Source organism: Nicotiana tabacum, chromosome 11 (genome assembly GCF_000715075.1).
Source record: "Nicotiana tabacum cultivar K326 chromosome 11, ASM71507v2, whole genome shotgun sequence".
In the NCBI taxonomy this organism is placed as follows: domain Eukaryota; kingdom Viridiplantae; phylum Streptophyta; class Magnoliopsida; order Solanales; family Solanaceae; genus Nicotiana; species Nicotiana tabacum.
Window position 1 is genome coordinate 40,382,664 of NC_134090.1, and position 72,089 is coordinate 40,454,752.

The 72,089-nt window shown below is 37.0% G+C and overlaps 2 protein-coding genes and 1 long non-coding RNA gene across 24 annotated transcripts; all 3 read right to left on the bottom strand.

The window, feature by feature from the left end:
• Positions 1-24,990: 24,990 nt before the first annotated feature.
• LOC142166264 (uncharacterized) lies at positions 24,991-28,365 on the bottom strand. The gene is made up of 4 exons (XR_012696513.1): positions 28,152-28,365; positions 27,730-27,814; positions 25,869-25,921; positions 24,991-25,303 (listed from the first exon to the last, which is right to left on the bottom strand). It is a non-coding gene; the product is annotated as an uncharacterized LOC142166264 (long non-coding RNA).
• Positions 28,366-28,807: 442 nt separating this feature from the next.
• Positions 28,808-34,465, bottom strand: LOC107814438 (ABC transporter F family member 5). Its single transcript, XM_016639852.2, has 9 exons — positions 33,224-34,465; positions 31,987-32,328; positions 31,670-31,810; positions 31,343-31,522; positions 31,075-31,230; positions 30,114-30,215; positions 29,875-30,003; positions 29,428-29,532; positions 28,808-29,107 (listed from the first exon to the last, which is right to left on the bottom strand). The coding sequence occupies exons 1-9, from the start codon at positions 34,052-34,054 to the stop codon at positions 29,012-29,014; spliced, it is 2,082 nt and encodes a 693-aa protein (XP_016495338.1). The 5' UTR covers positions 34,055-34,465; the 3' UTR covers positions 28,808-29,011.
• Positions 34,466-49,148: 14,683 nt separating this feature from the next.
• Positions 49,149-60,139, bottom strand: LOC107814439 (uncharacterized). 22 transcript variants are annotated; one of them, XR_012696516.1, is made up of 8 exons: positions 60,025-60,039; positions 59,884-59,919; positions 58,915-59,013; positions 52,652-57,614; positions 52,471-52,519; positions 50,760-52,098; positions 50,460-50,651; positions 49,149-49,592 (listed from the first exon to the last, which is right to left on the bottom strand). XR_012696516.1 is itself a non-coding variant. In XM_075225022.1 (8 exons), exons 4-8 carry the CDS (start codon positions 52,704-52,706, stop codon positions 49,529-49,531), a joined length of 501 nt encoding a protein of 166 aa, XP_075081123.1. In that variant the 5' UTR covers positions 52,707-53,297; positions 57,307-57,614; positions 58,915-59,013; positions 59,884-60,024; the 3' UTR covers positions 49,149-49,528. The 22 variants fall into 22 exon arrangements, 6 of the variants coding, with proteins under 6 accessions (XP_075081123.1, XP_075081122.1, XP_075081121.1 ...); XM_075225022.1 differs by lacking the exons at positions 50,460-50,651; positions 60,025-60,039 and having other exon boundaries at positions 51,108-51,323; positions 51,982-52,098; positions 52,652-53,297; positions 57,307-57,614; positions 59,884-60,024; XR_001654547.2 differs by lacking the exon at positions 58,915-59,013 and having other exon boundaries at positions 60,025-60,128.
• Between the last annotated feature and the right edge of the window lie 11,950 nt (positions 60,140-72,089).

Consider the following 72,089-nt stretch of genomic DNA (forward strand, 5'->3'; position numbering starts at 1 on the left):
CGCCATGAAGCCTGACAATCTCACGGATATAAAATCAAGCCAGCTACTCGGAAGAATAAGTAGTTATAACTGGAATGAAATAAGCCGACTTGGTCAACCTATCCATAATCACCCAAACTGCATCAAACTTCATCTAAGTCCATGGAAGCCCAACAACAAAATCCATAGTGATCCGCTCCCATTTCCACTCTAGAATCTCTAGCTTCTGAAGCAATCCACCTGGCCGCTGATGCTCATACTTCACCTGCTGGCAATTTTGACACCGAGCTACATACTCTACTATGTCCTTCTTCATTCTCCTCCACTGATAATGCTGCCTCAAGTCCTGATACATCTTCATGGCACCTGGATGGATGGAGTACTGCGAACTGTGAGCCTCCTGGAGGATCAACTCACACAAACCATCTATATTGGGCACACATAGCCTGCCCTACATCCTCAATGCACTGTCATCCCCAATAGTGACCTCCTTGGCATCACTGTTCTGAACGTGTCCCTAAGGATGAGCGGATGAGGGTCATCATACTGATGTTCCCTGATACGATCATAAAGAGAAGACTAAGAAACCACACAAGCCAAAACTCGGCTCGGCTTAGAAACATCCAATCTAACAAACTGGTTGGCCAAGGCATGAACATCCAAATCCAATGGCCTCTCTATTGGTAGATATGCTAGACTACCCAAACTCTTCGCCCTACGACTCAAGGCATCGGCCACCACATTGGCCTTTCCGGGATGGTACAAAATGGTGATATCATAATCCTTAAGCAACTCTAACCATATCCACTGACGTAAGTTAAGATCCTTCTATTTGAACAAATGATGTAGACTCTGGTGATCGGTGTAGATCTCACAAAAGACATCGTACAAATAGTGCCGCCAAATATTCAAGGCATGAACAATAGTTGCTAACTCAAGGTCATGGACATGATAGTTTTTCTCATACACCTTCAGTTGTCTGGACGCGTAGGCAATCACCCTACCGTCCTACATCAACACCGCGCCGAGACCAATCCACGACGCATCACAATATACAACATAAGACCCTGAACCTATAGGCAGTACCAATACTGGGGCTGTAGACAAAGTTGTCTTGAGCTTTTGAAAGCTCTCCTCACACTCTTTTGTCCACCTAAATGGAGCACCTTTCTGGGTCAGCCTGGTCATAGGCGCTGCAATAGGTGAGAAACCCTCTACAAATCAACGCTAATACCCCGCCAAACCAAGAAAACTTCGGATCTCTGTAGCTGAGGACGTTCTAAGCCAACTCTATACTAATTCTGTCACGAACCAAACCGATGGGCCGCGACGGGCACCCGGTGCCTTACTCAATCGAGTACCAACGTGACATATCTTTCTTATCATACTATAATGGGTAAACGATCCAGAAAGCCTTTCATGAGATAACAAGAATAAAACATAAGGAAATACTCAAGATATGACGACCCAACATGTTATACAAACTTATACATGTGACATACTGGACTATAAGTCCGACATGATCATTTCTACACTTAAAATATTGGTCGCGAAGGCCATTCAATTATTCATATATATGACATCTATCTATAAGCCTCTAAGAGTACATAAAAGTCATAAAGGTCGGTACACATGCACTTGATGCACAGTGTATTACGACATTATCTTGACTTATTCATCATTGTGTTTATTGACAACATTCTGATGTACTCCCAAATTCGGGAGGACCATGAGCAGCACCTGAGGACTGTGCTTCAGACCTTGAGAGAAAAGAAGTTATATGAGAAATTTTCAAAGTGTGAATTCTAGCTAGATTTAGTGGCATTTTTGGATCATGTAGTGTCGAGTGAGGGGATCAAGGTGGATCCGAAGAAGGTTGTATCTGTTACAACCCCATGTTTTTGTACGTAAGAGTACGTCTTAAGTTAATTAATGCAAGCTCAGAAATGAGATCATCCTTGAAAGTACATAAAGTAAGTTAATTGTGTTACCATAGAGGTTATAAATATTTAGGGTCATGAATACCAAGTACCAAGAGGGTTGGAAGGCTTAGAAGCTAAATGAATTGAAGAAATTAAGTTTCGTCGAAAGTCAACAAGTTGGGAATGTTGTAACATGTACTTTTGGGGTAAGAATAGAGTGTTTAAAATTATAAAGAGACTATGTTATGTGTTATTTTAGTTGTATGATAGACGTGTGTTATGATTTGAAGTCAAGCGAGTTGTGGAACAAAAGTTAGAAAAGATCATCACAAGTTACATTCACAAATATGCTGAAATTTAGGTCAAATATAGCTGAGCTTTTCTCCCAATATTCTTTGAATTAGGGAATGATATACCTACCAAATGGAAGATCTACGAGTCTAGTTTCTAATGCATTAAACCGTTCATTGATACGACATATGATTAGAGAGATATTTGCATTTTTGTGAGACTGCGCAGACTGCATAGGGGACAAGTAGGTGTGTTACTAAAGCTTTTTTAGCAATACATTTAGTGTGTTATATGAGGTCTTTTTGGGACATATTATATACAAAATTGAAGGTCTTGGAATTTAGTTTCCAATGCTCTTAACTATTTGTTCATACGACATCCAGATAAAAAGATATAAGCATCAGACAATGGGCCAATGCTAGGGTGTCAAGCTAGCACCTCTTTGACTTTTCCAAAGTTGATATATATAAGTCTTAGGTCGGCTTTCTCTTCATTTTTCAGTATAACACGACCAGAGAACACCCACAAACATATCCTTAAAGCTATCTACAAGGTTTTCAAAGAAGATTATCATCTCGGGCACGAAATCAGAAGCGATAACATCAAAACGAGCCCTACAACGTAAGTATCATTAGACCGCCTCTCTTTTTTCTTTGTAGTGCGAGTTTTGGAAGGTAATTAATAGTTAAGAAACGTCTAGTATATGTATTTAAGTGTTTAAATATCAAGAAAGGTTGATAAATTCATGTCCTAATAGTTAGAACTCACGAGACGGTGATTGAAAGCCGTAAGTTCGAGTTATTTGACTTGTAGTGGACTGTTTGTGGGCTGTTTCGTGTTGGCCTCTTGTGCTGATGTTTTATGGAGTTTTGGAGGAGAAAATGTGTGGGAAAACAACACATAATGACGGAATGGTGGGCTGGTCATTCGCCGTTATATCTTTTAGGTTGTTTGGCACTACTTTGGTTGTCGTTTATGTATGAAGTGATTAGGGTGTATGAGCTGTTTTGTTGTATATTGTGATGGAGATAAGGTTGGAAAATGATGCATACATATTGTTATTATTTTATTCTTGGTGTTGTTGGTACATGGTATTGGAGGAGGTCCTTGTTACAGGGGAGATGCTGCCCAAATTTAAGTTACGGACTTGGCCTTTACTCAGCACTAATTTTGAATCTCCTTAAGTTGTGGTAGATTAAGTTGAATTTTTTGAAGAATGCTTGGAAGGTATTAAGGACTCAACGGAGTTAAAGTATGTTAAGGCTAAGCCTTTCTTTCATTTTGGCATGATCCCATGACGACATGTGTTTGATAATAAGACATAAAGAGAAGTTCGTATTTCTGAATTTATTCACATTATCCTAGTCTCATAAGTTACAGTATTCTCCCTTGTTGGGACTTTCGATTTAGTTAAGTATTGTCTTCTTTCAGCCAAGAGAGCAGAGAGTCTATATATATACAGTATTACAATATTTTTACCACCATCGAGCTATAATCGATGGGCAGGCCCCTATTGGGAAACCTCTAATCAGATGGTGAGTTATATACTGAGCCTACTATGATCGAGTGCCAATGAGCGAGCCCAGAATGGCTGAGATATAGAGCCTAGTATGGCCGAGCGCCTATGAGCGAGCCTACTACGGCAGATCAGTTACACATACCGAGCCTTATAAGGTCGGACAACTATTTTACTTACTATACTGAGAGAATTGAGTCAGTATCAGCAGGTAAGCATATATTCAGATTATCTTTGACTACCAGTTACTTTCAGTTATTATATTATCATTTCAGTTTCAGCTTTCACTTATTATGCTGCCTTACATACTCGGCACATTATTTTGTACTGACGTCCTTTTTGTCGGGAATGCTACATTTCATGCCTGCAGGTCTTGATTGACAGTTAGACAGACCCTCCCCATAGATAGAGTCAAATATCAGCTTGGTTGGTAAGCTCCACTTCCTCGGAGTTACTAGGTCTAGAACTTGGAGTCCATTTTATATATACTGGTTTAATGGGTAGGTCGAGGCCCTGTCCCGACCATGGTACAACTCAGTTATTTCTAAAGGCTTGTAGACGAGTCCTGTATGTTTTTTATATTAGTAGATGTTCATGGCGGCTTCATCGGCCTACACAGTTATATATATTAACTTTTGGGTATGTTTACCCCACAGATAAGAGAGACATTATTTTCAGACGATTCATAATATGGCCTCATCGGCCTAAGTTGAGGGTTACCCCTCTAGAGTTTATAGTTCAGAGTGGTACGCTTGGGCTGAGTACGGCACCGGGTGCCAGTCACATCTCTTCAGGTTTGGGACGTGACAGTATGAATGTTGCTGGGGCATTGGTCATCACAAGGAACTCGTAGTAACCATACCGAGTCTTGAAAGCAGTCTTCGGGATATCTGGCCCCCAAATATTCAAATGATGATAGCCTGAATGCAATTTAATCTTGAAAAGCACCTTGGCACCCTGTAGTTGATCAAACAGGTCATCAATATGAGGTAAACGGATACCTGTTCTTCACTGTAACTTTGTTCAATCGGCGATAATCAATGCACATGTGCATAGAACCATTCGTCTTCTTCACAAACAAGATTGGAGCACCCCAAGGCGACACACTAGGCCGAATGAAGCTCTTATCAAGCAACTCCTGTAACTTCTCCTTCAACTCCTTCAACTCAGGCGGAGCCATATGATATGGAAGAATAGAGATGGGTTGACTGTCCGGTAACAAATCAATACCAAAGTCAATATCTCTATCGGTGGCATGCCTAGAAGATCCACCGGGAATATATCTGCAAAATTCCTCACTACCAGAACTAACTTGACGGTAAGAGTATCAACACTAACATCCCTCACATATGCTAGATGCACATTACACCCTTTCTCAACCATCTGCTTAGCGTTTAGAAATGAAACAACCCTGCTAGAAACATAATCTAAAGTACCTCTCCATTCTACTCATGGTAATCCTGGCATAGCCAGCGTCACGATCTTGGCGTGACAATCAAGAATTGCATAATAGGGTGACAACCAGTCCATACCCAATATAATATCAAAGTCTACCATACTGAGCAATCATAAATTGGCTCTAGTCTCAAAACCACTAAGAACAACCAAACACGACTGATACACACAGTCAACAACAATAGAATCCCCAATAGGTGTAGATATACAAATAGGGAAACTCAAAGAATCACGGGATACACCCAAATATAGAGCAAAATGAGATGACACATAGGAATAAGTGGAGCCCGAATCAAATAAGACTGATGCATCTCTATGATAGACTCGTACAATACCAGTAATGATAGAGTCATATGCAACTGCCTCCGTACGAGTAGGAAGGGCGTAATATCTAGCATGACCTCCCCCACTAGGGCGAATCTACCTGTCCGACCTCCACTCGAGCTGGCTGAGCAGGTGGAATGGTAGCTAGTGTTGTAACCATAGCCTAAGGATCCGGTAGAGCATGCGGTGCTTGAGTAGTCTGTAGAGGTACACCCCTCCCGAGTTTGGGGCAATCCCTCACCACATGACGAGTGTCCCCACACTCAAAACAAGCTCTCGAAGGACGTGGCTGTTGTGGTTGACTCGATCTTGATTGGCTGGACTGACCGCTGAAAGCACCCCGTGCCGGAGGTGCACTAGACAATGGCGGTGCATAATAGGGAGCCTGGGGCCTAGGAGTGGTCGGAATACCGATGGTGGCTGGAAGTGCTGAATAAATGGGGCAACCCATATAGCCCTTACCATGATGAGCTGTAGCTGGGGCACGAGTACCACTATAAGTGCTAGACTCTTGAGATCTCTTGGCCTTCCTCTCCTTTCTCTCTCCCGAGTCAGCATACCCTCCAACCTCCTAGCAATCCCCACAACCTGCTGGTATGCGATGTCTATCTCTAACTCTCAGGCCATACTAAGCCTGATGCTGGTGTTGAGCCCCTCGATAAATCGACGGACTCGCTCTCGAACTATAGAAACCAAGGCCAGTACATGTCTAGCCAAATCACTGAACCGAACCGCATACTCTAACACGGTCATAGAACCCTCGCGAAACTGCTCAAACTATGCGCGCCATGCATCTCTGAGACTCTGGGGAACATACTCCCTTAAGAACATATCTGATAACTGAGTCCAAGAAAGTGAAGCTGCCTCGACTGGACTACACAACTTATATGCACGTCACCACTGATAGGTCGCTCCTCTAAGATGGAACGTAGTGAAAGAAACCCCACTCGACTCTGCAACACCCATAGTATGAAAGATAAGGTGGCACTCCTCAAGAAAACCCTGGGTATTCTCTGACGCCAAGCCACTAAAAGTAGGAGGGTGGTACTTCTTGCACCTCTCGAGCCTAAGCTGCTCCGCCTCAGAAACTGCTGACCTCGAGCTGAACTGGAGCTATTGACTGCATCGGTATGGCCTCTGGAACCTGGTCGACCTAAACCTGCTGCTTTGGCGTGTGGGCGGCGGGAGTCTATGCTCCTTCCCCGGCCTGAGATGAGGCAAAAGCAAGTGGAATCAATCCCGCCTGAGCAAAGTAGGGGTGGGCATCAGTCAGTTCGGTTCAGTTTTGTAGAAGTTCGATTCGGTTTATTCGATTTTTGATTTGTGATTTTTATAACCAAAATTGAATGATAATAACTTCGGTTCGGTTTTCAGTTTCAAGCCATGGCAAAAATAGTACAAATTAACGAAAATAGATTACTTGTTGAAAGAAAAATACAAAAGAAATAAGAAATCCCATCAAATACACTTAAAGATAAGAATTTTTATGCAATAATCAAAACCTTTTGGTTCAATACAGATAAAACTTACCCAACAAATTTCTTCTGGTTTATAGGTAGACCTTAACTTGAGAGTCTCTTCCAGCATTTTCTTTGCCTTGTCAAGTTTCCAATTTCGTGCTTCTAAATATCGCCTCAGGCACGCATCGGTGCAAAACTGTAAGCTGTCCACATAGAGGTCCAAGAGCAGCCCTTAACTCGCTAACCTATTTTGACTAAGAAAATTAGTTCATGTTCTATAATTCCAGAGTACTAACTACATCATTACTAATTCAGCTAGAAATTTTCGGTTAATCTTCCTAGTTTTGGGTTTTAAGGCTAAGAAAGAGTAACATGGTAAGGGATTAAGAGTCAAAAGCTGGTAAAAGAATTCAGTTTTTCGGTTTCACTGAAAACCGAACCATTAAAACCTAACATCAAACTTTTTAAAATAATAAACCGCAAACCGACTGAATAAACTAAAAAATCGAAACCGAATAAATCAAAATTTTTGGTCCGACCAATTTTTTCGGTTTGGCCGGTATTATGCCCACCCCTAAGCCAAAGTGCTGAACATGCTCAAAAACTGGGCGAGAATCTCCTGAAGGGCTGGTGTAGTAATAGGCGTCTCAGGTGCCTGCCCTCCAACTGGAGCTACTGGTGGCTCCTCTGTAGCAGCTCGTGTGGGTGCTCTGGATGCACCACGTGGACGTCCTTGGCCTCTACCCCGGCCCCGGTCTCTCACGACTCTAGAAGGGGCGCGGGTGTCTGGTCATCTGATCCGGCTGTACATGTCCTCAACATTTGTGAGAGAATAGAAAGACAGAAGTTTAAAATCCTGAAGTCAACAATTTCGCATGACAAGGAATCAAAGAAGTGAAACTTTTTTCTAACAGTTCCATAGCCACCCGAAGATAATTACAGACGTCTCATTACCGATCCGTGAGACTCTACTAGACCTGCTTGTGACTCATGACACCTATGAACCTAGAACTCTGATACCAACTTGTCACGATTCCAATTTCCCTCCGTAGAATATCGTGATAGCACCTAGTCTCTAAGACTAGGTAAGCCTAACAATTATACATAATTAAGTTGAAACTTAAATCTCATAATCTGAAATAAATAAAACTGCTATTCCAAATGATTACAACTCCCTAAACCCGGTGGATGTAATCCGCAAGCTCTAAGGAATGTACTAACTATCTCTATACATCAGCATTTAAGAGAATAAAGAAAAAAGACATAATAAGGATAGAAGGGGATTCCGAGGTCTGCGGACGCTGGCAGATATACCTTAAAGTCTCCAATTAACAACGCACACACTCTACTGATATTGGAGTTGGTAGGAGGTACCTGGGTCTGCACACAAAACATGTACAGAAGAGTAGTATGAGTACACTACAATGGTACCCAACAAGTACCAAGCCTAACCTCGGTAAAGTAGTGACAAGGTCAGGTCAGAACCCTACTAGATTAAAAAGGAAACATGGCAGAAGATATAATATTAAAATTAAAGGCTGGAATTTAAAAATGAGAAATTACAGAAAAATAACAACACCGCAAATAGAGGTAAATAATAGGGGCCTCATAGTCCCAAAAGTAAATATGCAATAGGGAAGCTCCCGAGGTACCGCCCCGTAGTCCCAAAGTAAATACACAACAAGTGACCTCCCGAGGTAATGCCTCGTAGTCCCAAAAGTAAATATGCAACACAGGAGCTCCCAAGGTACCACCTTGTAGTCCCAAAAATAAATGCACAACTCGTAATATGTGGACCATGAATTTATAGCAAGGATCCTACAATTAAAGACTAAATACAAAATCAAGGAAGCATGAATTCAACTAAGCATGTTTCACAGATTGCAAATAAGAATTAGGACACGTAGACATGCGATATTAGGCTAAACATGATGACTACTCATGTTAAGGCAACTCAGTTAAGGAATTAAAAGAAGACTACTCAGCAAGAACCGATTTTTCAACATTTTACCCGAGTATGCATTCATCACCTCACGTACACGGCCTTCACGTATTTCAAATACCATAACAGTACCAAAACCTAAGGGGAATTTTTCCCACACAAGGTTAGACAAGTCTCTTACCTCAAATCAAGCTCAATAAGTCAATAAGAATGGCTTTTCCTCGACTTTCCGACTCCGAATGGCCCAAATCTAGCCAAAAGCAATTACATACTATAAATATAACTATAAGAAACTAATCTAACTAAAGAAATCATGATTTTTAACAAGAATTCATAAACTCGCCCCAAAAAGTCAACCCGGGCCCACGTCTCGAAATCGGGTAAAAGTCACAAAATCTGAATACCCGTTCAACCACGAGTTCACCCTTATCAAAATTATTCAAATCCGATACCGAAATCTTGATCAAAACCTTAAAATTCGGCCTAAGAACTTTTTCTCAATTTCCCCCAATTTTCTACCCAAATCACTAATTTAATGATGAAAACAAAGGCATGATCATGGAAATTAACCAAAACTAGGTAAGAATCACTTATCCCAAACACCCATGAGAAAATCTCTTCAATAATTCCCTACTGCCGAGCTCCCAAATCAATTTTTGTGTTATAAACTCAAACCCTCATTTTTTGAACATTTTAAATCTGCCCAGCGACCTTCTTCATCGCGAACGCGACCTTCCTCTCACGTTCGTGTAGCAGAATTAAGTCTGCTGCCCAAAACCTTCTACACGGATGCGAGAACCCACTCGGGAATGTGATGCCAAACAGACCCACAGCTTCACGGACGTGACCCCTAATATGCGAACGCGTAGACCAAACGCTTGGGGTCCCAGCTGCCTCTTCTTCCTCTTCGCGAACGCGATCCCCTTCACGCATTCGTGATGCACCACTGCCCAGACCTTCACGAATGCAGCTCCCTCTTCATCGAATGTGAAGCACAAATCCTCACCTGCCACCAGCTACCCTTCGTGAACGTGGAACTCCTCTCCCGAACGCGAAGAAGGAAACTAGAACTGGATACCAGAATTTCTTCAGCAGTCTTCCAAGTCCAAAAATCGATCTGTTAACCATCCAAAATTAACTCGAGGCCCCCAGGACCTCAACCAAGCATACCAATAAGTCCTAAAACACAATGCAAACTTAGTCGAGCCCTCAAATCACATCAAACAATGCTAAGAACATGAAATGTGCATCGATTCAAGCCTAATGAACTTTAAAACTTCAAACTTCTACATCTTATGCCGAAACCTATCAAATCAAGTCTGATGACCTCAAATTTTTCACACAAGTCACATTTGATATTACGAACCTACTCCAACTTTTGTAATCGGAATTCGACCCCGATATCAAAAAGTCCACTCCGGTCGAACTTTCCAAAAATCCTCAAATTTCCAACTTTCGCCAAATGACGCTGAAATGACCTACGGACCTCCAAATCAATATTCAGACGCTCTCCTAAGACCAAAATCACCATAAGGAGCTATTGGAACCGACAAAACTCCATTTCAGAGTCGTCTTCACATAGATCAAACTACGGTCAACTCTTACAACTCAAACTTTACACTTTGGGACTATGTGTCCTATTTCACTCTGAAACTCTCTCAACACCAAGTATCTTGGCAAGTCATGTAAGCATAAAATGAAGCAAAGGAAGCAATAAATAGGGGATATGAGCTCATACTCTCAAAACGAACGACCGGGTCATTACATAGACTTGGTAACTCCGAGGAAGTGGAGCTTACCAACCACGATGATGTTTGATAGCATCAAGAACAAGGATATAGTTAAGGACAATGATAGAGATGATAGAGTTTTGGAAGCTCCAAGGCCATTTACAAGATCTCAAGCTAAAGAGTTGCAAGCTAAGGTTGCTAGACTTCAATGGCAAATAAAGAAGCTTTTAATTGTAGAGGAAGAGCTCAAGCCCAAAGGAGATGAATTGTCCAAGTTTTACAATTATTTGGTAGTCCAAATTGAAGTCCAAGAGGAGGAAGATTGGGTTACCAAATCAGCCCTTGAAGTCCACCAATAAGGCTCAAAATGACCTTAAAAGAGGTCCAAAAGGGGGTGTTTCAAAAGGAGCCCAATTGGAGTCCAAACCAATGGCCCAAACTAATAGTTTTAAGGCCCAAATCTGCCCAAAAGGATTTGGCCGCCCCCCACTTAATTTTGATGGCTTTTGTTACCCCTTAGGAGCCACCTACCTAAGTTTGATGACTATTGTGACCCCTAGCAGCCCCCTACCTAATTTAGATGACTTTTTAGCAACCCCCTACATTATTTTAAGTGCTTTTAACTCTTATAAATAAGGAGTTCTTCTCATTCATAAGACACAACATTTATTGATTAAGTATATCATACTTTGAGAGTTCTTTTGAACCTTTGTTACTTGTGCTTTGAGATTTATCTTTCAACCTTTACTAGTTCTTAGTTCAAGGTAGTAAGATTACTTCTCTTTTATGATATCTTTGATTCCTTTGTGGTATTCTTAGAAGGCGATTAATACTAGTTATTAATTGTTGTCTCAAGTTACTCGTAAAGTGGTCAAGATCCGAATCTATTGTTTTGATTTGCTTTTTAAGTAAAGGCGTTTGATTTCTTCCATAAATCAAGACGTTGTTACTTTGATCTTGTCAAGGCTATAGAACTTACGTTCTTGGAAGTTCTTGGAATTCTTTCCTTGAATTCGTCCCATATCCTTTATTTTCGTCTCTTTAATTCTAGTTGTTCAATTCCTTGTTGTTATTGCTTCCGCATTTACTTCTCAAATTCTTACTCTAATTTGGATTCCCGACCTAGTTGTTATCAAGTGGTATCAGAGCGGTTTTTATCAAGATTTCGTTCTTGGTAAGTCTTGGAATTTCTTGAATACTAAGAGCAAAGAAAAGAAAAGAAAAAAAAATTAAAAAAAAAACGAAAATCAGTTTTTAGAACAAAAAATAGAATTGCGTGCTCTCTGGGATATTTCTTTTGTATCTAATTTGTTACCAAAAATTAACAAAGGAAACAAGAAGAGGGGATCCTAGATTTTCTTACTCTTTCTAATCTAAACATATAATCCTTTCCTTTTTGTTCGCGTCATGTTTCAACCGAGCCTAATAGTTCTAGGATTTGGTTTTTCTTTCATTAGTTCCCCAAAAATCTGAATTTTACTACTAAGAATTTCATACGAGTTGGGTTTAATTATAAATCTACAAAGTATTTTGTTCAAAGGTTATTCCGAGAAAAAAAAAGAGAGCTAAGTTTTGTGATACAGTTTACACTTTTTTTTTTAAAGATGTCGCGTACAGGTAGTGATGATGAACGAAGGGTTCTCCAAGAAGCTGAAATCAAAACAAGAAATGATTTTACCTTGCAAGCTATGCATCAACAATTTGAAAGGTTGAATTTGCAACTCCAAGAGATGAGGGATACCATTGCTGATCAAAATGATACAATAGTTGAACTTAGGAGGGAAAATAATGTTAGACCCCAAGCTAGGAGAAATGTACCCCATGCTCCCATTGTAAATCAAGAAAACCCTATAGATGATTTTAATGATATTGATTTTGATAGGGTGGGAAGAGATAGGAGGGGACAAAGAGGTAGAGTAGAAGATGATAATATAAGTAGTATAAAGATGAAGATGCCATCATTCAAGGGAGCAAGGGACCCAGACTTGTACCTTGATTGGGAGAGAAAGGTTGAAGCCATCTTTGATTGTCACAACTACTCTGAGGGTAAGAAAGTTAAACTTGCTGTTGTTGAGTTTTCTGACTATGCTGCTATTTGGTGGAAAAATCTTGCTAGGGACAGATTGCAAGAAGGACAAGCACCAGTTGCTACTTGGGCTGAGATGAAGAGGGTGATGAGGAAGAGATTCGTGCCATCACACTTTCAAAGAGAGCTACAACAACGTCTTCAAACATTGAAGCAAGGGTCCATGTCTGTGGATGAGTACTTTAAGGCTATGGATATGGCTATGATCCAAGCTAATTGTACAGAGGAAGAAGAGGCTACAATGGCTAGGTTTTTAAATGGTTTAAATAAGGAAATAACTGATGTAGTAGAATTACAACAATATGTAACAATAGATGAGTTAGTTGATTTGTCTGTAAAGATAGAAAATCAAAATAAAAGAAAGCAGACTAGCTCGTGGAAAGGTCGGACAAGCACCATCTCCAAGAAGCCATGGCCATATAATGAAATGAAGAGTTCTTCTAGACCTCAAGAAGACAAGAGTAAAGGTAAATTTGAGAACAAAGAGGGAGGTAAAACCTTTAACCCTAAACCTTTTACACCTTCTAGTTCTATTCAATGTCATAAATGTAAAGGAAGGGGACATATGATGCATGAATGTCCAAGTAGAAGAAACATCATTCTTAGAGAAGATGGAGGATATGAGAGTGAAAAAGGTGAGGGAGAAGAAGAGGGAGATGTGAGTGATGAAGATGATGTAGAACTACCTAATGAGGGCATGATTGGGGTAGTTAGAAGGATTATGACTATCAATTTGGCAAGCAATAGTGAAGAACAAAGGAAGAATATATTCCATACTAGGTGTGGGATAAAGGGAAAAACTTGCTCTATGATCATTGATAGTGGTAGTTGTGCTAATGTGGTGAGTTCATACTTTGTGGAAAAATTGGGACTTGCATGCATGAAACACCCTACTCCATATAGACTCCAATGGTTAAATGATAGTGGTGAACTAAAGGTAAACAAACAGTGCATGATTTCATTTAATGTTGGTAGATATAAGGATGATATTCTTTGTGACATAATACCTATGCAAGCTTGTCATATCTTACTGGGTCGTCCTTGGCAGTATGACAGGAATGTTTTTCATGATGGAAGAAAGAATAGATATTCTCTTGAACTAAATGGCAGGAAATTTACTCTTGCACCTTTATCTCCTTCTCAAGTGTTTGAAGATCAAAAGAGATTAAGAGAAACAATGGGAAAACCAAGTGGAGAGATAAAAAGTGAGCTTGAGGAAAAAGAAAAGAAAGAAGGTCAAAAATTAGAAAAAAAGAGAGATGGCCTAGAGAAAGAGAGAGAGGGCAGCAATTTGAGAGAAGAGATAAAAAAGGGTTTGAATGAAAAAATAGACAGTCTTGGTGAGAGGAAAGAGGTTAAGGAAAGAAAAAAAAAGATTTTTTATATAAAAACCAAAGAGTGTTTAAATGCAAGAAAAGAGGGGCTGCCCATAATACTACTTACTTACAAAGAGACTTTGATTAATTCTGAGTTGCTAACTTCTTCTTTGCCAAGTAGTATTTCTTCTCTTTTGCAGGATTTTGAAGATGTCTTTCCAGAAGATATTCCTAATAGATTGCCACCTTTACGTGGCATTGAGCATCAAATTGATTTTGTACCTGGATCACAAATCCCAAATAGGCCAGCCTATAGGAGTAATCCAGAAGAGACAAAAGAACTTCAAAGGCAAGTTGAGGAGTTGCTTGAGAAAGGTTTTGTGAGAGAGAGCATGAGCCCTTGCTCGGTTCCCGTCCTATTGGTACCAAAAAAGGATGGAACTTGGAGGATGTGCGTGGATTGTAGAGCAATCAACAAGATTACGGTAAAGTATCGCCACCCTATTCCTCGTCTTGATGACATGTTGGATCAATTACATGGATCCAAAATCTTTTCTAAAATTGATCTAAAAAGTGGTTACCATCAGATTCGAATGAATCCTGGATATGAATGGAAAACTGCTGTTAAGACCAAATATGGGCTTTATGAGTGGTTAGTTATGCCTTTCGGCTTGACTAATGCACCTAGTACTTTCATGAGATTAATGAATCATGTTTTTAAGGATTTTCATGGAAAATTTGTTGTGGTGTACTTCGATGATATCTTGGTCTTTTCTAACACTTTAGAAGAGCATGTAGAACACCTAAAACAAGTTTTTGAAGTTCTTAGAAAGCAATTTTTATTTGCTAATCTTAAAAAGTGTACTTTTTATGTGGATCGTGTGATTTTCTTGGGTTTTGTAGTTAGTTCTAAAGGAGTTGAGGTTGATGAAGAGAAAATCAAAGCAATAAAAGAATGGCCTAAACCTAAGAGTGTAACTGAAGTTAGGAGTTTTCATGGACTTGCTAGTTTTTATAGGAGGTTTGTGAGAGACTTTAGTACCATTGCTTCTCCTTTAACTGAAGTTATTAAAAAGGATAAGATTTTTAAATGGGGAAAAGAACAAGATGATGCTTTTAACTTGTTGAAAGAAAAGTTATGTTCTGCTCCATTGTTACAATTGCCTGATTTTTCTAAATCTTTTGAAATTGAATGTGATGCTTCGGGCAAAGGAATAGGTGCTGTTTTGATGCAAGATTCTAAACCTATTTCCTACTTTAGTGAAAAGTTAAGTGGAGCCACATTGAACTATTCCACTTATGACAAAGAGCTATATGCTTTGGTAAGGGCTTTAGCCACATGGCAACATTACTTGTGGCCAAGAGAGTTTGTCATTAAAACTGATCATGAATCCTTGAAATACTTGAAGAGTCAAGGTAAGCTTAGTAGAAGGCATGCTAAGTGGGTTGAATTCATTGAAACGTTTCCTTATGTAATTTCTTACAAACAAAGGGAAAGAAAATGTTGTTGCTGATGCACTTTCAAGGAGGTATGTCTTAGTTTCTACCCTGACTTCTAAATTAATGGGTTTTGATCAAATCAAGGGACTTTATGCTAATGATGTTGATTTTGGCAAAATTTTTGCAGATTGTAAGTTGAGTCCTTTTGAGAGGTTTAACCTCCAAGATGGCTTTCTCTTTAAGGAAAATAAGTTGTGTATTCCTAATTGCTCTTTACGTGAAGTATTTGTAAGGGAAGCACATTGTGGAGGGCTTATGGGACACTTTGGAGTCCCAAAGACACTAGACATACTGGCTGAAAATTTCTTTTGGCCTGGAATGAGAAAAGATGTTGAAAGAATGTGCGCACAGTGTTTGGAATGTAAACAAGCTAAATCTAAAGTGTTACCACATGGTCTTTACACGCCATTACCTGTTCCTACTTCGCCTTGGATTGATATTTCCATGGATTTTGTGTTAGGTTTGCCTAGAACAAGATATGGTAAGGATAGTATATTTGTTGTGGTAGATAGGTTCTCCAAAATGGCTCATTTTATTCCTTGTTTAAAGACTAATGATGCCTCACATGTTGCTGATCTTTTTGTAAAAGAGGTTGTCAAATTTCATGGTATACCTAGAACTATTGTTAGTGATAGGGATGCTAAGTTTTTGAGCCACTTTTGGCGTGTGTTTTGGGGGAAGTTAGGTACTAAATTGTTGTTTTCTACTTCTTGTCACCCACAAACTGATGAACAAACTGAAGTAGTTAATAGAACCTTAGGAAACATGTTGAGGGCTGTTTTGAAAGGTAAATTAACTTCATGGGAAGATCACTTACCTATGATTGAATTTGCTTACAATAGAACAATTCATTCTTCTACAGGTATGTCTCCTTTTGAGGTTGTTTATGGTTTTAATCCCTTCACTCCCCTTGATTTATTACCATTACAAACTAATGATATTGCTAATCTTGATGGTAGGACAAAGGCTGAGATGATGAAAAAAATTCATGAACAAACAAGGCTTGCAATTGAGAAGAAAAATGAGCAAACTGCCTTGAGAAAGAATAAGGGACGAAAGCAAGTTATTTTTAAACCTGGAGATTTAGTTTGGGTTCACTTTAGAAAGGAGAGATTTCCTTCCAAAAGGAAGTCAAAGTTGCATCCTAGAGGAGATGGCCCATTTCAAGTCCTTGAAAAGATTGGAGACAATGCTTACAAGTTGGACCTTCCCGGTGAGTTCCAAGTAAGTGCCACATTTAATGTTGCTGACTTATCTTTGTTTGATGTAGGATCGAATTCGAGGACGAATTCTTTTCAAGAAGGGGGAATGATAGCATCAAGAACAAGGATATAGTTAAGGACAATGATAGAGATGATAGAGTTTTGGAAGCTCCAAGGCCATTTACAAGATCTCAAGCTAAAGAGTTGCAAGCTAAGGTTGCTAGACTTCAATGGCAAATAAAGAAGCTTTTAATTGTAGAGGAAGAGCTCAAGCCCAAAGGAGATGAATTGTCCAAGTTTTACAATTATTTGGTAGTCCAAATTGAAGTCCAAGAGGAGGAAGATTGGGTTACCAAATCAGCCCTTGAAGTCCACCAATAAGGCTCAAAATGACCTTAAAAGAGGTCCAAAAGGGGGTGTTTCAAAAGGAGCCCAATTGGAGTCCAAACCAATGGCCCAAACTAATAGTTTTAAGGCCCAAATCTGCCCAAAAGGATTTGGCCGCCCCCCACTTAATTTTGATGGCTTTTGTTACCCCTTAGGAGCCACCTACCTAAGTTTGATGGCTATTGTGACCCCTAGCAGCCCCCTACCTAATTTAGATGACTTTTTAGCAACCCCCTACATTATTTTAAGTGCTTTTAACTCCTATAAATAAGGAGTTCTTCTCATTCATAAGACACAACATTTATTGATTAAGTATATCATACTTTGAGAGTTCTTTTGAACCTTTGTTACTTGTGCTTTGAGATTTATCTTTCAACCTTTACTAGTTCTTAGTTCAAGGTAGTAAGATTACTTCTCTTTTATGATATCTTTGATTCCTTTGTGGTATTCTTAGAAGGCGATTAATACTAGTTATTAATTGTTGTCTCAAGTTACTCGTAAAGTGGTCAAGATCCGAATCTATTGTTTTGATTTGCTTTTTAAGTAAAGGCATTTGATTTCTTCCATAAATCAAGACGTTGTTACTTTGATCTTGTCAAGGTTATAGAACTTACGTTCTTGGAAGTTCTTGGAATTCTTTCCTTGAATTCGTCCCATATCCTTTATTTTCGTCTCTTTAATTCTAGTTGTTCAATTCCTTGTTGTTATTGCTTCCGCATTTACTTCTCAAATTCTTACTCTAATTTGGATTCCCGGCCTAGTTGTTATCAATGTTTGACTCCGTCTACTGGAGAGGTCTATCCAGCTATCTATCAGGACCTGCAGGCATGAAATGCAGCATCCCCAGCAAAAGGGACATCAGGATGAAATAATGTACCGAGTTTGTAAGGCAACAGAATAACTGAAAGCTGAAACTGAACTGATGATATAATAATTAGGAGTCAAAGATAATTTGAAGATAGGCTTATCTGCTGATACTGACTCATCTCCCTCAATATAGTAAGTAATATAGTTGTCTAGCCTTATAAGACTCGATATGTTTAACTGCTCTACCGTAGTAGCCTCGCTCACAGGTGTTCGGCCATACTAGGCTCTATATCTCGGCCATTCTAGCCTCGCTCATAGGCGCTCGACCATAGTAGGCTCGGTATATAACTTACCATCTGATCAGAGGTTACCCAATAGGGGCCTGTCCACCGATTATAGCTCGATGGTGGTGAAAATACTATAATACTATATATATATAGGCCCTCTACTCTCTTGATCGGAAGAAGACAACACTTAACTGTGCTCTCTTGATTGGAAGAAGACAATACATAATTGAATATAAAATCCCGATAAGGGAGAATATGATAACTTATGAGACTAGGATACGGACTTCTCTTTATGTTTCATTATCAAACGCATGTAGTTACGAGATCATGCCAAAATGAAGAAAATTTTTAGCCTTAACATACCTTTGCAATCTTTTCTCCAATCGTCGACCAAGCTCAATATGATCTTACGTCTACGATGAGTAAACCAAGTTTGTCGTCATCATATAAGCATCGTAACTCTTATATTTCAAAACCAATATTCTACAAGAAAACGGACACCACCTCTCCTCTTTTTACTACATACCATAAGTTACTAAATGTCACCAAACGGCCCAAACACCAACCAGTAGCTATATGGAACACAACCAGCACAATAAGACGTCAAGCGACAAGCTCGGTTCATTTCTAATAATACTATATTTTGAACCCTTTTCCTCTTATTTATATTAAAAAAAATGGTGATAATAACAACACAAAGGTTATTCCATAAATTTTCCAGCCATAAAATGCAACAAGAACACCTCCCAAACAGTCTAACAATCAACAACATTATTAACAAGCCTTTCGATCGATATCTCACAAGTTCTAGCTTCAACGACTTAGCTGTAATTAGAATAAACTCAATACATGCAGAGTAAGAGGTTAGTAACTTTTAAACGATAGAAAAACTCCTATTTGAGCTTACTTCATCATGAAATATCCTTCCAACGTAGCCACAAGAAAAAGGAAGCGAAACTAGCAATCAATTTGGGTTTTTCGGCACTAGAATCACTTTGGAAGACTTGAAAGCACCTAGGGTTGATATGAAAATCTTGGGAGAGTATTTTGGAGAACTTAAACCACTTTAAATAACCCCCCACATGAGCTGGAACCACACCAAAGTCAGCAACCACAAGAAGAACAAGAAACTCACTAGCGCTACGGGATTCCCGACACTTGATTAGTGTTGTTTGCCCTCGGTTTCGGTTTTGGATCATGAGAGAAATTTGAGAGAAAGTTTTTAGGTATCTAGGGTCTGAAGAGAGTGAAAAATAACGAGATAAAATTGGATATATATATACACACACACACACATACATACATACACACACACACACACACACATATATATATATATATATATATATATATATATATATATATATATGTGTGTGTGTGTGTGTGTGTGTGTGTGTATGTGTGTGTGTGTGTATAGATATTCTCAACCACCTAAGTGGGTCCCATAGAGAGATGTTTGTGTAGTCTCGCGAAAAATACGAATATCTCTCTACTCCAATATAGTATAGATAAACGGTTTAATGCGGTTGAAACTAGACTCATAGATCTTCAATTTGATATGTGTATCATCCCGTAATTCCAATTGTATTGGGAGAAAAATGCAGTTACATTGGACCTAATGTTTCAGCACATTTATTAATATAACTTGTGATGACCTTTGCCAACTTTTGTTCCACTACTCGCTTGACTTCAAAAGGTAATACACGACTATCATACGAATAAAATAACTCATAAAATAACCTCATTATCATGTTAAGCACCCTAGTCTCATCCCAAAAGTATATGTTATAACATTTTCAACTTGTCGACTTCCGACGAAATTTATTTTCTTCAATTTGTTTAGCTTCTAAGCCTTCCAACCTTCTTGGTACTTGTTATTCATGATCTTAGTATTTGTAATATCCAAGATAACATGATTGAATCACTTTATGTACCTTCAAAGATGATCTCATTTATGAGTTCCATCAATTGACTTATAACATACTCTTACGTACGAAAACATAGTGTGTAATATTCGTCATCGAATGTTGAATGGTGCACTTATCAGTCTCATAACCTATCCTTTTATGAATAATTTAATAATGTCCTTACCATCTAGGCAACTATTCTTTGAATAAATCCAAAGTCTAGGGCATTCCCCCCTTTAGGCCTCTTTCTCACACCATGATTTGTAGTCAGAATTCTTCCAATCTCGTAGTTGTTGCTACCTTTTGTCATACAGCTTGTACGACTATGTCCTTTTATGTGTGCCTATGCGACTCTTCTCTCCTTTTTTCTCCAACTTTTAGCCCATCTCTAGGCCTCATTTAGTGAATATATACAGAACTATGACAAGTTGTCCTTCTGAGCATCTATAGGTGTACTGAAAGTTCTTCATTTGGTACTTTGTCGAACTTACGACTATTGCTATATTTTGTTTCATAGCCTCGGTTATATATGCTTATGGATTTACTACTTCTAGGTAGGTCATACTATACCCTAACTCTTACTTTGATTTATTATTACCGAGGTATGCTACAGAACTCCAGGTTTCTCTCTCACTGCTTATCTTATATGTATAAATATAAGTCCTTTAATGCTTCCTTATTACTGTTCATCTAAAGAATGACATCCTAATCTCCTCTCATATTTTAGAAATTTTACACATCTATTGTCGATTCACCTTAATGTTGATCTGTGATCTACCACTGATAACTTGAAATCTATACGTAGTACATTGTCACTAGGGCTCACGTCTCATTGGGGAACATCTGAAGTGATTTTCTTGATCCACCTAGGGATGATACTATACTTCAATAACTGTATTTCATAGCAACCCAACGTGATTCATCTTATGGGGGGTATTTTAATCTCGTGCTATCCATGAAATCCCTTTTTTTTAAATCATTACTCAATCAAAGGTCTAAACGTCAATGCCATCCTCTTATCTATTATAATTACACCCCCATGGAAGCATTCCGTCTCTTATAAATGCTCCTAGTCTTAGACACCTTTGAGTTTATTCAGGTTATACCGAGCTTTCTATAACTTACGGAAACCATCAACTCTCTTATTTTAATGGGCTAAATCCCGAGGACTTATCTATTCTCGTCACCTTCTCACTTACCTTTTCTTATCCTTACTCTTGTCTATCTAAAACCTTGTCGCTCTACCATACTTTAGCTTGCTACCTACACATATCTATTTATACTACTCGCAACCTTTCTTTAACTTACTAACACCATAGATTTCCTTATGTTATTCTGGAACCTCAAGTGAGACATCACATTGTCTCTAACTCTTCTTTACTCAATTAACTAGATCTCTCGGTACCTGGAAACCATAGGCTGGAAGATATTCCACTGATGACACCACTATCATTTGTGGATACTGAATCACGGCGCTTCTAGCCCTTTATCTGAAGTCTGGACAATTCACAACCTTCTGCACTTTAGTATCTCGTACCTTCTTTAGCTTTAGCTTTATTACCTTTAAATCTTGCATTATATCTTTTATTGCTTTCATAACCTCCCTTCCACACAGGTGGAATTCATATCAATACCTTAAAGCTCTATTGTAATATATACATCTCTGGTGCATACACAATCTGGCGAGAGCTTCATACTAACTTCTTATGAGGTTGTACTCTTCTAACTGGCTTTATCATAGAGTTGTTATAAAATATGGTTGTTGTACTATCTCTCTTGTACCTCTGCTATCAATGGTGATTATGCAATGTTCTGAGTCATGATTTGTATAATAATCTGGGTCTAATAATCGGACTCCTGATTTACTTATCTATTGTAACTCTCGAGCTTCTTGTTCTCTCTCAGCCTTTGTGTAGGCTTAATCTGTCTTCAAATCTGCGGCTCGGGTTATTAGTTATTACTTTAACCTTTCGTGGACGCTATGGAACATCCATGTTATAATCTTCTAAAAATTCAAACCTTTGTATGTGACATGGACTCAATTCTTTCTTTTAACTTATACCGAAGTCTCCTGTAACTGTAAGAATGTCAATATATATGTTGCATAGATAATACTCTAAAATCTTAAGTGCGGCCATAACGTAACTAACTCTGGGTCATAGATCGATTAATTCCTTTTATGCCTTCCCAACTGTCTTTAAACGTAAGCAATTACTTTTCCTGATCGTTATGCCACTTGTTGCATGAATACTTGGCTTATCTTAGTGCCCACACATACATGAATTTCATGTAACTCATATGATCTCGAGTATTACTTTGGATTTTATTTCCCGTTCCTTAGTCACGATAGGTGCCACTTTCTTATGGAGTGCATATAATATTGTAGTGAGACCGTTGTTACAAGATCATCCCTTCTTTTGGTCATTATGCTTATGTTGAAGCCTTCTTCCTTATTTCCTCAGCTAGTCTTTCGTTGTAGCACTTAGGGAAGACCATCTGACTCCTGTAAGATGCGAGCTTATTACATCGTATACCCTAAGGAATTTTTGATGTTCTTACTCGCCCATAATTATCGTTAGTTACTTACCTCCACGCCCTTGTGCTCGTAGGATTACTTCAGAACTGAAATTTTGACTATCTCCCTAGTGGCACACTCTTTTATTTTCGTAATACTTATACGGTACCTTTAGCTATCCCAACTTCTATCTGAATATTTCTTAAGGATTACAATGTCATATCTGTGAGACTGAATTTCCTGTGTTGGGTTTCACTACGTTTATCTTGCATGATCTGTTGAATTATTTGAGACCTCTTGTCCAGCCATAACTAGGCTCTTCCTGAATTAACTACTAACTACTCGTCAGTTCATGCTCATATTTATATTCTGCGTAACCTCTCTTGGGTTATGTCTTTTGTCTTAACTTACCTTTCGCATTGGCTCGTAATGTATCAAGTGTCCATTCACACTTATTTATCAATAACATCCTGGCCAAGAACCCTTACTTTCTCTCCCTGGCATCGTGTTTGCATAATGTTTTAGAGTCGTAACATATCTGTAGGATTTGAATAAATGCAATCTCATTCCTTTCGCCTTTTTACCGCATTCTTCCTTTACTATTCTATCATTACCTGAACCACTTGACTCCGACTTAATACCATATCACACCATCTTCCCCCTTAGGGGAGTACTAATATTTAATGCTATAAAGATTTACCTATAAATATTTTACCTCTTCATCTTCGGCATATTTTCACGTCTTCTCTGACTCTTACTCGCCTTGGCGTAACCCTTCTCTGCAAGGAATAACTAAATTTCTTACGTGTGAGGGTGACGCCTAGTGTAACTGGCACACTTAGTTTCTTAAGCTTAACTCTGCTCATAGTGCTTGCTTTAGGGAAACGTCTTCCATAATGAACTTTAAAGATTACTCTTGTGTTGTCCATTCTATTATTGCCAGAAACACAATCTCTGAAATTCTCACGATGTCGACTATTATCAAATCCTCTTGTCCCTAACTTTTATCTTGTTTACTAGCCCATACTGATTTTTATTACTCCGGGGGTCTAACTTAGCCTTCTAGTAATCATGTTGGAGTCACCAACTCATTTCTCAAAATAAGGATATGACTTTATGGAATGTACTCTTTTATAGTCTCAAGGCATGTCACCTCTTGTCTTTTCCTTTACTTGACTATAGACTATGCCATCCCATCATATTATGATTTACCATTATTACCCTTTTATCACATCTTACTCGTAATGTTTCATTTACTCTCTTCTTATTCTCCTGCTAGTATCTCTGCCTATTACATTATTCTTGAAATGTCAACAAAATATTCTTTCGCCTTTAGCTCCCCTTTCTCCATCCGCGGCTCTTTGGGTCACCTAAAATTTTCTCTTTACTAGGGGATGGAGCCATACTAAGATAAATATTTTCAGTAATTGTGCCTATCTTCTGAATTTTCTGAACATTCTAGTATTCTAACTGTACTATTCTAGAGTGCACCATCTGGGTGCCTCACAAGGAGAACTATTACCACGTTTGTAATATCCTTCGGAAATGTCTGCTAACGCTAATAACCCATCCACCATTTTGGGTTACTCTAACCCCAACTGGATCCTGATATCTCATCCTTCTCTTAAATTATATTTGTTAGGTCCGTAGGGCATTACTGAGATGGTTGTGGCCAATTTTACATACCTCTGTTACTATCAAAGGTAACTCAAAATTCTTATATTTCTATGCCTGAATTTTAAATACAGATAATCCTCATTAACTAGGTACCTCATACCCTTTTTCACCTTGCTTCTTTTACTTGTTAATACTTATACTTTTACCTTCTAATACTCTCATGGTCTGCTATTCGTGGGGTGTGTTAAATATAGGGTCTTAAGGGAAAAAAAGTGCACATCTGGTATGCATGATCTAATAGGGCCTCAATCTGGGCCACGTTGTCAAGAACTCTCCCTCTACTAATGCCCTTACTTTCTGTTGTATTAGCCCTCTAGCTAGTCGTAATTTTTTTTAATTGCAAGCATCTCTATATCATTAGCAAACATAAGTCCTGACTCAGACTCTTATGACATCAGCTTTATAGCACGATTTGGATTTGGAAGAAGGGCAACAGACTCCGAAATGCCTGGTAGCTTCCTGTTTATATAATGTGGTGCATAACACATCTATAAACAAGGCTCTACTAGACACAGCTTGTAAACTCCCTAGGATAGAACTACTCTAATACCAAGTTTGTCACACCCCAAACCTGGGGAGGCGAGACTGGCATCTGGTGCCTCACTTGACCGAGCATACCAACCTAAGACTCAAGGACTTTGAACATACAATGTGATAGTTTTGCCATAGGGCCACATTACAAGACAATTTATGAAATAAAATATAAAACTAAAATGAGAATAGCTCCAACTGAACATGTACACAGGGCTGGCAAGGCCACAATACTGATATACAAAATACACAAGACTCGTCTACAAGCCTCAAGAGATAACTGAACTGCATCATGGTCGGGACAGGGCCTCGAACTACCCATTAAACCTGTATATATAAAATGGACTCCAAGGTCTAGACCTAGTAACTCCAAGGAAGTGGAGCTTAACCAAGCTGATGTTTGACTCTGTCTACTGAGAAGGTCTATCCAGCTGTCTATCAGGACCTGCAGGCATGAAATGTAGCATCCCTAGCAAAAGAGACGTCACTATGAAATAATGTACCGAGTATGTAAGGCAACAGAATAACTGAAAGCTGAACTGAATTGATAATATAATAACTGGGAGTCAAAGATAATCTGAATATAGGCTTACCTATTGATACTGACTCAACTCCCTCAGTAGAGTAAGTAATATAATTGTCTAGCCCTATAAGGCTCGGTATGTGTAACTGCTCTGTCGTAGTAGGCTCGCTCATAGGCGCTCGGCCATACTAGGCTTTGTGTCTCGGCCATTCTGGGCTTGCTCAGAGGCGCTCGACCACAATAGGCTCGGTATATAACTTATCATCTCTCTCTATATATATATATATATACACACACACACACACACACCCCTCTCCCCTCTACTCTCTTGACTGGAAAAAGACAATAGTTAACTGAATATAAATTCCCGATAGGGGATAATATGATAACTTATGGGACTAGGATAATCCATATAAATTCAGGAGTACGAACTTCTCTTTATATATCATTATCAAATGCATGTAGTTACGAGATCGTGCCAAAATGAAGGAAAGTTTTAGCCTAAACATACCTTTGCAATCTTCTCTCCAATCGTCGAACAAGCTCAATATGATCTTCTTACATCTACAATGAGGAAACTGACTTCGTCGTCATCATATAAGCATTGTAACTCTCATATTTTGAAACCAATATTCTACAAGAAAAACGGATAGCACCTCCCCTCTTTTAACTACCATAAGTTACTAAAAGTCACCAAACAACAACCAGTAGCTATATGGAATACAACCAGCAAAATAACACGTCGAGCGACAAGCTCAGTTCATGTCTAATAATACTATATTTTGAACCCTTTCCCTCTTATTTATATTCAGAAAAATATTGATAATAACAACACAATATACCCAGGTTATTCCATAAATTTTCCAGCCATAAAATGCTGCAAGAACACCTCCCAAATAGTCCAACAATCAACAACATTACTAACAAGCCTTTCGATCGATATTTCACAAGTTCTAGCTTCAACGACTTAGCCGTAACTAGGATAAACTCAATACATGTAGAGTAAGAGGTTAGTAACTTTTAAACGATAGAAAAAATCAAATTTGAGCTTACTTCATCATAAAATAGCCTTCCAACGCAGCCACAAGAAAAAGGAAGCGAAACTAGTAATCAATTCGGGTTTCTCGACACTAGAATCACTTTGGAAGACTTGAAATCACCTAGGGTTGATATAAAAATCTTGGGAGAGTATTTTAGATAACTTAAACCACTTTAAATACCCATGAGCTGGAATCACAACAAAGTCAGCAACCACAAGAAGAAAGAAACTCACTAGCGCCACGGGATTCCTGACACTTGATTTATGTTATTTGTCCTTGGTTTGGGTCTTGGATCATCAGAGAACTTTGGGAGAAAGTTTTTTGGTGTCTAGGGTCTGAAGAGAGTGAAAATAACGAATTAAAACGGGCTTTAGGCATCACATATATATTAAGATATTCTCAACCGCCTAAGTGGATTTCATAGGGAGCTGCTTACGCAGTCTCGCGAAAACGCGAATATCTCTCTACTTTGATGTCGTATCGATAAACGGTTTAATGTGTTGGAAACAATACTCGTAGATCTTCAATTTGATATGTGGATCATCCCATAATTTCAATTGTATTGGGAGAAAAATGCAGTTATATTTGACCTAATATTTAAGCACATTTATTAATGTAACTTGTGATGACCTTTGCCAACTTTTGTTCCACAACTCACTTGACTTAAAAACTTAATACATGGATATTATACGACTAAAATAACTTATAACATAACCTCATTATCATATTAAGCACCCTAGTCCCACCCCGAAAGTACATATTATAACATTCTCAACTTGTCGACTTCCGACGAAATTTATTTTCTTCAATTCGTTTAGCTTCTAAGCCTTCCAATCCTCTTGGTACTTGTTATTCATGATCCTACTATTTGTAATCTCCAAGATAACATGATTGACTCACTTTATGTGCCTTCAAAGATGATCTTATTTACATTAGTTTATATCAATTGACTTACGACGTATTCTTATGTAAAAAAACATGGTGTGTAACATATTTATAGTCTAGTAACCTCAAAAGATCTATTTTTAGCAAATCATAGGACTCGTGGCAAAATCAAACCATTTGAACAAATCAAATACATAACATTTTATACTTTTATAAATGCATAAATTTTAATAAAACTTGTAACATTTGCCTCAAATATTATTTTGCCAATAAGCTTTTAAAATAAGATTTTTGTAAAATAATATGACACTTTATGTGCAACATAACTTTTAGTATATAGTGATATTCTTACCTGCTTGTCCCTATAAACACAGACGCACATTTAAGAAAAATCTCACTTATTAACTAAAATCATGAATCCCTCAAAAAGAGTGAGCTTTAACTTGCCTCGCTTTTGTTCCATTTTCCTTCTTTCAAAGTCAACATTCTTAACATGTCCAACGCATGCTCCAATTCGACACAATGCGATCAACTACATAATACAATATGTATTCATCAATATCAACTCACAAATGCATTATTCATACAATTCGAGTATTTTATACTTAGGCTCAAGGCCAATGAAAATCTCAAAAATTCTCGTTAACGTGGTGGCTCGACTTTATCTTTCCAATTCGTAGTGTGTAATACCTTATTGAGACTATTAAAACTACTACATAGCTCAATTTTCATCTCCAAGTCACTATTCATTATTCCTACCTACTACTCAATCTCATTCACAAGTCCCACTTCTAGGGTTCATCTAATATCTCAATTAAATCATAATTTCTGTTGCAACACAATATACGGAGATTGAATAGTGAGATTACCTCTTGAAGTTCAAACTTGAAAATCTCTTCTGTTAAGAATTCTTGGGATTTTATTGATTTCTAGACAAATCTCCATTATAGTCGCACCCTGACTCCTTGACCATGTTTGGAGCTCAAAAATCCCGTCTCTTAACACTAAACTTGAAGTCACCGGCAAGTCCTCCAGGTCAACGTATGTTGAATGCATTATTATTCTTCGATGAAAAGGTCATAGCTGTGTACAAAAGTTCAAATGACAAACAGTTTGAACCGTTAAAAACTATTGTCCAAACCTGACTTGAAGATCTTTAATTTGATATATGAATCACATCGTGACTCTTTGTACTCGTTTGAAGCTAGGCCATGTGCGCACTAATTTAAAACGTTAACCCTTCGTATAGTTTCCAACTGAACTTGGCTTTAGGGCTCTCCCTAGACCTTAAATCACTTCTAATATGCCGCGCACACTTCATATCATACATCGAACTCCTTAATGAGCCTTTAAATATTTCAAAATTTTCCAAGACGCAACAATAATAAGAAAATAATTAATAGTCATATAAAATAGAAAGGAGGAAGTACTATGTTTATCCTTTCAACAGTATTAACTTCCACAAAAGCGAGAAAATTAACTACAATACTTCTGATCTGATTTTCCAATACGATGAGACGGTGAATTAGACTGCTTGATCTAAAATTTTCAATAACTTTGCGAAGATTACAGCCTGCTTTTCTTGTTTCAAGAACATCCTGAATCAACTAGTAGTATATAATTATCTATTTGTTATATATACAGTAGGAAAGATAATGTAGCTCACCAGAGCTTTGTACAAAGGAAAGAACATACATAGGAGCTGAATGGGAGCATCTAAAAAACCATTTCAGTTCCATCTCTTGGAGTTCTTTGATTTCTTTGACTTCTGTTTTGCTGCTTGGAATGCCAGCATTTTCTGTTTTTTCCGAGCTTCCCTTTCCGCCTGCCAGTCAAGACAACATAAAAGTTAATTTCAGAGCATAAATGGCAGCCCGGTGCATTGAGCTCCTGTTATGCGCGGGGTCCTGGGAAGGGCCGGACCACAAGGGTCTATTGTACGCAGCTTTACCCTGCATTTTTGCAAGAGGCTGTTTCCACGGCTCAAACCCGTGACCTCCTGGTCACATGGCGGCAACTTTACCAGTTACGCCAAGGCTAATTTCAGAGCATGCTACCGGCAGAACATTAAAGGGAATTAAGCTCTCCGGATGTGTATGAATCCGTGCTATTGTGTTGTGTGATCTAAGACAGGGCAAATGTTACCTTTGACATCTTGGATTTCGCTTTAGCTTTTGGAGACTTGTCCTCAATCTCTGCCTCGCGTTCAAGCTCTCTTTCCCTTGCTTCAAGGTTTTTCTCCAAATAATACTGTACACAACACGTAAATGTTCATTGACTCGAAGAAAGAGAATCAGAAACCACATGAAAGTAATAAAATTTTAATATTACTGCTAATTACTAGTGACTTTTTTTTCACGATCAGACCGAATAACACATTTCCACCAAAGTAAATGTTTAAGCAAAGATAATCATTCCGTTTCAAAAATCAATATTTGGTGTTGCAACTCAAGGAGACACAATTTGAAAGCAAACAATTTCGTGTGTTGCATGTGACTATTTTACTGATGTATTAATCAATATTTTGAAAACATTCAATCACAACCTTAATAGCCATAAGATGCCGGGCCAGAGAGTGACTTAGAAACTTACATCGTAATCTCCTTCATAATCATGTAAAGTGCCATCTTTTACTTCCAACACTCTGTTAACAATCTGTTTTATGAAGTACCGATCGTGCGAAACAGTTATCACGGTGCCTTTATACTCCGTAATAGCCTCCTACAGACAGATTAGAAAGAAAAATTGCACATCAATAAGTTTCATGCAAGAATACATCTATGTATAAGGTAACATGAAATATGTAGGGACTGATGAGAAGAGAAGTGTACCTCAAGCATCTCTTTTGTCGGTATATCCAAATGATTGGTAGGCTCATCCAGTACAAGCAAAGTCGAAGGGGTCACCATGAACTTACAGAAGGCTAGACGTGCCTAAACAAACAAGGTTGACGCATAAGTTCAAAACAAGAACAAGAGAATTACCCCAGACAGGCGCAAAAGTAGTAGTTAGCCTTAAGAAGAGGATAACTGAGTAAAATATCAAGAAATAAGGCCATCACAGTTAAGACAAAATTTATAGATCAATCTAGTACAAATAAATATTCGCCGACAACGAAAGTTAAAATTGGTACTGCTAGATGGTGAAATGTCACAATAAATACACACTCCTATCAGACACCTGGATAAATTATCAGTTAAGATTCTTGTTCGGAAGCCTCAAAAAATGAAAAGATGACTTTTCTTCCCCACATCAAGGCTGTTGGTCAAAAGTTAAAGATAATCTTGGAAGTAAAGACAGAAACACCACAATTGTACATTTCAAAAGTAAAGCTCACAAAACCAAAATGAGCTTGAAAGTTTGATCACATGCAGCAGTGCAGCCAATAGAAACCTATTAACGTGTCAAATCATACTAATGATTTACATTCACCAACAAGCCACCACCATATAGCATCATAAAAATACTAGAGCAAGATGGCTCATAGGTAAGAAAGGTAGTACTAGACATTTTTCATTAAGCTAAATTAGCAACAGCAGATATTGCCTCTATCGATGCCAAGTCCTGTTTGCAGCTAAAGCGGTTTTATAAAAATGTTTATATTTGCGAAAGGGTAATGATCATATGGCTTTGAATTTAAGAAGGGAGCACTAGACAAAGTAATTATTCCAGTCAAAGGATAAAGATCAAATAACCAAGAAAAAACACATAAACAAACAAAAGAGAAACACTATCTCTCTCCCTGTCACCACTACGCAGAGAAGATACAAAAAGCTGCTTATATCGTCTTACCTTCTCACCACCACTCAAAAAGGAAACCTTCCTATCAAGCATGTCAGCTTTAAAATTACAGCGTCCAAGGAGTCCTTTTATATCATCTAGTCTCCAGTCATCAGCAGCTTCTGCTACAGTTTCAAGAACAGTTTTTTCCAAATCGAGTGCCTCAGCCTTAATGAAAGAAAAATGAACACAGATTAACATCAACTTGGTCACATTATCACATGGACAACCGGGTAAAAACACCACCAAAGATCCAAAGAAGATTACAAAGGTGACACACCTGATTCTGCTCAAAGTAATTTGGTAGTACATTGTGCTCCCCAAGCACAACTTCACCTCGTGTTGGTTTCAGTGAACCCATAATCAGTTTAAGAAAAGTGCTCTTTCCACAACCATTAGGACCAATGATAGCAATTTTCTCTCCTCTCTCAATTGTCAAATTTGCATTCTTGAAAAGGACCTGCCAGTAAAAATGAAATGTAAGATAACAGCCAACCCAGTAATATCATCAACAGCCAACCCAATTAGATAACGCTAACTAATTGTCATCAACATGTCCCCAAAACAAGAAATAAATTAAAATCTCACTGTCAATGTTTTATGTTACCTTATCCTCATAGGCAAATTCCAGATTTTTAACATTTACAACTGTTCTTCCACTTCTTTCACGTTCAGGGAACCTAATCTTCATTTGTTTCCTAATGAATGGCTTATCAACTTGTTCCTGGTCCTGAAGTTTTTCCAGCTTCTGTTATCACCAAAAAACACAAGGATGACATCAGTAATCAAAGTCTGAAATAAAAGGTACAACATACCTTTAACAAGTATGCATAATACAGACACACACACACACAAAAGAGTGCATTCCTGTGGAAAGTAAACATATTGCAGTTACAGTTCAATAATGGAGACATCTTTAGTTACCTTTTCAGCAGTAGATGCACGACCTGAGTTTGCTCCGGCACTTAACCTACTTATCAAACCTCTCGTTTGCTCAATTTCCTTCTGTTGTTTTTCCCATGCAGCATTCTGTGTTTCAATCCATTCAGCCCTTGAAATAATAAAATCCGAGTAATTTCCTTCATATGTCCTAGATACACCCATATCGGTCTCCACAATTTTTGTACACAACTGGTCAAGGAAAGCTCGATCATGAGATATAATGACCATAGGAACTTCTTGCTTATTAAGATAACCCTCAAGCCACTCAATCGTATCAAGGTCAAGATGATTGGTCGGTTCATCCAGTAGTAACAAGTCTGGGTCCTGCAAAAATCAAATATGTTACTCCCCAAGCAAAAATAATAATTACACATAATGTTTGCCAAGTCTAAGACCCATCAACCAAAGATATATATCATGGGATAAGTGGACTAATATGTTGTTTGAAGCTATGTTGCTCAGATCCTCTAGAATTTTCGCAACACCCATGTCGGATCCTCAAAAAATGCATTACTTTTGGAGGATCCGACTTCGAGCAACATACTTCTGTCGGATCCTTCTTAGAAGGCAAATTACTTTAGCCTTATTAGACTCTTATGCCATTAAAAAAATAGAAATCTCTAGTACTTTTCACTTTATTTTTATTTGATATAATCTTGGCCTGAGATTAATTTAAATGGGGAACATGGTAAGTGAGGATTCTAGCCAGTCCCAACTTGTTTGAAATTGAAGCATAGTAGTCATGTTCGAAACTGGGAAGCAAATTACTCAACATCTAGACTTAGATCTTTTTGGCTGATAGAGGCTTAACAAGCTCTTTGACTTATTAATAGGACAACCATGTGCACTAAGCTCCCGCTATGCGCGGGATCCAGCAAAGAGCCGGATCACATCATGTCTTATGTATGCAGCCTTATCTTGCATTTCTGCAAGAGGTTGTTTCCGCTACTTGAACCCCTGACCTCCTGGTCACTTGGCAGCAACTTTTACGGTTGCACCGCGGCTCTCCTTCTCTTTGACTCATTAACACTTAACGCCAATATATTACCATAGTTGGTGTGTTGAGAGTAAAGCCAAAAATTAAAGCATTACACATCCAAGAAATACATGCACAAAACATAAAGTCAAGTATTATATCCACAGGAATTACAACAGTAATTAACCACACATGACACATTAAACAAAAAAATTCAGGAAAATATAATCCAACATCTCATACCTGCAGCAAGATCTTCCCTAAAGACATCCTCATTTGCCAGCCACTGCTAAATGATGCCACAAGCCTATCAGCATCCTCAGGAGCAAATCCTAACTCAGGCATCATTTTATTAATTTTCACATCCACAACATCCAAATCCACAGCTTGTGCTCTCCTTTGCAGCAAATCAAACTCATCCAAAAGCCTCCCCATCAACTCCAAATCATCAACAGATTTCTCAATTGCCTTCTGAACTTTCTCAAGTCTCTCAGCAACTTCCATTTCCTCTTTAAATGCACTCATAAACTCTTCTTTAACAGTTCTTGTTGACTCAACCTCAAATTCTTGGCTTAAAAATGAAATCTTCATATTATTTTTTGCCTTAATCACATTCCCTGAATCAGGTTCCTCTAAACCAGATATAATCCTCAATTGGGTTGTTTTTCCTGCACCATTTACACCTACTAAACCTACTTTTTCACCTTTTTTTACCTCCCAACTCACATCTTTCAATACAGTAACACCTTTATAACTTTTACTAACATTTTCTAGCCTAACCCCAGATGAAATACTTGAAGCCCCACTAGTATTTTGCCTGTTACTCCTCCTGTAATCAATTTCCTCATTTGAATTATTAGAAAATAATGACTCTATATCATCTTTTACCTCTGTTTCAGCAGTTTCAACAGCTACGGCTTGTAACTTTGATGAAATTCTAAGGTTTTTTCTTCTGGGGTTATTGAAAACAGTAGTACAAGTGCTGTTCTTCAGAGAAGTATTAGACGGTATTGAGAGGACACGTGGGCAAAGAAGATTGGCTCTGCCCGTGAGGAAAGTGGTAGCAAGGTCCATTCTTGAAAATTTTCTGGGTAAAATTTGGAGTTTGAAGAAGTTTAGGGTTCAATGAAGAATTGGATAAAGGGTATGATGAGGGTAGTAAAGTGGTTTTGAGGGTGAATGAGGTTTTCTCTTCTATAATTCTGTGAAGAAAATGGAAGAGAGAGACTCTATCTTCACTGTAGAAACCACTTTTCTCTTATCAGCCCATGAGGATGAAGAAGAAGAAGAAGAAGAATAAAAAGCTTTTGGAGAGAAATTTAAAGAAAAATAAACTTTTCTTTGTTCCCTTTTTTCCTTTTTTTTCCTTTTTTATTTTATGAAGTAATATTATCTCTTCATACTATTGTAAGATTAAAAAAATGGACTTATTAGCTTTGTCAATTGCCATTCAAGATGGTGAAAATTTCCATGTTGCCTGCCTCTGCGGATAATGGAAAATTTGATTGTGTGGAATTGCTGGTAAATCGAAGGAGAATCGTTGGCCGGTAAAGTTGTTGTCATGTGACCAAAAGGTTACGTGTGCGAGCCATGAAAATAATTATAGAAATGCAGGGTTTGACTGCGTAGGATAGATTTCTTGTGGTCCGCGTACATGGGGAGCTTAGTGTACCGGGCTACCTGTAGATTGTATGGAGATTATTCACTGAATAATTAAAAATATTGTTTGTTCATAAAATTTGATCAGTTTTATAAAATTTTGAAGAAAAAAAATTGTATCACAAAATTTTAATATATTTCAATCAAAATACATGTCCAAACACAATCTCAACTTCGAAAACTTATTTCTTAATACAACTTTAAAAAGTTTTTTTTTTCAAGTTTCAGCCAAATTTATATCCAAATGCTAGCTTAATTTTTTTTTGCTATTAGAATTGTGCTTAAATTTTTTAGATTTATCATTAAAGTGAATAATATTTTTGGTTCTAAAACAAAGTTTATTGACATTTTCCTTCAATACAAAGAGAAGCTTAAATGCTACATATAACTTTCATAACTAAGGAAAATTTGATAATATGGAAGGGGCACAAACGATTTTTTTTCTCCAAATTCCAATAATACATAAATGTTTGTGTGGTATTAAGGAGAAGAAATATAAAGATGTGGGAGGAGATAATTTGGAGGAAATCGTGTAGAAGGAAATTTGTGTTTGTGGTACATAGACACAGAGACTATTCTCCAACGCCAAAGTAAATGATTCCATCCTGTCATTTTGTGCCACGTGGAGAGAAAAATGCAAGATCGTGCATCAACCACGCAGCTATAGATATGACTAAGACATCAATTTTTTGTAATTTTGCAACATAGGACAATGAGATTATATAAGTGTGTGGTTCATAACCTTTTAGCCCTTTTCAATTGGCTCAACTCAATGGGCCTTAAAGTCAAAAAAAAAAGGCCAATTATTCTTTTTTATTATAATTAAGAAATTAATTTAAGTAATCATTGCAAGAAAATTATAGATACATAATATATGTATATGTATATGTAAACATATATAATTCGTGTATAATCAATATATGTCGGATTGTTAATATGCATGGCCGAGAGGCCTACTGCGTCACTTCCCCCTCTTTTGTCTTTCTTTCTCGCTAAAGCTTATCCATAGTAAACCAAGGACAAATTGGTATTAAAGTGAAAGAATTAATTCAAATAGCCGTTCATCCAATTATTTAGATTAAAAATAGCTAGTGGAGGTATAATATATGCATAATTTTATGTATAATTATGTATAATCAATGAATAAACTATGTATATGACCAGAAAAAGTAAACAATGAAAATTACCGACTATTTGTATAAAAATACCATTAAAGTGTGCACACAGTTTTGCCTATTTACATATTGGGCTCCACGGCAAATCTCGGTCCAGTTCAAATGGAGATGCTAACAGTCCATTAATGTTTTGGTCTGGGCTAACATAAGATTTGGGCCAAAATTTTGTAATTTTGTAAGACATGACATTGAGACCATCCCAAAGTGTGTGGTTCACTGATTCATGACCTATTAAGGGTCGTTTGGTCCAGTTCTAGGATGTCTCATGGGATTCGAGTTTTGGGATATTTCATAGGATTATCAATTTTACCTCAACAATAACAATAACCCAGTTAAATTCCACAAGTGAGGTTTGGGAAGGATAATGTATATGCAAACCTTACCCCTATCCTAGGAAGGTAGAAAGGTTGTTTCCAATAGACTCTCAGCCCAAGAAAGAGAAAAGAAACAGCGAAAACAAGTAATATCAACAAATATACCAGAAAGATAGTGACAACAATCAATTTTACCCCGTATATGGGATAATTAGTATCACCATTTTGGTATAAAATTTATATTAGCTAATACCCACAGCCGAACATGGAATAACTGTAATACCAAACTTTATACCGGGATTAATATTCTTATCCCAGTAACCAAAACACCTCTTAGCATTTTCCATTGGCTCAACTCAATGGGCCTAAAAGCCTAAGAAAGGCTACTTCTTTTGTCTTCTTTTCTCGTCAAAGCTTGACTATAACCAAAATTTGGCCAAATTGGTAATAAACTGTGGACAACATTTTACCCACTTACATATTATGCAACAAATAATTGTACTTTATTTGTAATTCGTAACTATACTTTCAGCAATATTACAATTCGTAGCTATATTTAAATTTTATAACAAATTCATAAAATACGAGATTAATTGTTTTGAACTGAAACAAGAGAGCAACAAGTACTTGTAACTTAGTTGGTTAGAGCGCTTGCTTAGCTGGCCGAAGGTCTTGAGGTCAAATCTCGGCAAGAACATTTTATTTTATTTTTCTATATTTCTGTATTTCACCTTAATTGTATCCGTTGCGCGAACAAATACAGTCGATACAAGGTGTATCCTTTGTATACACCATTGAATTTTGCCTTGGTTATAGTTGATACATGTTGTATTTATTGCGCGAATGAAGACAATTGCGTGAACGAATACAGTTGATACAGGTTGTATTCGTTGCGCAAACAAATATAATAGACACTAGTTGTATTCGTTGTGCATTTGAATACAAGTGATACTAGTTAGTAGGGGTGTACATAGGTCGGGTTGGTTCGGATTTTCTAATTACCAAACCAAATCAATTGTATCGTATTATTAAATCTAAAAATCAAGCCAAACCAATAAAAGTCGGATTTTTCAATCTCGATTTTTCTGGGGGGGTTTCGGGTTTTTTCGGATTTGTTTTCTCCATAAAGACTTCATAGCACAAAATATAGAATTTGTGCTCTAAATATTTCTTTAATTCTAGTAAGATAGAACTATATAAGGTATTTTCGATAAAATAACATAAATATGAGATGAGTCATGTCATTGTACTAAAATATTCAACAATAAAGATAATAAAATAAGTATTATTAATAAGCCATAATGAAAACAAATATAATTTAAAATTACTAATAAGTTGCTAAAATAAATGACCAATAAGTACTATAATTTACATGACTAAACACTAAAAGAAAATAAGTTATGCATTTTATCTAAACCACGAAAAAACTAAAAAAAATAGATATCCAACACTATTTTCATTCATAGTACAATTGAATTAAAAGTCTTTTATTAACATTAGTATTGATTTGATATTGGTTTAGTATTTATTTGAGTTACTAATATTTATTAACTATAAAACTTATTGGAGCATCCAAAAATTATAAGTCCAAACTTGAAATAATACGTGAAAAGATAAAACTATGGAAAAGCTTAAGAAATATTTATAAACTACACTACAATAAATATTTCTATGTATTAAATATATTTAAATTTTCTATACATATAATGTCAGGTTGGTTTGGTTTCGGTTTGATCTTTTTTAGTTAAAACCAAACCAAACCAAATATGGTCGATTTTTTTTTCCAAACCAAACCAATCAAACCAAACCATAGTCGGATTTTTTTTCTCGATTTGACTCGGATTATCGGGTTGGTGCAGTTTGTCGGTTTTATTTGTACACCCCTAATGATAAGTTATGTGTCTTACTATGTTTTGATGATTTAACAAACTTATTGTTGAGAATCAGATGGAGAACCTGCTCTACATCCTCTGAGTATTGTGCTCCACAACAAATCTAGGTTCAATTCAAATGGAGATGCTAACAGCCCATTGATGTTTTGGTCGAGAAATAAAGCACTATCTTTTAGTAGTAATTAAGCATATATAGATACTATTTGTTATATTACGGATTATAGATATCTTTTCTGTGGTTATAAGATGTATTTGATGTATTTAAGCTATTGTATTTATGAATACAGTAGCAAAAATAGGTGTGAATCAGGGAAGTCTAGCTAATCAGTTGTTGTATTCGACTGTGTATTCGACTGTATTCATGGAGTGAAACATGGGATTATAGCTGGACAGATTATTGTATTCGACTGTATTCACAGCATGAAATAGGGGATTACACTGTTTTTTAAAATGGAAAGTAAATTAATTAACATAATAGACTCCTAATATAACTCAACAAATTCAATTATAACACACAAATTTTGTATTTTTAGTTATAAAAAAGATTCTCAACTGAAAAATACCTCAAAAACATAGCAATCTTCAGAGAAATGATATAATACATCTGAATACATAAATTATATTAATTAAAAAAAATAATGAATACATTCATGGCATATAGCGAGACAGTGAATACAATGAAATACATAGAATACAGTGAGATACATTGAAATACAATGAAAAAAAAGACAGTGAATACAATGAAATACATGAAATACAACGAGATACATTGAATTACAATGAAGAAAAAGACAATGAATACAATGAAATACATTGAAATATATTAACAGAAAATCAAGTTGCTCAGCCCCAAACTCCATCGTCTTTGTTCAAGAACAAACCTTAATTTCCGGGAAATCCGCCGTTCACTGGAAGCCGGTAGTGAAAACGCGCCGCCTTGGGAAAAAGAACAAGGGAAAAAAATTCTGGTCTAAACGGGATAATACACTTGATATTGGAGTCTTTATGGAACAATTGCTAAAGGATAGAACGGATGTTACATGTGTAGAGCTGAGAATATCAGCTATAAGAGAAAAGTTTCTCAGAACTGGAAGAAGTTGTAACAGTCAGGCAGCAACCATACTGATGAAGATTGAAGAATGATTAGAGGAAACTATCTGCCTTCAAGCCTTCAATGACGAATTGATAAAAAGAAAATTTACTGCTTTCATTATTGAATAGCGTATCAAAGTAGAGAGAGAAAGAAAATAGTGTAACTGAATAGCGTATTTAGTGGCTTAGGAGAAGGAGGTAACCAAAATTAAATATTTTGCTATAAACATTAAAAGGTATCTATAGAATATAATTTTTTTAAATAATATTTATTTAAAATAAATAAGGTGTTAACAAACTATAGGAGGTAAAAATTACTTCAAACTTCTAAGATGGTCTCTCTCGACCCAAGTTCTAGTTGACACTATATTTGGCCCAACTTATATCCAAACCCTAAATCTAGGGCAAAGTGCACAAGTAGCCAATTTTTAAATGTGCTATTTAAAATATATTCATAATTTATAATATATTTAAGGATTAGCCAATTCATCCACACTACAGAACTAAGTATACTGAATTTTTCTATCCTGAACTTTGAGATGCTAATTTGAAATTCAGGATTTAGTGTCCCAAATTTTCTGAACTGATAATTTGAAATTCAATACATAAGATTCGAAATTTTTGACACGATTTTCGAACTTTAGGAAACAAACTCTAGAAGTTTGAATTTTGAGGTTTAAACTTCAGGACATCCTGTCCTGAAGTTTTTGCAAATTGGCTAATCTTTAAATACATTGTAAACTGTGAATATATTTTAAACAACATACTTAAAAATAACTACCTGCTGTCATTTCACCTAAATCTTATATGAAATTTCGCCGGTCATCCAATTTGTATCAGTTGTTTAGTAAAACGGTCTTTTTTTATTTCTCTTGCAACTGATGAATTATTTCTATCATGATTTAAAGATATTTTTTGAGCAAATTGAAAATCTTATGAGATAACGTTAGATCACAATCTAATATTTTGTGAGCAAACTGAAAATTATATAAACAAACATTAGATCCGAGTCTTCGTTGCCCAAAAAGGGGTAATTTTTCAAGGACTATATGTGCATAACTTTTAAAATAGAAATAAAATCCAAACAGTGGTCTAAAAGCGACATTTGCATAAATCAGCCAAATCTAATAGGTCAAGTTGACCAGAAAATAACTCTTTATCTTTTCTAACATAGAGTTATAGAAACATAAATTGTATATTTTCAGAATGAGGAAATGAGGAAATTGTGCATTATAGTGTGGCCTTGGCTGTTCCAAGATGATGAACTAAACTAAACAGCTGTTTCATTTCATTTTTAGCATCTTATTTGAACTATAGGGTAAGCTCAAGCATATGATCATATCTAATTCTTTCCAGATCATCAATTCGCTTCACCTTTTAAGACTCTAACTAATTAGATCCAATAGTTTAGAATGCTTTACAAGGGCAATTTTTGTTAAATACTGTACTAAAACAACACATGTAATTTAATTGAAGGTTAAATGCACATAGTTAAGTAACACATTATGTAATCTAGATTCCGTGAATCCTTGGAATCTCAGAAGCTATAGTTGGTCGATTAGCTTGATGCCTGAAAAAATAACTAATGAAATATCGCATTTAGAAGACAATAATTCTCTAAACGGTAGGAGGTGATACAATTACTAAAGACAAGAGACAACCATAAAACACCAATGAACAACACTTCAATCAATTAATTAAGATAAGAAATGTTTCTTCAACGACTTCCAAACATATTTAAAAATTACTCCCTCCGTTCACTTTTACTTGGCATGTATACTAAAAACAGGTTTTCATTTTTACTTGTCACTTTACGCATATGAAGAGAAGACAATTTTTTTTTTCTTGTTATACCCACAGTATATATTACTCATTTCAAATTATTTTCTCAAATCCAATAAAATATGCATCAATTAATATGGGTATCATGATAAATTATACACTTCATTTGTTATTTCTTAAGGAACGTGAAAAGTCAAAACATACCAAGTAAAAGTGAACTCAGGGAGTATCAAATACTTTAACACCATGCATTGTTGTCATGCTGTTTTCCTAGTATTCCACGCATTGCATGCATAAATACGCCAAAATTAAGATAGTGAATGATTGATTACATAATAATGAATCAAACGGTGCATAATCAACTCCGGTGGTTGTTATATAAATATGATTTTCCATTATGTTTTCAATAAAGATACTCTTTCTTTAAGATCATGTCTGATCATGCAACATATGATATGTAATATTGTCTTATGTATCTATATATCCTCAGGGGCGGCTCAAAAAGATTGGGGTTTGATCACGCCCAACTATGCCTTATAAAAAGGATTAAGCGATCGTTGCAAATATAATTCGATTTACAAGTCCGGAATCGAATCTCACAAAGAACTAAAGCTTAGCTACAATTGTTTAATATTTCTAAGAAGACAAGCTCGAAAAATTCCTAAGTTATAAATATTAAGATTCTTGTATCTAATTAACTAACAAATTAAAATAGTAAATTAACAACTAAAGATACTAAGGGTTAGAGACAAGATTAAGGAGGTCTAGAGTTATGATTTCCCCTATTGTCGGAATCCTTTCCGCTACGTTTTCTATAAATTCGCCTAAGTATTCTCTATCGATCATGAGCGCTCTGACTGTCGTAACTCTCTCGCGAGTAATTACCACAATTTACTAGACATATTCTCCCGAATTACGCTAGCTGGCATTAAGTACGGCTCACTCGGATCGCACTAAAGGTTTCGTTATCCCTAATCCCAGCTTACGAGTTTACGTCCATCCCTGGTCGGGTACAGTTTCCTTTCGATTTTTCCCTTGTAGCCGTTACCCGAATTCGCGCAAGTGTGTCCACACCCCCCAAACTTACTTGACGAGGAGTCCTTTCTCGCGAACAAACACAACCCCTACACACACCTAGGAGCACCCCTTCACTTTAAACCCTCCATATTGATCCCTCATATACGTTAGGAGTGATGTTGGTCAACAACTATCTAAATATGCACTCTCTCCAGAGTAATACATACTAAATATGCACAGTCAATTGAAAGCTCTTCAACCAACCACAATAATAACGTAGTTGAACAAATAAAGAAAATACTACGGCAAATCTATATTAACGTAACAGGGAAATCATCCTGCAATAGGTTCCATCAAAACCCAAGATAACAAATTAGTTATTCATAATAGTATGCATAACTACAATACTAGAATTCATAACCAATAATGAAAATAGGAAGAAGGAAGTGAAAAACTCGTAGAAGAATTCTCCATCTTGCTCCTAGTGTATTCTTGCCTCCTTAGGTCGAATCCCCGGTCTCCTTAGCCTCCTTAGGTTTAAATTATGTCAAAAGTCCTCAAACTACCATTTTTTCATGTATATATACCAAGTAGGGTTGGACCCAAATAATTATACATTCTCTTATCCAAAAAAGGACATTTTTCCCGGACAGACGTGCGCGACCGCGGATCAATCACGGATGGGCCACACATATTGACCAGTGTTCTGCCCTATTTGCACGGCCAGTGCGCGGCCGCGCATTTGACACACACTTTTCACCATGTTCTGTTTGGAATTAGGAAAAACGTAAAACATGAAAATTGTATCCTTTTGAGTTAGCTTTCCAACCATATATTGTGGAGTCCAAATAAAGTTCTGAGCGAAAAGTTATATGTATTTTACTAGACAGTATGTAATATACCTACTCGATTCATCGTTCGTTCTTAACTATCATCCGTTGATCCCCGAACACGATCCCAGCTTAATTCTTTGGGATTTTGCTCAGACTTCAAAGCTCTAAATTACTTGAATTTATTCCATAATATCTACATAGCTCGAAATCACTCCTGCAAGGTATAAAACACACCATAGTGCAAAACACTAGCGATTAAAGCTCAAACTCAATTAAAGTGCAGTAAAATAGAGTGTAATAAGCGACTAAAATATGTAATTATAGCCTATCATCAACACCTTACACTTAAACCATTACTCGTCCTCGAGCAATTAAACTACACTTTATATAGACACGACCTTTTTAAACAATCCTCCTAACTCGTCACACCAAGAATACTTAAAATAGACTAAGCACAAAAGCGTAACATCTTCACTTCAAGATTTGACTCACAAGTACCACACATTATTCACAACTCACTCACTTACTCTAACATAAAAGTCACTGACATTACATTTCCTTTATGAATTAAGTGCCCTCACACAACAAAAGAGAGTAGTTCCACACAATATAAAAGTTAAGAACAATTAGGAACTCAAGATAGAAAGAATTCACTCACTCTCAGAAATAACATTCATGTGCCACAACAGATGCACCATAGGCTTGCCCGTAGTGTACTACTCTACTAATCGAGCTCATTCAGTCTAGGATCATGTAGGACTTTATTTGGTTGTAATGTAGGCTGCGGAACGAGCAGGATACATTTGGATATAGGAGTGACTACTCCTCCCTAAGCACTTTAATACATACACTTTAACATTTAAAACCCCACACTTATGTCAAACCATAACTCTACCTTCACATCAATATATATTAACTCCATACTTCTTTAAGCACAATTACATCAAGAACCATCACTTATCAAGGAATATTTTTCGCAACAATACAACTATTTTTTTCCTTCTTTTCTTTTTCTTTTCCAATTCAAGTGGCTCTTACTTTTTCAAAACAGTGCACCTTTCTCCTTATCTCATTAGTTCAACTCAAAAGCCAAACCAACTACCCCACACAACTTTTACAATGTTCATAACTATTCAAGTGCTCATAAGAGGTTAAAATGTTCAAATAGATGGTTAATTCAAACAATTGGGTAAGGCTTGTAATGTGGTTGCCAAAGAAACAGGATTACATGCTCAAAGGAGTTAACTACAATACATAACAATTAGGCGGGTAAAATATACATATCTGGTTCAACAAAGAAACGCCTATATCACTTCCAAGACTGAACAAAACTACTATTTCGCTTTGCAAACACACGGGGCAAGTTCTAGACATCAAATGCAACGCACAGAATAACACAAAACCTCTCTCACACACACACGACACATAACTCACTCAAGATTAGATTCATCAAGACACTCTAGTCAAAGCAGTTAAGCAAAGTTGAGATCATACAATTTAATGTATTTATACAAGAGTCAAAAACTAAGCCTAAGCGTAACAACCAAAGTACTCACTATTCTCAAGGCATAACAAAGTCAAGAGATATTGCTTCAATTAAACACACAACACAATGGCTCATATTCCTAAAAAAATAAAACTAACTACACCCGGTTCAAACAAAACCCTTGGAAAAGAACCGCAGCACAAAGAAAAACCAAGGGGTAATTGCTACACTACCTAAAAAAAGAAAATCTTTTTGTCTTTTTCTTTAGACTTAAATCCCTCAAGAAAATTTTCTAATAGATCTATCTTCGGGAAAAGTCCAATCTTTTTTTCTTCGTTTTTCTAAAAAAAAAAATTATTCAATTAAACTAACACAACTAAAATAGCATAGAAAGTCACCCAGGCAATCTTCTCACCTCACACTTAAAATTTGCATTGTCCCCAATGCACACCATACTAATAAGAAGATAAAAAGAAACTTCCCGGTAGGCTAAAGGCCGAAGCACTAGCTGATCATGGGATACTCAGACTTCTCCCAGGCTTGGTCCTTCGTGCGGGTACCTCATACTTAGTTCCAACCATCTACTTTGCTGTTGCATCCTTCCAATAGCTTTGCTTTCCATGCTCCTAGAAAATCAAACATAGACACTACAAAAATAATACAATTAAAAAAAAATAAAAAAATAAAAGAAAGTAGTAAAGCTGGGTTGCCTCCCAGCAAACGCTTGATTTAACGTCGCAGCACGATGCGAATCATTTCCTGCCTCCACTTTGAACTTATGAATTGGACCCCAAGTTTTGATTCTGCTCTGTAATCATGCTCTTGGGGCGATATAAATTATTGCGAGCCAAAAATTAAATGATACTTTATGAGTTTTTTGGCTTTCAACCGAGGAGTGTCATTTTGCTTAGACGGTGTTGAGAATTTCAAAACATAGGGCTCATCTACCTCTTCCTTTAATTTTTGCATTGGCTCATGCAGATCAATTTCCATTTCACCATCTGAACATAATGTAAAGAAGTGTTTGGAATGAGGTCCAACGCGCTCAAATACATGAACTTCAAGACCTCTTCCACACCGGTCACACTGAGTCAACTAAATTTGTATCTTCAACGTCCCTGGTTGACTCTGTACTCTCTCTTCTATGGATATGCTATCCCTTCCAGCTATGGTATGGGGAAGGGGAGGTGAGATCTACTCATTGATTTTATATTAGATGAGCGGTCGTCTTCTCCAACATCGACATCCTCAAATTCTAGCTGGTTAGAGTGTTGGGGTTCTACTTTGGACCCCTCCATTGGCACCTCAATTTCCATCTCTAATGCACACTGCTCCTGGCTACTATCCATAATATTGGCAGATTGATCATTAAAATCTTCAACTAGTTGACTCACTTGAGTCTCCAAGTTGCGAATAGTTGCATCTTGCCTTAGTACCCACAGTTGTATCCCATCATATTGTTCCACAAGGCACTTTATCATATCCTCGATCTTTTTTAGTTCATCATCCCTGGGTTCTTTGTTCCTATTAACTTCACATGAAAAAAGAAGAACCATTATAGTAAGGGGTTGGGGGAAGATAAGAAATATAAGCACAACCATAAAAGTGACCATTTTTACCACCACACACATCACATACATTCCACAAATAAGATTGATTTGGTGCACATAACTCGCTCTCGAGAATATTTTAATAATTTTAATACAGGTGGTTTTCTTTACAAAATTTATGAGGATTAATAGTAGAATTACCTACACCTAAATTCCCATAATTCCAAGATATCATGTTTCCCAAATCAACGGTTATAATAAAATAAAAAAATACAAAAAACAAAACAAAACAAATAAAAGTTCAAACTCGAAACCTAGCAATATATACAACTACAACTATACCGTTAAGTTCCCGGCAACAACGCCAAAATTTGATCACGCCCAACTATGCCTTATAAAAAAAACTAAGAGGTCGTTGCAAATATAATCCGGTTTACAAGTCCGGAGTCGAATCCTACAGAGAACTAAAGCTTAGCTTAACTGTTTAATATTGCTAAGAAGACAAGCTCGAACAATTCCTAAGTTATAAATATTAAGGTTCTTGTATCTAATTAACTAACAAATTAAAATAGTAAATTAACAACTAAAGATACTAAGAGTTAGAGACAAGATTAAGGAGGTCTAGAGTTATGATTTTCCCTATTGTCGGAATCCTTCCCGCTACATTTTCTATAAATTCGCCTAAGTATTCTCTACCGATTATGAGCGCTCTGACTGTCGTAACTCTCTCCCGAGTAATTACCACAATTTACTAGACATTTTATCCCGAATTACGCTAGCTGGCATTAAGTACGGCTCACTCGGATCGCACCCAAGGTTTCGTTATCCCTAATCCTACCTTTAAACCCTCCGTATTGATCCCTCATATACGTTAGGAGTGATGTTGTTCAACAACTACCTAAATATGCACTCTCTTCCGAGTAATACACACTAAATAGGCACAGTCGATTGAGAGCTCTTCAACCAACCACAATAATAACGTAGTTGAACAAATAGAGAAAATACTACGGCAAATCTATATTAACGTAACAGGAAAATCATCCTCCAATAGGTTCCATCAAAACCCTAGATTATGATTTTAGCTACTCATACTCATAGTAAAAATATCCCAAGTATTTTGCATAAATAAATTACAAAGTAAAGATGAAGGAATGTAGAAATCGATGATTTTATCTCCCAACTGGTGTTCCACGAGCTATTCTTGCCTCCGGTCGAATCCCCGGTCTCCTTAGCCTCCTCTCTAAATTATGTCAAAAGTCCTCAAAATACCATTTTTTTCATGTATATATACCAAGTAGGGTTGGGCTCAAACAATTATACCTTCTTCTACGCGAAAAATTACACTTTTCTCGGATAGACGTGCGCGGCTGCGGATCAACCGCAGATGGGCCGCACATATTGACCAGCGTTCTGCCCCATTTGCGCGGCTAGTGCGCGGCCGTGCACTTGATGCGCACTTTTCACCCTGTTCGATTTGGAATTTGGAAAAACATAAAACATGAAAGTTGTATCCCTTTGAGTTAGCTTTCTAACCATATATTGTGGAGTCCAAATAAAATTCTGAGCGGAAAGTTATATGTATTTTACTAGACAGTGTGCAATATACCTACTCGATTCGTCGTTCGTTCTTAACTATCATCCGTTGATCCCCGAACACGATCCTGACTTAATTCTTTGGGCTTTTACTCAGACTTCAAACCTCTAAATTACTTGAATTCATTCCATAACATTTACATAGCTCGGAATCACTCCTACAAGGTATAAGACACACCATTAGTGCAAAATACTCGCGATCAAAGCTCAGACTCAATTAAAGTGTAGTAAATTAGAGTGTAATAAACAACTAAAATACGTAATTATAGCCTATCATCAGGGGCCTAAAGCCAAACTATAATGAAATGCCTTAAACTATTTTTTTCTTCAAAAATTATCATTCTACCTTTTGTAGATGCAAAATCATTAATAATTCATTTTTCACTAATAATACAACTAATCTATTTAATCTCTCTTGGATTATTCTTTATTTTAGGTAAGATTTTATCAATTTTAATTTTTTTCTTTTCACTGAGAAAATTAAACCATTACATGAATTGTTAAAATTATTCTATAAGCAATATAGGCCTTTAGAAAAGAATCAACGTTAAACTCAATATTTTTTTCACATAATCTACGGATATCAATATGCACATTCAAAGTTGAAAATTATTTTTGTCCATATTTTTAGGGAAAAAAAGAAGCCAGACCTCTTTACGGTCTATTGACAACATTAATATATATATATTTTGATGGTAAACTTTTGCTAACTATACTAGTTGCAGTCAGTATATTATACTAAATAGTCATACCCCAAAAAACTCAAAATTTTAAGCTTATATGTTGAACAAATAGCTTTATTTTTAATTTTTTAGATCCTAACAAGCTTCACTTTCCGACATGTTTGAGACAATGATTTAAAAGTTAGGCTGGACACACTATCTTGTAAGATATTTCATCGCTTATTAGAAGAAGAAAAATAGTGAATATATATGTTGTACTATTCTAAAAATTTATATAGCTTTTGTACAATAATTAATCATGTCGCATAATACCAATTTAAATTATAATAATTTTTATAAAAATTATACTATATTAATATGAAAATTTGGGGACCCAAAAAGCACTTGCTTTAGCTGCTTTAGGCTTCAGCCGCCCCTGTATATCCTATTATGTTGATGACGGATTTGCAGGATAAGAAAATTAAATTAAAAAATATTTGCATACTGATTACATTTGTTGTATTTTGCAGAAATATATTAAGATACATATTTATCACATAATTAGGACTAACTCTCTAACGTTGATCCGATTTGCTTCACTTTCGTTAAGTTGCTACTTGCAATCTATGAGAGTGACAAGTAGGACAAAATATTAAATACTAACATTATAATATTTTTTGGGTACACTGCAAGTGTAATTTGTGTATTTAAGATACATATTTATCACATAATTAGGACTAACTCTCAAACGTTGATCCGATTTACTTCACTTTCGTTAAGTTGCTACTTGCAATCTATGAGAGTGACAAGTAGGACAAAATATTAAATACTAACATTATAATATTTTTTGGGTACACTGCAAGTGTAATTTGTGTATTTAAGATACATATTTATCACATAATTAGGACTAACTCTCAAACGTTGATCCGATTTACTTCTTTCATTTTCGGTCTTGATAGTAATTTTTTTAAGAGTAACTGTGTTAGTACTAAAGACAATTCACCTTGGTTGATGTCCAGTTATGAAAGACACAATGTATGGACATACTTTTGGGTTTCGTTACAGTGGCAGGGTACAATCAGAGATCAGTCAGCAAACTTGCAGTTGTAAGTATAGTAAAAAATAACAGTTCTTAATATATATGTAATTACAATCACGTAGTCGGGAAAAAGCTTTTTATCATTGACAAATATATCTTCCTGAATGGGTCTACATATAACTGAGCGCATAATTAACACCTTCACTGTTTAGGCATATGCAACATTGGGATAGTTCTGCATGTGACAAAGATTGAATTCCGTCAACTTCAACACTTGGCAGGTGACCAGCAGTCTCCAAACAATCCTCGCTCGATGTAATTTCAGTTGAAGGTGAAGTGTCCTCAGATTCCTCGACAATGGCAATATGAGATAAGATGGGCTCTATTTCTGAACTATCCACTACCAGACTGTCATTTGACACTATTCGCATCGCGGAAACTCTTGACTGCAGATTTAGCTGTAAATTTCATCAGGGGAGCTATTGTCCCTACAGATCATTTCAACTGAGTGGGGAAAACTGCAAAATAGTAAAATATCTGAGAAAACCAGGAATCTGAAGCCTACTTAAAAATGCGATATTTTAGGTTCAATGAAGCAATGTACAAGAGATTGAACATAGAAGATGCAGTTTTCAGTCACTACGATAGATATTCAAAAAATACCAACATACATTATAATCATATAATAAGCCATTAGGAAATTTCTATCCACTTTCATTTATCTGAAGTCCTCCTATTGCTAGAATTGCTTCATGAGCATTTTTGCAAGATATTCTTTTTGCCTAATTTACTTTGTTATCATTGAAATAAGCTTTTACAAGATCATTATTGTACAAAATTACTTTTGTAACTGCATGAAATTTGACAAAGTAATTTTGGTTGGTGAATTGGGTTATCTAAAGAAGATTACCTGCCACTTAAAACTTTAAATGGTGTAGGCACACTCTTCCCACATCACTGATAAAGAACAATGTCACAAAGGGTCGGAATTTCTATTTTGAATTTAGTAGTTTGAGGAGTCCTGTCTAAACAGGTGTTACTAAATATGTTCTTAGCACTTCAGAAAAGTTAACATTTGAGAAGCTAATAGTTGGTGTAAAAACCGAAAACAGGTATTTGAATTTAGATGATATTGTCATCTTCTTTGCTAAATAAAAGCGTTTGTACCAAGCTTTGGCCTAACATATTGAATTTACAAGCAATGCAATAAGCTATCTCACTAAGGACAATAAAGTTTTGGTCCCAATTCAAGAACATATGAGGCAGAGAAAAAATTTAAGAGTAGCACCAAGTAACCAACAGAGAATAAAATTCAAGTAGAAAAGTAGAAAAAATTTACTACATTGCAGGCATATCTGGTAAAATCAAGCAAGTGAAATGCTTACAATCTTAACATCATACTGATAACATCATCCCCTCCCCTTATCATTAGTATTACTCTCCTTTCAAAACCCTCCACAAACTTCATGTTCACCTTCGAATCCTGACAATGGAGCTTCTAGTAATATAAAAGGCATAAGCAGATACCACCTAGAATCTTCTCGTGCATCTCTTAACCTCTTTCCATATGGTACTCCCTAGACATAGGTAAACAGAATAAATCAAAAATCTTAAATAATTCTCAACGAATTTTCAGCGGTGAAAATCCTATCCGAATTGGAGAACATGATGAGAAATTTGGTTACCTTAAAAGTAGAAAAATAATCAGGAATCAAATAGAAGAAGATCTGATCTAAAACCCAATTGCTGAAGCGTCTTCCCAGATGGTGAAAGAGAGATGAAGAAGCTAAAGAGAAAGGAAAATGAAGAATAATCCTAGAACCAGATAAAAACCAAATAGACGTGGTTGTTCTATTGCCACTGGAAGGCACATATAAGTATAAAGTCAACAATACCCTCAACTATAAATTTAATGATACTAAGCTGACACATCGAAACTCTAGCACAATATTCCATTGATAATGATTGAATTAAGCCAGCGATACTAAACCTTAGATGGAATTAAATGAACCAAAAATCTACTGATAGTGTACCAAATCAGTTGCCCGATTGAAGAACTCACTCCACACAAGCTTTGCATGTCACTGGCAAGAGAAAGATGGCTTATACTGTTCTCTGTGACACAGGCATCAATAGTAACATCTGTTATTGCCTGCGCAACACTACCACCTATCATCCATAACAAACTAGATGCAAGTTGTAAGTTGTGGCCGAATGACAGACTGAGCATGGCAAAAGCACCAAGAAACCTAAAGAAAAAAGGGAGGCAAGACAAAAGAATTCTCTTGTCTATTATTTGACAACTCAACATCTGAAATTGGATAAAGTACATTCTTTGAAGCACTACAAAGCACCAAGCTATTTTTACATTCTAGAAAAGATAATTAGTCAGTCACTCAAAGATGACTCAATACCAAACTAATGAGGGTTAATGATATGAATGCTCTATATCCATTCCACTCTATTTAGGATTTTTTTGTTTCAATACCATATAATATGTCTTTTCTATAGTACATATACACCAAGAAATGCAATATCATTTTTAGCAGAAGCACAACAACTTATAGAAATGTATATTTGCGATGATCACAATGAGCAATCAAATATTTTAGAATTCAAAACAGCCATAAGCTGGTTTACAAAACAATGACAACAAATATCATCTTGCTCAGCCTTTCGAATTTCCCTCTATGTTTATATGTGCATATCCAAAAGAAGCTACAATGAAAAGGTAAATCAGAGACGGTGCTATTGGATAATACCATACATATTCTTCCATCTCTTCCATCTCACAGTGACATCATCTTATTATTACTAATGCATTGGTTCTAGACATAGACCAGCTACTGGAGAATTAAGTATATAGCTTACATCCAGTATAAATAAGTCGAACTCTTGATACAATACCTTAATTGTAGAACCAAGATCAACTTGAAGAAATAGAAAATATTAGAATCAAAATAGGTTGAATCCATAATCACTGAACAAAGTAGCATGTCCTTGTCAAAAAATAACTGATATTTCCTGCCATAAGTGGACCAGAACAATAGTTAGCGAGTGCTTTAAACTTATAATAGCATACTTAACCATAAATTTATAGTATAAATTAGTAATATAGAGCAAAGATTCCCAAATGATCTTTGTTGTATCAAGCCATAAACAGTCACAAGAGCCATTACTAATGAATGATCAACATGAGGTTCCACCGCCAAACTTAACACATCATCTCCAATTTAAACTCCACAAGATGTTTTTTTTTGTTTTACCCGTATAAACCCAATTACTGATTTTGTTAAAATCAAATTCGTGGTAAAATAAGTGGATCAATCATATCTGATCAAATGAGATCTTATAAGTAGTAATATAAATTTATGATTGTGAACTTTCATTACTGACCTTCTTTCGGAGCTCGAGGTAAGTAGAAGCCCACTCTTAATCTCATCGCCTATTTGACCAAAAAGAAAAAAAATAGATGTGAGTACTGCTAAGCATATAAAAAATGCAACAAAATGTACGTTAGTAAAAGGACAAAATAAAACAGAAAAATTATTGTATTTTGGGGTAGCAGAAGACTTACAAGGATGCTCTTTGGATAATTTCGTCATAAACGATATTATATGTAGAATGGTCATCACGGTTGGCTAGCGTGGACGGTCGGATCAGCACTTTGACGCAATTTGAACTTTTTGCTCTCGATAAGGCAACATAAAGTTGACCGTGTGAAAAAATAGGTTCTCACAAATATATTCCGACGAAATCCAGAGTCTGACCTTGCGCCTTATTTATAGTCATAGCATAGCATAATCTTACTGGGAACTGTGTTCTTTTAAATTGAACTGGTAATCTTTCGTCTTGTGAAGATAATAATGGTATTCTTGGGATAAATACGTGCTTATTTTTAAAATCGCCTGTCGCGATCTTAGCACTGATAACATGTGTCTTAATATCGCAACATATCAACCGTGTACCATTGCATAAACCTTCATACGGATTCAAATTGCACAACAATATAATGGGGAAGTTCTCTTTCAAAGTTAATTTGTAAGGAGGTAAACCAGCAGGATTCAAAGTGTGTAATAGGTCTTCAAATTGACTTTGATTATTAGGCTCAATGGTTTCGTCAATACCAATAAATATAGTAGCTTTTTCTGGAAATTTTGCTATAAGAATATCATTGATTTCATTTACAAAATCATTCTTTGTCGTTAGAACAACGCGAGAATCTGCAAAAAAAGAATTAGAGGAGGATGTGTGTAAATTTGAGAATGTCATAGCGAATAAATGGTTTAGAGATTCTTCTTCAGTTGTAAAAGAAATAATCATAGAATCTGGAAGTTCAATTTTGTTATTAAAGTTTATCCTCTCTTGTCCATTTCCAATTCTTATCAAGTAATCACAAAAAACATGATCTGTTTTTGCCCTCATATTTTCAGATAATTGCAATTTTTCAAGTTCGTCCCAAATGGTAGAATATAGTAAACTTTCACTAATAAAATCTTCTTTATTCCTGTTTCGAACAACTGGAAGAGTTTGTCTAAAGTCACCTCCAAAAATAACAACTTTCCCCCAAATAGAATATTTGTATCCATAAGATCTTTTAAGAGCAAGTCAAAAATATCAAGCATTCTTTTTTTAGCCATAGATACTTCATCCCATACAATTAATTTTGCATCACGAATCAGACTTGCAGTTGAGCTTTGTTTGCTAATGTTACAGCTGAAATTTTCATCAATGTCTATATGTATTTTTAAACGTGAATGTGCAGTTCGCCCACCTGGAAGAATTGAAGCAGCAATGCTAGAAGTAGCAGTTGCTAGAGCTATGTACCCTTTACTATGAATAGTCGCTAATAAAGCATGATATAAGAAAGTTTTTCCAGTCCCTCCTGGATCATCGATAAAGAAAGCTCCTGGTTTCTTGGAAAATACTTGGTCAATAATCACATTGTATGCTTTCAATTGTTTTGTGTTCAGTTTTTTGTGTAACAGTATATCTTCTTCACCAACCCTGATGGTTCTTTCAAAGAATATCTCCTTCGCTTCTTTTTCCAGTATAGATAGTTGAACGATTTCTGGGATAAGCTCATATTCATTTACATTATGACCCATAGAGTGTAAAATATCATTGATCTGATTTAAAACTTGATATTGGATATCTTTTTTTTTCAACATTAGGTAACACTTTGTAATCTTCTGACATTGCTCTTCAAATTGTTTCCATATTTCTTTTGGATTAGCTGGATTACAACACACTAATAATGTAGAAAATAAACGCCTTAAACTATATGGCTTTTAGTAGCTTGCTGCCCCTGACATGCAAGCAATTAAACTGTTATCACAGTGTAACAGTCCCCTTTTTTCTACGAATTCTCTAAAAGTATTATAACGTTCCCCATTTATAGTTCGAAGATTTGCATATGATTTCAGTCCTCTCACATTTAGCAACAGTAGTCTGAGATAATATCATTCTCCTTCAGTTGGGTGACATGTTACGATACGACCAACAGCGCAACGTTGTTGTCGCAGTGTCCATGTTTTGTCTGTTGTTGACCATACAAAGTGTTTCGGAAATTCTTTGTATAATAAGTTAAGTTTTACGGCATCTTTGTTAGTTCTGTTCATCTGAAAAAATTCTGTCAACATTGTTTTCTTAATCATTAGATTATTAATGATTGAGTTAATACTTGTCTTGCCTTTAAAAGAAACAAGTTGTTGCCCTTTAAGATGTAATTGAAGATGATAAACGCTTGGATACATCTCACTAATAGAGAAACTAAATAAACGCCAATCAGCTTTAGGTGGTGATACCCATCTAGCAGATTGATACTCCTTTATTTCATCTATTTCTTTGTTTGTATCATTATCATGTACGTAAAATGCAATTTTGTCATGTCCTTTATAAATATATTTGTAAAGATATTTAACAACCTTTATGTTAGAGCAAACCTCAACGTCCATATGACAGTTGAATTTACCAAGTAAAAAAGGATTGTATGGAACAACCCAAGAGTTATCTATTTACAGCTCTCGTACTTTCACAACTTCTCATGTGTTTCGTCTTTTATAGATGGGATAAGAATCACTTCCTTTTGATGTTTGTTCAGCAAATTTTTTTGGATAATTAAACTTACAAAGCCCATTTTTTTTCATATACGAATTTGTCGGATTCAGATTACCGCATGAACCGTGCATCATATGTTTGAGAACAATCAAACGTAATTTTTTTATCCAAATTAGCATCTGGTAATTCAGCACTAATAATTTCATCATAAGCCTCTGATGTCAATAACTTATATTCGTTAGCTAATATTATAAGGAAATGAGCATATGGTAAACCTCGTTTTTGGAATTCAACAGTATACATATAAGCAGCAACTTTTCCAAAGATATTTCTCTTGCTTATATCTGTTTTCAGTTCTTCAACTTTAGCTCTGAATACTCGACTAATTAAATCAGGTCTATTTTGTGCTTCATCAATTGTCCACAAATGTTCTTTTATTTCCGGCCAAGTCGGATTACAGGTCATAGTTATAAACAAATCTGGTTTGCCGAAACGTTGTATGCAATAGCATCCATATATCGTTGTCGCATATCTCTAGGTCCACCTATAAAAGAAGCTGAAAGGAAATTTTTGCTTACCAATGTTAGAAGAATCTCGTTCTCCAAGTCTTAAAATATCTAGAAGTCCTTGCAATATATCCACTATACATAAATCTTGATTGAACGAAGCAAAATCAAGTCTTTGGGTTTCAATTTTTATATATTCGTCAACTGAATATTGCTGAAATAGCCTACCAGTATGTAGCAACTCATCCTCGTCATCATTTCTTATTTGAAGTTTATAACAGTAATATTCACGTGCAAAAACTGCATCTCTTTTTTTCTTTCCTTTTTCTAAAGTTTGAGCTTCCATTTGAAGATATGAATCAAGAGAGCAAAGATTTTGTATGCTCGACAACTGTTGACATTCATAACTTCCATGAATATTTTTTTGTTTAGGAATTTTCTTAATACCACAATGCCACCCATTCTGTCCATATGAAAACAACAAAGGATACTGCAAGGCGTCAAAATATCCATAATAATAGTTCACTATTTGTGTGCTATTGGTGTGAGTGTAAATTTGAATATGTGGTGCATGGTTTATACTATTGTCATTGTCCTCAACTCATATGCAACAATTTCTGAGGAAGTTGGCAAATTAAATATTCGTTGATCTAAGCCAGGATCACATTTCAGTCCAATATGAAAGTTTTGTAGGTCAGGAATATCTATCAAAGATCGGATAAAAAAGGAGTACGGGTTAACTGTCAACATATCCATTAGTTCCCTCACTATAGATTCATTAACTTTATTAGAGCATGCCATTCTATTTGCTAACTCATTGTTGTCGTCTTAAAAGTACAACTATAGATTTTTTGGTTTTTTTTCTCTGGGATACAAATCATCTATTAGGTGATACATTCGTCATTGAACTCTAAAAGTATAGATACCATGATTCCTTCGCGCTAAGTCTGTATCATAGTTTATACCAAGTGATGTAAATGCAAATGTATTATTATATGTTCTAATGTATGTTCGAAAGTGTTAGGATTTTTAACTATTCTCAAAATATAGATCATGTATCTTAGTGGGCATTCGATGTGAAATTATCTTAACTGTACCAGTGCCACAACAAAAATCCAGGAGATTCATATTCAAATCTTTTCGCAAAGCAAAATTTACAATTTGGAACCCTTTTTAATGGCATATAGTCTGAACGTAATTCAATATTCATAGCAATTTTGTTATTTCGAGCGCGACCTGCATGTTGTAGAGGTTGTAAGGAGTAAAATAGTAAGCACAAAATGATATTGCCTAAAGATGACACAAATATAAACCTTTAGTTATCATTATCTCGGTTGTATCATTTTGTTCATTAGGTACAACCGACGTTGAACCTACCAGATAAGTAGTTTTTTAGTCAACATAATATCTTATATATTAGTGTAAAATTATGGTAACTTTAGGCAACTTGCCTTTCTCATAAGTGCAAAGAGGATTTCCCTTGTCAAAAGGAGGAAATGATGGAAGCATTGTAACCTTACTCTCTGCATAGTTGGCGTAAGCGCAACAGATGTCTATAGTGTTAAATTTATGGTAGATATTCATACACATAAAAAAATTATATTTGTTCTAAACAATGAAACAATTGCGTACTGTATAGATTGTGATATAAAATTAGTATACTAACCTGTTTTGGAAGTATAGTAGGAGCCCTTTGTATTAGAAGTACACTATAAATGTGCTAATGTTGTTGTTATATCAGTAGAGATAATAGAAGTCGCTCTTTCAAAGCGATTACGTTGCAACGCCTGATTTTTGAGTACTTCCTGTAATGATAGTGCACTCTTTTCATTCGTCATCTTAAGTTTATACTATTCATGTTGTCTAACATTCCTATTAGGACATTTCTTTTCCGAGCAGGGACGCTTGTTTGTTTGTCCAGAGTCCATCAATATTAAAATTTGTTGTTCCCTAATATCAGTTGGTACAAGAGTCCTACAATTTTTAAAGTTATAAAATTCATGGCCAGTAAACAAACAATAGTGCAACCATACTAAGAAATAGTTCTAATGACTTGTACCAAGAGATTCATTAAAAAAACATTGGCTGAAAGTCAATAATGATTTAATTTCAGAAGGTCAGATCATCTGATCCGGTAGAAATTTTGCCAAATCAAAAATACAAATTAGAAATTGCACAAATAGAATTGATCTACGTAATATATACATGGTTAAATGATCAATTTTAGCAGCTTATTAGATTCTCAAACATATTTTATGTTATATGTAGCTCGTGGTAAGATAAAGCTTTTCTTCAAGTGAATACAGTTGAATGGTCACATTTGAAGTATTTAGCAACGACATAACCAAATGAACCACTAAATGCAACTTATCTTTTACTTTGCGCAAAGTAAGCTGTAACTATTTTCATATCAAAAGCAGAAAAAAAATTAAGAAACCAAAAAATTTAACCACACAACAGTAGCCATATCAAACAACAAATATATTATGTTGGGATTATCAGAAGACCAGAAATGGGACCCACATTACCTTTTGATTCCATTAAGCACATCAATAGGAAGTCCAATAATTGGTCAATTTTACATGAAGAAAATGAAGTGTTTGAACAACTTTTACGTCAAGCCTTAATTTCAAACCAATCCAAAATGTTATGTCACAATGATTTAAGTTAAATGAGCTAAGCTTTTTAGGTTTAATTTCTTTTCTCTCTTTCTTTTCGATTTTAGGTTTAATATTGTTCATCATAAAGCGTAATGAGAAGGCTCTAGGTTTAACATTTTCAACTATTTTTTTCCCTTGGTCAAACCAAAACTTTCTTACCCTTCTAAACAGTAGTCAAAAAGAAAATTCATTTCTTGTAAAATAGTGTTTAGCTTCAGAAAGTTCAATGTAGTGAGTTCTTGGGAAAACTTTATACAGTTAGAAAGAATCCAATTTGTCAATGGCAGGCCGGCCCAATTACACAAGTTAGCACATAAGATTTGTTAAGTAATGACTGCAACTAAGCTGCTTGATAGTGTAATAGCATTAACCCCATCAAATTTGAAAGCAATACCCAATTGAATTTCAGTTGATTTTTATAAAATCCACAGCGATTGCGAAATCGATTAATGGAGAAGGAGACCTCCAAATTATTACATAATCACACAGTTTTTCCAATTTACCCAAAATCACAATAAGGGAATAAAAGAAATTAGGGCTTTTAGCATAAGGATAAATTTTGGAGTGCAAGGGTAGAAATCAAGAGGAACAAAGTTAGTGAAAGAGAAGGGTACCTAACAGTAGCGAGAGAGAACCAAATTCGCCGCCTAAGAAAAGTGTTGTTTCAGTTTACTGCATCCAAACGTTTGTTGCAACTTGCCGTAGTTATCCTACTGAGCGAGTGTTTTAACAGAAGAGAGTGAGAGCGAAACACGTGTGCAATATCAGAGACGGTGGAATTTTACTGAGTTGCAAATAACTATCTTTTTAGATTTTTGGTTTTTCATGGGCTGGCATGTGGTGAAAATCCAGAGAAGCATTTGGGCCTGACAAGCATGTTGATGACACTGACAGGTGCAGAGAGGTTACGCGGAAGAAGTTCAAAAATTCTGTGCGTTGTTATCTCATAGACAGCGAAGCGCAGGGAAATTTCTCATAGAATAAAAGGCAGATGAAAATACCTAACTGCCTTCATGTCGGCAAGCAGAGATGACAAGGGTCTCCTGCTTGCTCTAGGGCTCTTCTATATAGTTAGAAAGAATAAAGAGCAATTCCGATATGCAATGGCAAACTGATGCATTTTATGATTAATAGATCCTTAGCTTTCTCTATCTTGACTGAATTAGGGAACAACAGAATACCAAGACGATTTTATGTTACTATACTATAACAATGTTCAAACAAAAATAACGATAAAAACTACAAATAAAAGTGTCGAAGCAGGTTTTACAGTGAGAAGGTATTTAACTTTGGGTCTATTACTACAGGAATCACAATCCTCTTTCTGGATTATTGAGGACGAAGCAGATAAAATTCTAAATTTTATCAATTTCTCAAATTCCCAAACCCTAGCACCATCCACCAATTTTTCCTAAAAAGAAATCCTAATCTTACAATCTTACAATACATTACACCAAGACCAGCCCTTTCACACAGGAAAATAATAAATTACACAACTGAGAAATCTCATGATACAGAGAAATTAAGAGAGAGATGTGATCGAATAGCAGAAAAAGCAACTAAATGAGGAAACCTTATATTACCAATTATGGTACAACTCTTCTGAGTGAAACCCCTTGCTGCACAAAGTTGTGAGAAAGAAGAACATTTACCCTTGTTGCAGAAGAAAAGCAGGGAAAAATAAACCTCGTATAAATTTTTAGCTAGATTGGCACCAAAGTTACCTCCAACTGTCAGGGGGAAAAGTCCACGTGCTCTGCTATTAATACACTGACTCAGCAAAAGAGGCAAAGCCTGCAACTTTTAGAGCTATTTTACCTATATAAGTGGCCCTTTAAATTGTCTGAGAAGTTGTCTTTATTTACTAAATTCTCTTATGGCATTCAACGTAATAATATAGAAAAACAGTGGCAAAATTCTCTAGCCTAAGCAGGCATGTTGATGACACTGACTCCTGATGGAGCTCGACTGTCGCTTCTATAATAAGAGAAATGAAACAAATAATTTTCATAAACAGAAAGGGTAACAAAATACCGAATCTATAAAAGAAAAATAGGAAATGAGAAAATATATAAAGAATGTAAAAGAAAAAAGAAATTAAAATAATCTCTTTAATTAGTTTGTGACTTAACTAATTTCAAATATAGTCGGAGTCTAACACGTAGTGTAACATTTTTGTTTGTAGAAGGACGAGTTGAGAGTTAAGACGAAAGATTGAGAGTTCAAATTGAAAACCTCGATGTGACTTGTAAAGTGAATAATTTATTTGGTCAATCAAGCTTAAACAAGTGTAAGCTTCTAATAAAAGCACCTACTAATTAATTACAAGCACTCGAACTTGCTATTTTAAATTGTAATTATTTATTAAAATGGCAAAATCATCAACTGATCATTAACAATATGTAGTGTATAACTCCTCTTGTACTTGCCTTTCAAGTTTACATTATCCTACTTTCACGTGAAAATTAATGTTCAATTAGTGTTAGCACTCAACACAATTAATTATTCAGACAAGAGTTTCTATAAGTTAATCTCGAATCAAATTACTTAACCTCATATATTTGAACGACAGTGTAAACAACATTAATTATTATCTAGTTAACCCAACCAATTCTATTTAGTTTGAACAGATTGATCCTTCTGTCAGTTTTGTCTCATTGAGTAATGTCGCATAAAGAAAATCAACTGGAACTTGCAGCCGGTCTGGTTCGGTCTTTTTTTGCAGTTTTTTTGGCTTAAAGTTGAAATCAAATCAAATTTGATCCTTTTTTAAAATCCATTATCAAAATCAAATTAAAACAAAAAAATATCAATTTTTTTGTCAATTTAGTTCGATTTTCAGTTTGGTTCGATTTTTCTTGAACACTCCTAAATGGAAGTGATGCACACATTTCTCTTACATTTATAGTTAATTAAAAACCACCATCAAGCATTTACTCCGTAACATTGTTAAAGAAGATAAAATCTCCAGCGCCTCCCACCAACCTTTTCTTTCTATTTTTTTTAAATAACTCTGATGTCATTTTATGCATACTTCTATTATTCATCAAATACTTGTTACGTCGCATTTTAATAATTAATCGGTACTATGGATGATTATGGGGCCGAGAAATCTTGAGATTTTCCCCCTTGAGGTCTCAAGGACAAAAATTTAGAAAGATACTAGACAAGGTACCATAGTGTTTGACCAAAAACTGTAAATCCTTGGTTAAACTATGTAATTTTGCGTAATTAGGGGTTAACTTCAGTTAATGATAATAACCTCAGATCTATAAATAACAAAATGACAGTGTTGAGAGGAGATTAAATATTATGCACATTCAATGTCCCAACTCCCAAGACGATTAATAATGATTGTATATCAAGCAATAAATAGCATTAAAACAAATAAGGAGAAAAATTCAACCAATATTGAATGAGGTGGATGATTCCTCCTTCTGATAAGGATGAATGATAGATAAATACTAGAATATTGGGACCCTTCTCGGATCTGGTGGAAAAGTGTGGAATAATAGACAATCGAATCTCTTTAGAAAATAACATTGGCATTTTATCAAGAGAGAATCTGTTTCAAAGAGTATTCTTATCATAGAATATTACATGTCTTTCACCTTATTTCTTTATCTATTTATATGGGACATACCCCTAATCAACCTTAAAAGTACAAGTACAAAGAATATTCTATGGAATATTCCCCTAAAAGATCATATTACAAAACTAGCCGTTACTGTTGCTTCTGACATTTGACCTAGGCCATCATCGGCTGCCCGACTATGGAAATTATTTACTAGTCGACCTCGGCCAAATTACTTTTCGTAGTACCTCTTTATGTTAAATCTCCTTGAGGCAGATTTTGGCTCATATAGTTAATCCCTTCGCTTATTGAGGCCGACCCTGGACGACCTTAATAAGCAGACTTTAATCGCGATTGAGAAATTTGGGCCAGTAGGTCGAATAGTAACGTTTCAGACGTGATGGCTACGTGGCACTTTGTGAGCCGTCTCATATGGTTGCGTCGATTCAGAGTGACGTTACGACATCACGCATCATGATTCCACGTTTTCTCGATATGTTGCATCATTTCTTGTGCCTCTGCCTTTTTGATACCTGCGCTGGGCACTGACGATTTGTTTCCTCGATATTGATGTTTGGGTTCTTATAAACAGGGATATGAGATCCTTTGCCTTATTCTTTGCACTCTCAAGCATTGAATCCCGGTGTATCATTCTTCCTTCTTTGTTTAGAGTTCCTGCTCCCATTACCCTTACTCTCATATCCCCATCTTCACCGATTTTGGCGACTTCTGCTACTCATACCTCCTCTGTGCTTGTATCTTTTTCATATATAAACAAATAAAGATGGTTAATACATATTCTAATTCTGGGGGGGCATCTGACCCGGCTCCCTTGGCAGTGAGCATGCCTCCCCATGACGATGGGGCCACCATTATTGTAGAAGACGAAAGCTTCCCTACGATAGATGAAATAATTCCTCACAATGAGAAGGCTAGGTTGGACTTCTCTAAGCGGCCCGAGGACGACCCTGAGGCCGTGGAATCTGAGATGGATGCAGCTGCCCTTGCTCGGGGCTAATTTCAAAATTCCGGCCCATATCGGCCTGGTCCCGGTTGGTCGTGATGTGATGCAGATTCACCACCTCGGATATTGCGCATTCTACGTATATCCATTTTTCGTAGGCTATTCTTTTTCTCTTCCCTGATTGGTGGAGGAATTCTATCGCTATTACGGCGTCTGCTCGGCCCAGCTTTCTCCTTACATCTACAAACTCATCCTCATGCTGACGAAGTATGCAGAATTGGCTGGCTACACAATCTCCCTTCGCCACCTGATGTATCTCTTTGCGCCCAGTTTCCATAGAGGGACGATGTTGCACCTTCAGCACTGTGGAAGTAAGCGCCTGGTAGTGAAGATGGAGGATAAAGCAAATCATCGATTCTAGCTAAATTTCTTCTATGTCAAGATTGAGGACGTGGTGACAAATGCCAGTGGATTTCCCAAGACGTGGAATTATGCCCGTAAGTATCTTTGCTAAGTGCTTATTTTTGCTTGTTTTGGCTGTAGCTTAATCATTCTATTTTCTCTTCATTCAGCCAAGGCCGAGCCCCCTCCATTGGTTATGAATATTCATGATTGGGTTAGCCAGGGCTTGCCTCATACGATGGGGATTCGTGAATGGTCGGCCATTCATAAAAAGTTTGGGCCCAAGCCCCCAACGATCGGTAAGTCGTTCGCTTAAAGTTTTTGTTGCTACGGCTTTCTAGTCGCCTACTTCTTATTGCGTTGTGGGGGTTGACCTCTTAACCTTCTTTTACCTCTTTTTGTTGTTAGGCCAGAGAGTTTCTAGGAGGTCGAGGGATCCTACTTCTGCGTTCCTCCTAGTGAGTAATACGACAGGATCTGCCATTGCTGTGACTATAGACAATCCTACCCAGCCAAGCATTTCAGTTTGGCCTCCAGTTTTGACTAGATCTAGCCGACCGTCGGTGGCCTCAACAACAGAGACTCCGACCTTTCCCATGCTGGACTTAATAGACGAATCATCACCGAGTGAGGAAGATTTGATTCCTCGAAAAAGGAGGTCGATGGATATTGGTGATAGAACCATCCGAGCAGTGGATTCTTCGAGGGATGATCATGAGCCGACCACTATTGTGATTGAAAGCGACGCTGGCCCACCGTCTGAAGTCCCGCTATCAACAGGGGCTATTGAAGGCATGCCTTTGCCTGAGGCTGAGGTTGGAGTTGGCGGGTCACCTGTGGAAGTCACGGGTACCATGCCGAGAGATGAGCCATCATCCTCGAGCCAATCAACATTCCCACCACGTCTAGATCCTGACGAGGTTCGGATGCTGAGCGAGGGGTTTACTCGCATTGAGGTTAGGTTAGATGGGTCCTCGAGGACCATCGTGGTTCCTATTGATCGGGACTTATCGGTGAATCAGAGGACGTAGTCCCCTCCTTAGGTCACCTTTACTCCGATGTGGAGGGCAGGACCCTCGAGACATTGGACGATGTCGCCCTGTCGTCGGGCATAGCCGACCTCGCCCTGAGGGTAAGTTTTCCGAACTTTCTAATTTCTGTGCCTTGCACTCTACTCTTTGATTTGACTGATTTTCCTCTTCTTTTCAGACCATTATTTTGAAGATTGAGAGTGCTCGCTGAGAAGAGAGGCGCAAAACCACTTTTAAGAAGATGGAGAGAAAGTACCTCGAATACCATAGCAAGTACCGCGAGATCTGTAGGCAGTTTGGCGAGGGTGGCAACTTCCAAGCCATCAGAGACGAGCTAAAGCAAAAAGATGATGAGTTGATGAGGGTCATCGGCAAATGCAACGTCCTTAGATGATTAGTTGATGAGGGTCATCAGCCAGTGCAGCGTCCTTGAAGGGGCATTGAGGGACAAAGAAGAGGAGCTCGAGGTGAGCAAGGGAGTTAAGGCCCAATGTGCGGACCTTCAGGCCCAAGTGATATCTTTGTGGGCCGAGCTTGAGTGATATCTGGTCAGGGCCGATGCTTTGAGTGACGAGGTTGCTGAGAAGATGACGGATTTGGAGAAGGCCGAGTTGGCTCGGTTGCAGGCTTCGACAAAAGTGGAGGCTTTGGAGGCCGCAATCCGTGTTCTTCGATCTGAGTGGGCAAATGATTTGGAAACTACCGGACTCAAAGAAGAGCGGCTCGAAGAGCGAATAAGGGATCTAGAAAAAGAGGTTTCGAGCCTTGGTGACCAAATCTTCGTTCTCAAGGACGACAAGATACAATTGTTGGCTCAGCCGTCCTCCTCTCACACTTCTGCTTATCCCGATGTTCTGCAAGATTTATATGAGAAGTGGATCCACGCTGAGGACCAGCTAGATATATTCAAAGATTTGATAACAGGGGGGATTTCCTAAGGCCGATTTTGAGGATGCTCGTACTAAGGCACGTGCAGCTCTAATCGCCGCCGGCTATGACCCTGCTATACCGGGGGCCGGAAATGGCGAGGATGACTTGGATGGGATTGAGCAAGATACCCGGTATGAGGACGAATATCCTGATGGCGATGGCGATGGCGATGGTGGAGATGGCGTTGCTGGGTCGGGTGGCGAGTAATTATTCTTTTTGTTTGTAATTTTTGTACACACTTTTATGGGCATCTGTCCCTTGTAAAGAATATTTTTGAAGTATGAAATGCTATTTTTCGTTGCTCGTTTTTGATTCTTTTCTCTGTTTGGTCCCTTACGCTTCTTTCTTTTGTTTTATCGTTTGGTCACCTTAATCGTAAAATTTTTGGTTGTGGTCATGGCGAAGGCCGAGGCCCATAGGTGTTAATTTGAACAAGGTCGAATGTGAGTCAATTCGAGCAAGGTTGAACATTAGTTAATTTGAACGAGGTCGAATATGAGTTAATTCGAGAGAGGTCGAATGTCACTTTAGTTAATTCGAACGAGGTTGAATATGAGTTAATTCGAGTAAGGTCGAACATTAGTTAATTCGAACGAGGTTGAATGTGAGTTAATTCGAGCAAGGTCGAATGTTACTTTAGTTAATTCGGACGAGGCCGAATATGAGTTAATTCGATCAAGGATGAATGTGAGTTAATTCGAGCAAGGTCGAACATTAGTTAATTCGAACGAAGTCGAATGTGAGTTAATTCAAGCGAGGTCGAATGCGAGTTAATTCGAGCGAGGTCGAACATTAGTTAATTCGAACGAGGTCGAATGTGAGTTAATTTGAGCGATATCGAATGTCACTTTAGTTAATTGGAACGAGGTCGAATGTGAGTTAATTGCGGCCGGTGGCCGAGTTGATATTAAGTGATGTTGCTCTGGCCAAAACATGGGTGAATTTCAAACACTTGTATTTTGCTCATATATTTGGAGAAATGTACATGTTTTTCGGGCCGACATTCCAGTCCCGGTCTATCTAGTCCCTTCATTGGGCGACCTGGAGACGTGTTGAGGGGTTGGGTAATGAATTGACCGTCCTATGCTCTTTTTGTATTTATATTTCAACTTGAAGTGTCCCCCTTGTAGCCTCGTTGAAAACCTCCTTAAGAAAACCCAATTGGGACAAAACCCAAGTGAGATGAAAAGAGTACGACTTAGAGGACGCTTTTTCTTAAAAGTTAAAGTACTTAAGGTGGGCGACGTTATAGTTGTTTGGTAGTAATTTCCTTCCATTGTTTCTAGTTGAAATGATCCTTTATTTGCTGCTGCCGTGATTTTGTACGGGCCGTCCCAATTTGTTCCTAGTTTGCCTTCCCGTGGGTCTTTGCTTGCTTGTGTTTTGGCCTTGAGCACGTAGTCCTCCGACTTTGACTGGCCTGATCTTTGCCTTTTTGTTATAATAGCGTTCTGCTTGTTGCTTTTGGGCGACCATTCTTACGTAGTCCATATCTCTTTATTCATCGACTTCGTCGAGCTCCTGCCTTCAATTGTCATCATTCCGGGGTCTGCTTTCGTGAGAGTATCTTAGGCTGGGCTCCCCAACCTCGATCGGGTATTACTGCATCGGTCCCATAGACTAATGAGTAAGGCGTCTCTCCTGTGCTGGTCTTTGGCATTGTGTAGCAGGCCCAAAGTACTTTTGGTAATAGCCCCGACCATAGTCCTTTGGCGTCCTCAAGCTTTTTCTTCATGATGTTCAGTATTGATTTATTGGAGGACTCCGCTTGCCCATTGCCCGCGGGGTGGTATGGCATAGAGAGTATTCTTTTGATATGCCACTTCTCGAAGAACTCATCGATTTTTTTTTTGGTGAATTGGGGTCCATTATCGCAACTGATCTTTTTGGGGGGGGCCGAAGAGGCACACAATGTTTTTCCATATGAAGGCGATCACTTCCTGTTCGCGTATCTGGGTGAACGCTCCTGCTTCTACCCATTTATAAAAGTAGTCAATTAAAACCAAAAGGAATCGTACGTTACCTCGCCAACTTGATAGATCATTGAGGCATAGTTTTGGCATTGCTCGCACTTTTTCATGATATCAATGCCCTCATTTTTCATAGTAGTCCAGTAGTAACCTACTTGTATGAGACATCTGACCGAAGCTCGATTACCGGATTGGGCCCCGCAGTGGCCTTCGTGGACTTCCTCCATTTGATTTGGGCCTAAACATTTTGCTAGGGGGCCGCCAAACGTCCTCTTATATAGGTCGTTGTGAATGATACTATATCTGGCCGTTTGCATCCGAAGCTTCTTGGCTTATTTTTTATCATCTGGGAGTACACCATCCAGCAAGTATGAAACAATATGGTTGCGCCAATCCCAAGTCAGATTTATAATCCTTACCTCGACTTGATCTATTGACGAGTGGAGGAGGGTGACCATATTTCCTTCTCCCGTTATGTTTTTAGTGGCTACTGCTAATTTGGCGAGACCATCTGCTTTGATGTTTTGTGCCCAAGAGATTTGGTCGAGCTAGCATTCATCAAACTCAGGCAACAGTTTACAGATCTTGATCTGGTATTTTTGCAACCTTTGTTCTTTGATTTGAAAAGTCCCAGTGACTTGGTTGACGCGAGTTGAGAGTAGCAACGTAGTGTTACCCATCTCGCCCTGTATTTGAGTGCTAGCTTCAATCCGGCAATCACGACCTCATACTCGCCCTTATTGTTAGTCATATCCGAGAATCTTATGGACTAGCGAATCACTTCGCCCGTCAGGACTTCGAGCACAAGTCCGAGTCCGGATCTCGACGCGTTAGAAGTGCCATCGGTGTACAAAATCCATAGATCTTGCATTTTTGGAGAAGCGTGGGCGGCCTCTTTTTTGACTTTGGGCATTATATTTGCACTGAAGTCAGCGGCGAAGTTGGCAAGGACTTGTGATTTTATTGCCGTTCATGGTTGATATGTGATATCATGCTCACTTAATTCTATGGCCGAATTGGCTAATCTGCCCGATAGCTCAAGCTTATGTAAAATGCTTCTCAAGGGGAAAGTTGTAACTACCGAAATGGGGTGGCACTGAAAATAGGGTCTAAGCTTTCGTGAAGTTACGACCAAATCCAGGGCTAATTTTTTGAGGTGGGGGTACCTCGTCTCGGCATCGACTAAGGTTTTGCTAATTTAATAGATGGGAGATTGCGTACCTTTATCTTCTCGGACCAGGACCGCATTCACTGCCACTTCGAATACAGCGAGGTAGACGAGGAGGCGATGCCCAGGTTCTGCTTTTGAAAGCAACGGCGGTGATGACAGGTAAGCCTTTAACTCCTTCTGGGCTTGGACACATTCCGAGGTCCACTGGAGGCCGTTGTCTTTCTTAACTACACCGAAAAACATGTGGCATTTGTCGGATGACCGCGAGATGAATCTCGAAGGGTCGGCGATATGGCCAGTCAACCTTTGAACCTGTTTTTTACTAGTTAATTACTCTAGTATTCCTTCTATGGATTTGATTTGGTCAGGGTTGACCTCGATACCTCGTTGTGATACTAGGAAGCCCAAGAATTTTCCTGAGGCCACGCCGAATGTACACTTTTTAAGGTTTAGCTTCATGCCATACCGTTTGAGTATGTCGAAGGCTTCTTTCAGGTGGTCGATGTGATCTTCTTTCCTTTTGGACTTGAACAACACATTGTCTATGTAAACTTTCATGGTCTTGCCGAGTTGTTCTTTAAACATTTTGGTCACCAACCTTTGGTATGTTGCCCCCGCATTTTTTAGTCCAAAGGATATAACTCTGTAGCAGTACGTTCCTTGATGGGTGATGAAGGTAGTCTTCTTCTGATCCTCCTATTCCATGGGGATCTGATTTTAGCCCGAGTAGGCGTCTAAGAAGCTCAACAATTTGTTCCCCGGCCATCGCGTCAATGAGCTGGTCGATATAAGGTAGTGGGAATGAGTTTTTGGGGCACGCTTTGTTTAAATCTGTAAAGTCCATTCACATCCGCCACTTTCCATTCTTCTTTTTTTACCATGAACACATTGGCGACCCATTGGGGGTGTCACACCTCCTTTTTCCCGAGGGGATAAGAAGTTATTTTCCAATTTAAGTGACATTAATCGAAATGGGATTATATATTTATTTCAGAGTCACCACTTGAGATAATTATATGGTGTCCCAAGTTACTGGTTTATTTTAAATCCCAAATCGAGGAAATTTGACTCTGTTTTATAGTCCGAAACACAGAAGACCGCGTAAGGAATTCTGTTAACCCGGAAGAAGGTGTGAGGCACTCCCGAGTTCCGTGGTTTATGCACGGTCGCTCAACTATTAATAATTGGCCTAATTATCTAATTTATTACATATTTAGAACCTATTGTGCATTTTTAACTTCTAGCCGCTTTCAATTAATTTTTAATTATTTTTAGGAGTTACAAAATTTATTTAAATAAGTCGCGATGTCGCGCACTTATTGTTTTTGAACATATTGTGAATCGCGTCACGTGAAATGCACCCGCGATTTAGAACATGATTATTTTTATTATTGTTTGAAGTTGAGGTCGAGTCACGTGAAACACACACTCGAATTGGGGTTATGTATCATGACTATGCCATGGGAACCATCACGTTAGTAACTACATATTATCAAGTTTGGCATCTCTTGTTCATCGAACACTTAGTAAATTCCTAAGATTAGTTTGAGATTATTGTAAGGCTTGAATATATAAAAGAAAAGCACTGTGGATTTAAGTATGTGATTTTATTATCCAAGCTATAATAAAATGACCAAATGCAATTCATACTTTTATCTTCCATAAATGATCATTTCAATTGCGAACAGCCTAAGTCAGAATCATAGGAATTTACTAAGTGTTCGATGAACAAGAGATGCCAAACTTGATAATATGTAGTTACTAACGTGATGAACCAGCTGTATAAAAACAATAGGAGCAAAAACCACACGGATAAACAACTAATTCCAATTAAAAGAAAACTCATACCCAGGTCATTAGCCTCGATCAGTCACTAACATATCCAACAAACAGATCTGATAGTCAAAAAGCATGATTCCAGGAATGCAACTCAATTGCAACACACAAAAAAACTATATAATCATACAACTCAGTACATTTAGAGATCTATAAGAACATTTACCTTGACTTCGAGCATGAAGAAGGAAATGAACCCAAATAAAGGTCAGGAAAATCAGAGAGAGTTCAGCTACTACTTCAACAGAAATCACAACAATTCAGCACCAAATCACTCCTTGATAACCCAGAAATTACAGAATAAAATAGTGAAGTAAACATAGCTTCGAAATTCCATTTTTACTGCCATTTTCCTCTTTTTTTTGACGTTTCTCTGATGCTTTTGTTTGTTGGATCATGCGCAAGAAGGTGTATCAGAATAAACCTGGGAGGTCCAAATGAGTGAGGTGAGGAAGAGTGAACGACGACTTTATGAAATACACCCATACAGTTATGAAATGAGCTCAAATATCCCTTTACTTATTGACGAAAAATCGTTAAAATCACATTGGGGTTAGTCTAGGGGGAGGTTCGATCTTTCTGTTCTTCATAGGGATTGGAACTTGGGGGACGACGACTCCTTTAAAAGATGAGGGGTGAGTCTGTATTTTTTAGGGGAGGGATCTGATCTCTTTTTTATGAAAAGGATTAGGCTTTCTTTTAATGGGTAGGGAGAGGGGAATTAGGCAGGTCGGATTGTGGTCTGGGGAAAATGGGTTTAAGCATTTGGGCCGCCTCTTTTGGCCCAACTCCATTGAATAAAATGCAACCAATTTCTTCTTTTTCCTTTTTTATTAGACTTTTGCAAACTCTAGCCATTTAAAACTCAAACTTTAATTGAATCTAGTTTTTATATGGCTAGCCTATTTATTTATTTTACCTAATGATGGATTAATGAAACTAATTAATTAATTAACCTAAGAATACAATTTGTTTTGATTTTTAATTATTTAAAAGATGCATTTAACAATATAATTAAATCCTAAAAATGCAATTTAAAATCTAACAGGCTATGAAATTAAGATTCGAACATTTTTTATGATTTTTATGATTTTAAAACAACTCTAAATATGCATGAACAACTCTAAACTATTTTGGAATATTTTTAGGAGTGATTTGCATTAGGGCAAAAATTAGGTGCTCACAGCTACCCTTCTTTGCTCGGAAACACGAAGAGTTTTCGGGCAAAGATAAAGTGAATAATTTTTGCCCGTTTGATACTCCATGGGAAGTATTTTGGAAAAGTTTGACCGAACCTCGCTTCAGAGGTAGCCTACATTTCCTTGTCTATAAAGGAATCAGGTCGGTGTAGTTCTGAAAGTTTTGGTAGCTAGGACTACTGAGAAGATGTGATTTCACTGTTGTTGCTGCTGCTGAGCTCCTTATTACACCAAAGTCAAAATAAAAAAGACTAACTAAGCCTATCAGCTACGAGTTACAAGATTCCTATCTATGAGTTTTCTAAAACTTGATCTTGAGTTTTGGTCAGTTTTTCATGTAGACTCTGATCTAAACCTTGATGCTTGCTAGCTGCAGATGCTGGTTCATTCTTCTTTGGCTTTTTCGGATCAAGATGGGACATGCAAAGCTTGTGACTTTAGTCATGTCTTGAGTAGTCCACATCTTTTCTCCGCTTCTACAGTTTGGATTCACTTCTTTTCTTTTCTTTGGATTGAGACGTCTTCTTGGTCATCTCAAACCTATCGACTTGCATTCAAGCTTCTGCTACTTCTACTTTAAATTGATAACAGGACTGGAGGTTGCCCCCACTCTTCAGGCGGGATATTTGACTTGAACTTTGATATGAATTCCTTCGTTTTCTAGGTGAGCGCCTTCTATTGACTTGAAACTTGAAATAAATTTTGAAATGAA

Excerpts from the sequence above, each read along its gene's own strand:
- LOC107814438 (XM_016639852.2), bottom strand. The coding sequence starts at position 34,054 with ATGGACCTTGCTACCACTTTCCTCACGGGCAGAGCCAATCTTCTTTGC. Across the intron at positions 31,231-31,342 it reads ATTACTTTGAGCAGAATCAG|GCTGAGGCACTCGATTTGGA; the intron begins GTGTGTCACCTT and ends TCTTTCATTAAG. Across the intron at positions 30,216-31,074 it reads TTTTGAGTGGTGGTGAGAAG|GCACGTCTAGCCTTCTGTAA; the intron begins GTAAGACGATAT and ends TTGTTTGTTTAG.
- LOC107814439 (XM_016639854.2), bottom strand. The coding sequence starts at position 52,706 with ATGACCATTCTACATATAATATCGTTTATGACGAAATTATCCAAAGAG. Across the intron at positions 52,520-52,651 it reads ATTATCCAAAGAGCATCCTT|GCGATGAGATTAAGAGTGGG; the intron begins GTAAGTCTTCTG and ends TTGGTCAAATAG. Across the intron at positions 49,593-51,107 it reads TCAATCGGGCAACTGATTTG|TTTTCCCCACTCAGTTGAAA; the intron begins GTACACTATCAG and ends ACTATTTTGCAG.